This window comes from Beta vulgaris, chromosome 7 (genome assembly GCF_026745355.1).
Source record: "Beta vulgaris subsp. vulgaris cultivar EL10 chromosome 7, EL10.2, whole genome shotgun sequence".
Classification (NCBI taxonomy): domain Eukaryota; kingdom Viridiplantae; phylum Streptophyta; class Magnoliopsida; order Caryophyllales; family Amaranthaceae; genus Beta; species Beta vulgaris.
In genome coordinates this window covers 10,638,535-10,710,623 of record NC_079208.1, presented here as the reverse complement: position 1 = coordinate 10,710,623, position 72,089 = coordinate 10,638,535, and the positions used below count along the sequence as shown (strand labels likewise).

Below are 72,089 nucleotides of genomic sequence, written 5' to 3'. Positions count from 1 at the left end.
ATGGCCACTGGTGCGGGCTGGGCGAGCCGGACCGTGGGTCGTATTGGGCTAGGCTGAGATTTCACGACCCAGGACCGGGCCATGAAATTCATGGGTTGGGTGGTCTGGTCCGCGGGCTAAAAAATCTTGGCCCACATTGGTCTGTTACCGGTTCTCACGGTTCGGAAAGCGGTTCTGGCGGTTCGTGGGTCTGCTGCGCTAGATCTTGCTGGCGGGCCGACATGAGACTTTTTTTCTAAATTATTTAATCTTTAAAATAAATTAAAATATATACAATTATTAATATTAATGAATAATTTCATTATTTTTAAATTTGATTGAATTATAATATATGCAATTTGATAAAATTATATATAATTTGATTAAAATATACACAATTTGGTTCAATAATAACTTGGGTTGGGTTGGTCCGGTTCATGGGTCGGACAGGACCGGTTTCGTGGTCCAGGCTGGACGGTTTTAGTAGCGGACTTTAGTGGGCTAGGCTCAAGAAATCTGGCTCACGACCCACCCACCAATTTGACGGTTCGAGCTGGGCTACGCCGGGCTTTTTGCAAGCCCGGCCCACACGGCCCACGAGATGGGCTAGATTGGATGGGCTGGATTGTCCCGCACTATTGGGCATCTCTACGTGAGATTATCAAGGTTAATAGGACAGTGGTTAGCGAGAGCCATGCTTAGCTGTTGCGGCTAGGTAGGGTAATTCTTGTAACGTTTAGTTTTATTTTCCTATTGTTTGTACTTACTGAGTTACTGTCCAAAAAAAAAAAAAGTTTCCGCGAACCAAAGTCGAAGCCATCGCACATTCGCACGTCATTATAGACTCTTAGATGTAGTTTACCGAAGTCAAAGTCGACAATTCCCACCTACCATGCACTATTCAGTATGAAAACAAAAGTAGACATAATAAAGATAAGAGAGAGGAAGGCGGCCATTGCTTTGGTGGAGTATTTCTATTATTCTAGGAAGTAGTAGGACTATAGTTCTGAAACTATAAATACTTAGGATATATAGTTGAGTTTTCATCGGCAAATAATCTAAATCAAAACTGCATTTCGTTTCAACTCTTAAACTCCAATAATATTAATTAATTAAGTGATTACATAAATATAATCATGGGAATCAAGATTCATGGAATCCCTCACTCCGGAGCTACCCTCCGTGTATTGGCAGCTGCTGAAGAGAAGGAGCTCGATTTCGAGTTGGTACCCGTCGACTTGAAGTCCGGTGCTCACAAGCAACAACCTTTTCTTTCCCTTAACGTAAGTTGTGCTAATTAGCTACCAGCCTTAAAAAATGGATACTATGCGTGCGAAAACGTATAGAAAATTAAATTAATTGTTACTTATATATAATAATTAAAAAATTTTTTTAATTTTTTAATCATGTTATTCCACTAAATTATTGATTTTTAAAAATAATTTTAGTTGAGAGGGAAGTAAGGCTTATTTTGTAAATTTTCATTGTTTTCTTTTTGCTGTCTTTTCTAATTTTTTTTTATTAAATTGGTAGTTACATTTTTTTTATTTATTTTTTTATATCTTACCCCTGTTGTTATGTATAATAGAGATATTTCTGAAATTAGTGAGTTTTAACATAAAACTTATTTAATACTCTCCTGTTTTGTTTTATCGTTCTCGCTTAGAATCTTGATATTATTCATACTTAAAGAGAATCTTCTCAATTTTTTTCAATTTATAAGAAAAAATATAGTTATGTTAGATCTTGTTTGATTCGTCTCAATTAGTATATTATTAATATTCAATCGTTATAATTTTTACAATATATAATGAAAAGTATTTAAATTCAAAGATGTACATTGACAGATATGAATAGGAAAGTGAGAAAGATATAAAAAAAACAGAGGTAGACGATAATAATTTGTCTTAACGCTTTAACTTTCTTTGTAATAGTGGAGAAAGAAAACAAGCTCATAACAATAATGTTCATGGGGTCAATTTAAAAAAAAAAAATGTTCATGGGGTCAGGATCATGGAAAATTCTTGCAAAAAATATAGTTTTTCCTTTACCACTTTAGGCATATCATTGAGGCAAAGTGCTTGAACATTGAATCTCAAACGCATTAATTTATTTGGTAAATCCAAGTCCATGGTCTAGGATAGAGTGACAACGAAAAGTGCCCTAAAATAATAATGAATGGATTGGTAATATAAATTCCTGAAAAAAGTTAGAAGTATACGGGACATATAGACCGTTCATTATTACGAACAATAATGCTTATAGTGGTGATTTGAAAATGCTTGCCATCTAAGCAATATGTGATGTGGTGTGATTTTTGTTGATGTTTTTTTTCAGCCATTTGGTCAAATACCAGCTTTTGAAGACGGAGATGTTAAGCTTTTTGGTAAGTCACTATCTAATATGAATGATCAATAATCTACATCTATTAAAATTAGTTCTATACTTCTATGCAAATTATTTTCTCAATTGGGTAATAAAAGCATCATTTTTATTAATCAGAATCAAGGGCAATTACACAATACATAGCATACACCTATGAAAGCAACGGAACTTCTCTTATACACAAAGGAAAGCAAATGATAGATGTTGGCGTTTGGATGGAAGTCGAAGCACATCAATTCGATCCAGCAGCAAGTAAGTTGTTATGGGAGCTTATTTATAAGAGTTTTTTCGGCATCGAAATCGACAATGCTGTGGTCGAGGAGAACTCGGCGAAGTTAGCTAAGGTCCTTGATGTGTATGAAGCTCGTTTGGCAACTTCCAAGTACCTAGGTGGTGATTCTTTTACTTTGGCTGATCTTCATCACTTGCCTGCCTTGCATAATTTGAGCAATACAAAAGTGAAGCATTTGTTTGATGAACGCCCACATGTGAGTGCTTGGTGCAAGGATATCATGGCTAGGCCTGCTTGGGAAAAGGTCGTGGCTCTGTTGAAGCAAGCTTAAAGTAATACGGAGTATTAGCTTTGGTGTTGGCGTGTTGCAGTTTTTTTTTTTGTGTCTTTCAAGTTGAATATCATGCATGTTGATGGTTTACTTTTTATGAGGATTTGTTTGTGAAATGTACTTTTGCTTATGAATAATAATACCAGTAACCAAAGTCTGTTTTTGTTCCCTTATTAAATGAAGAGGTGAGTAATTTTTTTTTTTTTCAATGGCTACCTTGTTAATTAGGGTCTTTAATACACTTTTTTTTACATCATAAAATTTTCATATTAATTCGAGTAGTCCCATGATTAAAGTTTACTATATTTTTCCTCAAAACAAATATAAGAAAATTAAGCTATATGCTGAAAACGATACTTATCATTGTATAGGACAAGAAATTGTTATATAAAATTGCCTTAAAGTTGAAAATGTCGTGTTACATCTCTATTATAGATTTACATGCGGATGAAAATATAGTCATGTGTAGGGGTGCTTATCGAGCGAGCCGTGTCCGAATAGCACTGGGCTCGGCTCGAGCTCGTTTAACTTTTCGTGGGCTCGGCTCGGCTCGAGCTCGTGATTAGAATTTGCGGCTCGAGCTCGGCTCGTGAGCTCATTTAAGCTCAACTAGGGGTGTTAACGAGCCAAACCAAAACCGAACCTAACTAGGCTCGAGCTCGAGTTCGAAAATTCAACTCGGCTCGAGTTCGGATATAACTTCAAGGTTCAACCCTAAGCAAGTCTAAAGCCATAGTTCATTAGGCCTGAATGTTTAGTAGTTCAAAGGCCCAATCTTGTAAGTTCTATTGACTATCAATCTAAGAATAATATCAAACAATAATAGAATATCAAATAATAAAGCAGGAAAGAACACACCAGAAATTTTACGTGGAAATCCAAGAACTGGGAGAAAAACCACGAATCTGCACTAGGAATCGATGAATATTCAAGAAAGATTACAAAAGCACTCTAGAACTCTCTCTACAGCTTTTTCTCTATCAAATATGTGTTTAGAGATGATGAATAATCATAATCATAATTAGGGTTCTATTTATACCCTCATTAATAACAAAAAACCGGAAAAATTAGGACTTCGGCCTCGACACCCTGCGGGCGCGCTCGACACCCTGCGGGCGCGCTCGACACCCTGCGGGCGGACAGAACGCATCGCTGAAACTCGCCAGTTTCGTCAGTTCTTCGTAAAACCGTCATAACTTTCTCGATTCTCACCGGAATTGGACATATGACCTATCATTGGAAAGCTCTTGGAACAAGATATCACCTCCACTTTGAATCACCTCAAAATCATTTATAGATTGAAAGATATGTCCATTCAAAGTTAGCCTTATGTCCCAAATGACGTTTTCCTTCTACGCAACCTCATCTCCACACTCATACACCTCCATGAGTTCCATATACTACCATATACCCAACATAACTAACACTTGTTATTGCATAGTCAGGCAGTAGTAGCAGGCCAATGGTAGAGAGTTAGGGAGTGAAATGTTTCTTTTATAAAGCCTCTAACTCACACCCTCATCCTATTCCACCGATGTGGGACTCTAGAAAAACCAAATTTCTTTCTCACTTGCTTCCATCTTGCAACATTACTCCCCATTGTCCATGCGTGAATTCTGTATAGTAATTATTCTCACTTTCTCTTTCTCTCTCCTCTTTCTATTTCAAGTGTGATAATAAACAATCACACCTTAATGAAAATACCCCTTTTAATTATTTGTACTTTTTCTTTTTATCTTTCTTCTATTATATACCTTAGTTAATATCTTAAAAGAAATACTCAATATAATTTAAAAACTCGGCTCGAGCTCGAACATGACTTCAAGGTTCAACCCTAAGCAAGTCTAAGGTCATAGTTCATAAGGCCCGAACGTTTAGTAGTTCGAAAGCCCAATAACTAACACTTGTTATTGCATGGCCAAGAAACTAGTAGCAGGCCAATGGTAGAGAGTTAGGGAGTGAAAGGTTTCTTTTATAAAGCCTCTAACTCACACCCTCATCCTATTCCACCGATCTGGGACTCAAGAAAGCTAAATTTTTTTCTCACTTGCTTCCATCTTGGAACATTACTCCCCATTGTCCATGCGTGAATTCTCTTCAGTAATTATTCCCATTTTCTCTTTCTCTCTCCTCTTTCTATTTCAAGTGTGAGAATGATCAAACAATTACAGCTTAATGAAAATACCCTTTTTAATTGTTTTTACCTTTTCTTTTTATCTTTTTTCTATTATATATTAGTTAATATCTTAAAAGAAATACTTAATATAAATTTAATATATATAAATAATTTTTTAATATATAAATAATTTTTTAATATAAAATACTTTTTAGTATAAAATAATAAGCGAGCTGTTCACGAGCTTTACGAGCCGAGCTTTGCCTAGCTTGACTCCGCTCGGCTTGTTTGAGTCTCGAGCCGAGCTTTGACCGAGCCGAGTCCGACCTGCTCGTGAGCTTGTCAGGCTCATTATCACCCCTAGTCATGTGGGATCTTGTTAGATTCATCATAACATATATTTTATTAATATGTACTTTTTATAATTTTTACAAATACAAAACTAAAGATATATGTCCTCAAAGTTTTGCATTAACATGCTTGAAAAGTAGGGATGAGCACAACCGGGTACCCAGTAGAATTTCATAGACCCGGACCCAGTGGGTATTAAAAATCTGGAATTGGAATTAGAATTGGTCAAACCAGTTCCTAAATTTTTGGACCCAGACACGGACCCGGTGGGTACCAGGTCCAGAACTGGGTACCCAGTTGTAAGTTTAACAACATAATAAGATGAGTCAATTGAGCTATAAATTTTTTTAAAAAAAGTAAATGGGCCTAAAGGCCTACTAAGTACTAACTTTTTACTTAACATCTATTATCCTATTACCAATTCTATATGAGTATATGAAATAAACCAATTCTAAGTACAGGGTACCCGGACCTAGACCCGCTCGAACTGGGTACCCAGAGCTGGAACCGGTCAAACTGGGTACCCAACATGTACTGGGTCCGAAAAAATTCTACCCAGAATTGGAATCGGATGCAACTCGGTCCAATTTTTCGGACCCAGACCCGGACCTAGTTGGACCAGGACCGGGTCTGGGTCTAGGTACTCGGAATTTCTGCTTACCCCTATTGAAAAGTGTAAGTGTGTAGATTAAAATGAAACGGAGAAAGTATAAGCTAAGGGAGGAGGTGTGGTGTTCCCATGTGAAATGACTAGAATACCCTCTAATAAATTTAAACAACGTTTTTTTATAATAAATTTAAAATTAAGAATCAATGCAACTTGCCATATGGAATAAGTCAGAAATAAAATATGTTGTAACACCCCCAAAATCCATACTCGTCTTCCCCTGCTACGTCGCATCGACTTTGGGCGTGTTACCGCCGCGATGGAACGCAAGGCATAATAAGAGATAACGATAACTTAAAACATTGTCTCGAAAACTAAAATGCAGCGTAATTAAAATATAAATACAACTTAGGAATCATCAACGACCCCTTTCATTCAAACTACAAACCATTTATGTAAGTCCTAGAAAAACCAAAAATACTTATTTCAAAATGCTTTAAATGCAAATACCAAAGACTAGTCCCCGTATGCTCGATATCATGCAGCAGCACCAGCACACCTAGTCTACTCCCCATTGTAGCATCAATGGTTCATCACAGTTCAACAAACATATAGTAACACACAATCAGCTATGCTGAGTACGTAATGAGCCATTGAATACATATAAGCATAAATGATGCACACATGAACAATCTTAAGCATGATACTACGTTATGCTACATCCTTTAATCTTTATTTATTTGGCATCGAACGGGCACCTTCATCTTACTAGAATCATACGGGCTACTGAATCCTTAATAGAACTTGGTCTATTAGATGAAATGCAAATACGGTTTTGTTCCGTCTCACACCCATCACCTTAGTATGCATACCCCCAAGATCGAACGGAACCTTCCGCCTACTTGAGTTATCAAAAATATAAGGACACTACTGTCGTCACAGTAGGCCTGCGTAGGAGCGTAGGACAAGTCCACACTCCCCCCATTGTTCATCACTTGTAGGGAGTCCAGCTACAAGTTATTGCCATAATTCATTTTAATATTAACCATTCATTTCATAACCACATAGAGTCATTTACCTGTTCTCTTAGTTACAATGCTCAAATCGTATCTCTTGTAACACTCTTGTTACACTATGGATACATAGAATCATTATTTTCCTCTTAGTTACAATGCTCAATTCTATCTCTTGTAACACCTTGTTACACTATGGATAAGATTAATAATGCTCATGTTTATACTACGATAGATTTATGCATTCCAATGCAACATATCGATTTCAAATTACAAATGTCTAATCAAACAATCTCAATCAATCCAACGTTCCGTATCATGCTTCTAGGTTCCAATAGCATATATTGCAACCTAATCATGATACTAGTACGCGTACGTACCTTGTAACGAAGAAAGAGAAGAATAAGAGACAGAATAAGTGAAGCTTCCTTCAACGGAGGAGAGAGAAAATGTTAAAGAGTCTTGAACAGGTCTAGGGAAAATAATAACGTCGTCGTATGCGTCAACCATGAGAGATAAGAGTTTGGTGTGTAATTTACAGGAGAATCACGCGGAAAAAGAAACGCTAATTTTCACCTTGGCTTATATGTGGGTCGGCCACACGCGAAGTTTCTGGTGTGGTCGGTCGTATATAATAATTTGTGATTGTTTTTTAGTACACTAATTAACGAAGCTATTTTGATAATTTTATAATGGGCATAAAAAAAATTTATTTTATGAACGTCGGACATTAGCTCTTTTACAGGTCTGCCTAAGGCCCTGTGCAGGGTGAGCAGCTGCAAAGAGCCCCAAACTCTCATATTTATTTACATCTAGTACTTGAAGGTAATTTCTAAATTATGAAAATTTTGTTGTTTAGTTCTTTTTCATTTTGATAAATTTGAGATTCTTGGTTACTATTTTCTAGTTCAATTGGACACTTCTTGATAATGATTTATGTGGCTTCCTTAGTTTGTTGTATATTAAGATTACTTCTATTAGTTAGTTGTACATATCTCGTTGTAATCTCCTCTCTATCCTTTTAGTTTGTTGTAACTACTCCAAGTTTACAGTAATATTATGTAGCTTTTACTTCAAATACATTTAACTTTATAATGAAATTATCATCTTGTCTCTCCTTCATGATATTAGGTTGATAGGTTCACTGCCTCGCTGATATAGTTTTACTAGTTGATTGGTTTTATATCGGCTTTTTGGTTCATCTTCTTTGGCACTAATTGCATAATGAAATTTTAATTTTTGATATATATATAGGAAAAATGGAAACTAATAATCCCACCTTTGACACTTCTTCTGAAAAATGAAAACTAATATTATATATATATATATATATATATATATATATATATATATATATATATATATATAATCTTCTTTCTTATCGTTTGAAGCCTTATTTTTATTTAGCACAGGACTCCTAAATTATACGAGACGGCCTTGCTCTTTTATGCTTTTGAACTAACAATTTGGAGTTTGGACATTTGTTATTTTATAGTAAGAATCATAAATCAGCAATAACTAGAAAGAAAATTAGATGATTTATGTACTTCAAATAGTTGTTTTACCAGAACTAAAAAGACTATATATCATTGATTTGCTCCCTTCTTCTTTCATAAAGCAAAGTCTACTGTATAGCTAATTAGATCTATGCAGTTGTTGGCATACAAGATTCCTCCAACAGTTCAATCATTGGAACATCCGACACATTTTTCGTGAAACAAATCAAGTTGCTGATTGGATTGCTAACGTTGTTCATCCTATATATTATGTTTTCTACATTAATGATTAATTGTATCAACTTTGTTCTGCAAGATATCCTTGTAAATGATGAATTAGGAGTTCGATCTCCTCGTCCGAAGGGTCTCCTAATTATATTTTTCTTACCTAATTCAAAAAAAAAAAAAAAAAGAGGAGGGGGGTGTAAGAGGTGTTAGTTTCTGAACCAATATGGGGAACTAATCGAAAGTAATTCGCATCAAACATGATTATAACCGAGACTTGGTGACCCATAATTAGATCTAATAAAATTAACCTAACCCGAGACTTCAGTGGACCAAAAAGCGGAAACCTAAAATAGAATTAAGACTGAAAATCGTTCCACCTAAATCGAACGAATCAGGAAAATCCGAACTTGATACAACATGAAATGACCTTATTGACCTTTAGTTTTGAAGATGACAAAGTCATAGAAGGTGAGCTTATTGGTTCTAACTTTGTTGACAAGTTATGAATAATGCAGGTACTTTAGTTAAAGAGGATTTAAAGGATAATATGAGAAATATTGACCTTTAAGGAATATGTTTTAAGGAACTTCGAACATTAATGTGTTCTTAGGTCCAGTTTTTGCATACAGTTTCTGCTCAGTTCAGCTCACTTTAATTCTGTTCACTTCAACTTATTTTAGTTCAGCTCATTTTAGTTTAGCTTGTTTCAGTTCTAATGATAATAATAATAATAATAATAATAATAATAATAATAATAATGATAATAATAATAATTATAATAATAATAATAATAATAATAATAATAATAATAATAACAGTAATAATGATGATAATCATAGTAATGATGATAATCATAGTAATGATAATACTAATAATAATAATAATAATAATAATAATAATAATAATAATAATAATAATAATAATAATAATAATCCCTTCTTCTGTTTTTAATCTATGCACTTATCTTTTTAGTCCTTTTTTAAATCTACATACAATTGGTTTTCTATTATTGATAACTGATAACATACTAACATGTTGCATCTATATTCTCCTCTTGTTCCACCCATGGCATTCGCTTTTTATAATTTTAACCCATTTTTTAGTTTCTCTCTCTCCCTTTTATGTTTCTCTTTCATACTTTTAGATTTCTTCTTTGGTTCTTCTCAAAGTGAATAAATATGTAATTATTATTTTATTTTATTCTTACTATTGTAATAATAGTAATTATTTTTTAATTTTATTTGATGGTATTATGATTGATATTATTATACATTTATTATTAATTATAATTATTGTTTATTATTAATTATAATTAATATTAGTATTATATTTTTAACTCTATTATAGACTATGAGCCAACTCCTAATGAGTTTGATGTCAATGTAAAAGTCTAAAATACCCAGACTAACATAATATTAAATTACATTAATTCAAAATATAATGCAAATATTTTTAATCAATAAATTTTGCTACATATGCACATTATTATTTATTATTGTTTGCTGAATATTTGATATCAATCTTTATTTTATAAACCAACTCTTAGGAATTTTGGTGTCCATGTAAAAAGACAAAGTTACTTTCACTATATAGTAATTAAATTAATTTTTTTAAGACTGTTGGCAGTTTAGAAGCCCACTAGTAGATATTGTTCTCTATGGGTGTTATGCCACAAAATTTTACTTTTGTGCAAAATCGTAGTTCAATTAAAAATAAAAACAAAGCTAAATTGAGGTGTCCGCCCACCAATCCATCCTATGTAAGGAAGATTTTGTTGTTCTCAACTTTCAATATCGGATAGCCAAAATCTTAGGCACCTTCTTAACTAACGGATGAGAAAGTATTATCTATATTTCTTCTTAACCTACCCACATTCTTGTATAGACACTCTCTAAACTCTTTTTTTTTCTTTTGACAGGAAATATTAACCTTTTCCCATGATCTTTTCCCACCTTTTCAACCCATCTATAAGCTCATATATTCGTCTTGTTTGGCAATTGGCTGATAGCAATTGACTAATAGCTGATTATATTAGCATATTGTATTTGTTGTTTGTATAAAAGTGTTTGGTAAGTAGATGATAGCTAATTGTTACATAATTGTGTACATTGACTAATAAGGACATGTGAATAATATATTGTTGTACCTTTTCTTGTTTATTTATGTAATTTTCAACAACTTTAAGACATAAATATAATTAGCCTACTCATTTCCAAACCTCTAATGTCAAAAGGCTCCTCCCCCTAACTTTTTCGAATTTTTTCCATGAAAAATGTCAAATGGACTAATAATTCCTCCTATTAGCTGAACTTGAAATTAATTCCATGAATACCGTCCACGTAGAACTGCACGCAAGATATTTTATTTTCGGCAAAGCAAACCAATAGTTAGAGTAGCGGTTAAATTTAAGTTAAGTCGCCACTGTTGGTAGCGGTTTAAGACGTAAAATCGCTACTCAGGGTAGCGGTTTGTACCATGAATCAACACGGAGCGAAAAGGAGGAAACGCAAGCCACGTCAACTTGCTGCGTCCAGCGCACAGGTCGTGCGTGGATCACAGCTAGCCTGCGGCGATCAGCAAGCTTGCGCCTTGCGCAGTTGGGCTGGGCGCCACGCACGATTGTGTTTCCTGTTTTTCGCTTTGTGGTTCTGATTTGTACTAAACCGCTACTTTGAGTAGCGGTTTATATGCGTGCCTTATAGCTTCTCTTAATGACACAATATAACCGCTATTTCAAGTAGCGGTCAACTTCCATTATTGGTATTAACCGCAACTTGGAGTAACGATTTTATTAAAAAACAAAAATTATGGCGTGCTGTCCTATGTGGACGGTATCCATAGAGTTAATTTCAAGTTCAACGCATAGGAGGAATTAATACTCTATTTGATATTATTCACAATAAAAATTCTAACTTTTTTCAAAAAGAGCTTTTTAAGTACAACAAGCTAATTAAAACTTCTTTATCAAACACTCAAGTTATAAAATCGTCTAATCAGATTCTTTAATATTAGTTCAAACCTCTAGTTTTCCCAAACCTCTCTTTACCAAAAAAGCGATTACCTCAGTCTCTCCTACTTAAATGCACATAGATGTTTTATGATTTTTTTGTGAATTTTTGATTCTTCAAGCCTCCAATTGTGGCCAATAGTTACCAAGAAAACTCCGTTAGTTTAGTGAACCGCCTGGCGCCCGCGCCTACAAAAGTAGCAACTATGGTCTGCTGACTGCTATATATCTCTGGTCTCCGCCCCACCTTTTCTTTCTCAAACTTCCATTCTTGTCCTTGTCATCTCTCATCTGCGTTCCAAAAATAAAATCTGCGGCACACTCAGCCCATGGCTACAACAACAACCAGCACCCCCCAATTAATCCGGAGGAGAGACAGAATATGCTATTGTAAGTATCTAACTTCATTTTATGTTATATATACTCTATACTATAGTATTCAATTTCTTGTACTATAATGTTTTTTGTTCATATACAGTATTTCTCAAACATGGACATTTTGCCCTGATTTATTATTTTCCCAAGAAAAACCAATTTTTTTTCCCTTACATTTTTTTTTTTTTTTTTTTTAATTTTCAAAATAGGTAAGTTGAAGTTTCGAGTGAGATTTGGAGGTGATGTCAACACCATTAGTGCTATTTCCCCCTTGATCGGTTAGGTAAACGGTAGTCTTAAGAAATTGTTATGATTGATTTTTCCTATGACGTTTCTTTAATCACCTAACATCATAAATAAAGGATTAATTTTGTCCACAACTAACTAACTAAAACTAGTTGACTACCCTCAAAAATTTAAAACAGAAAAAAAAAAAAAAAAAAAACTAGTTGACTGCACGTCTTTATGTTTATACATATAGTAGACGATCATACCACGTCTGAAGAATAGAGAATGAAGATGCAGAAATTTATGTTGTGTGCTACTACTGCCTAAGATGTCTAATGCACAATCACTTTTTATACACTTTTTTTTTGCATATTCATCAACCTCATTCTTTAACTATATATAGTAATAGCCACAAATTTCTCGTACCACAAGCATATCCGCTTCTCTTGGGCTTCAAAATTCAATCTAAACACCATCTTCTTCCCATCTTTTCTTCCTTTTGCCCCTCATTAATGTCCTAATAAGGAATCTCTATATTCTTGATTGCGAAGTTGATAAATGTTGTTAGTCTTACGTCGAAATAAACCAAAGAGACCAACATAGATATATGATCAGAAGCTTTGTTTAAGTTGTATCTTCCATCATTGACTAGCTAAGGAGCAAGTTGATCTTGTATAATTGAGGGTGTCTATGTAGATTTTGTTTGCTCCCCCTTATAATTACAGTTTTACGTACATATGAATCATCGGTCATCTTCTTCTTTTTTACCTTCATTATGTTCTCTTCATACTTTCATTGGATTAGCTGTGATCTTATGTGTATATTTTACTTTACAAACCTCGATATCACTCCATGACAGATCTCTACCATCTCAACATATCAAAACTACCTTGCCTTCATCTGTTCTTCCACCTCCATTACTTGAATTCGATGAAATTAGACAAGGGGATCGACCACCTCCTTTTCGCTCTGAATTTCAGTCAATGGATCAACCACCTCCGTATTCATATCACCCCAAAGAAGAAACAACACTTTATGCTCCTCCAGAAAATGGTCGTGAAGCTGAAATCCTTGGAGGGTTAGCCCAGGACTTTGACATTACTTGGGGGGATGGTAGAGGAAAGTTCCACGAAAATGGTACGCTTCTTACCCTTTCGCTAGATAAGTACTCTGGCTCAGGATTCCAGTCCAAGAACGAGTATCTTTTTGCAAAGATTGATATTAATATGAAACTTATTTCTGATAACTCTGCTGGTACTGTCACCACCTTTTACCTATCCTCCAATGGAACAGCTCATGATGAGATAGATTTCGAGTTCTTAGGTAACTTGAGTGGCCAACCTTATACTATACACACCAATATTTATAGCCAAGGGAAAGGCAATCGCGAGCAACAGTTTTACTTATGGTTCGATCCTACAATAGATTTTCATAGTTACTCAATTCTTTGGAACCCTGCCAGAATTGTTTTCTTTGTGGATGACATACCAATAAGGGAGTTTAAGAACATGGAAGCTTTTGGTGTGCCTTTCCCAAATAAACAACCGATGAGGATATTCTCAAGCTTGTGGAATGCTGATGATTGGGCCACACAAGGTGGAAGGGTGCACACGGATTGGTCTAAGGCTCCATTTGTTGCTTCTTATAGGAACTTTAATGCAACTTCCTGTGTTTGGTCCTTTGAGTCATCTTCTTGTAAATCAGATCCTCAACTTACGGGTATTGATAATGCTTGGTTAATGAAGGAGTTGGATTCAAACAGTTTAAAAAAGATCAGATGGGTTCAAGAGAACTATATGACTTACAATTATTGCAATGATAACTGGAGATTTCATGAAGGGCTTCCTAAAGAATGCACTATTAGAAGTCCCAAGAGAGCAAGACGATATCGATAACATTCTCTTTTGCTTATGCTACTATTGATTTTGTATCCTCTTTTTAGTTTTCCCTCATATTTAGGTGGCAAATACATATTTCTTTTTAAGTTATAAACTTCTAGTTCCTAGGAAGAAGAAATTAATCCCATCAAAGAAAAGGAGGATGGAATTAATCATACACAATTTAGAGTAAAGTATCTTGTACACCAACTTTTTTCTGTTTTTGAGATTGCAGTGAAATTTATTTAAAATTTTTCCTTACTGAAATGCTAGTATGTTCAATTGCCTTGGCATTGTGTGGTGGTTCTATATCCATGTGGACCATGTCTGTTAGAATGAGAAGAGTCTTGGGTAGTGGGAAAATTGAAAAGTAATACTCAGGGGTGCTAGAAACAGCTGACTCACTGTTGTATTGCTTCTACATCCTCCTTCAAATGCTAGAAATAAGGAAGAACGATTTGTAACTGACTCACTGTTGTATTGCTTCTACATTCTCCTTCAAATGCTAGAAATAAGGAAGAACGATTTGTGTATCAGCTATTATGTGGAAATTCTGAAGGCTCGCTGAAGTCTTTCGGTGGCCAAACTGGTTAACACTTTGATTTATGAAAGCTGAGGCTTTGCCAGATTTCTAACCTTTAGCCAGTCACGAAGAAAATTAATCATCAATCGACAGTGGTATTGCATAGTTCTTAGTGTGTTCTAAGATAAGTTGCATGCTGGTACTTACCAAGAGTTGCCACCACAACCACCCAATATTTATCCCAATGTTGGAACAGGTTAAGATGTCAAAGCCTTACCAATTAGGATCAGTAGAGGGACTCTATTAAATATACCTGCTTTTTAAAAAAGGTTAATAGCAAAGAGCGAGTAATTCAAGGACAAAAGATAAAGATTCACTCACTTGCAAACAAGGGGAGGCCGGAGAGCGTATAAGAAGAGGAAGAATGAAGGGGGGAGGGTAGAGGAGACATACACATGATGTGTTTGTTTGGTCATCATAGAAAGACAATAAGAAGATGGGAAGGGAAAGGAGTGGGCGAATAGAGGAGGAGTTGGAGATATTTCAACATCGGAAGAATCTCTAAAGGAGGGAGGTAGATCAAGTCCTCCCCCCCCCCCCCGCCAACCATTGTGACTTTTGACTTTTGAAAGTACTGTTGTAGTGTTTTCAATAAATGTCGCACTAGAGTTACTGCAAACTGTACTAAAAATGATTTTCCCCACTCCTTGATTTGCAACATGGGTTCTAGAGTACTACCAGATTTCTACCATCTTAAAGAACCAAATTACTCTTAAGTCTTGTGCCTTTTCTATATATAATTTAGTAATTAGTCCTTAGGTAATGCTGTCTCCATGTGAAGCTTTCTGCACTCCAATTCTCCTATTATGTACATCACTCTTGCTTAGAGAACTGTTGGTAGCCTGTTGATCAACAATGAAACAACACTAACAGTTGACATTTATATTGATTCTGAAAGTGCTTTTTCATCATTTTTTTGAGAGAACATGTTGTCTCTCGCCTCTATTTTGTCTTTGGAATTTTTGACCTGTTTACAATATTCAAACAAATGTGTAAGAGGAAATGAAATTGAACAAGAAAGTGTAGGAGCATGCCAGAATTGCTGCTGGTTAAATAATTTGCGACTGATGCTTGTATGCATTATTTGTTGTGACAGTCTTTTGTTCTAAATGCAAATCCTACAGATGTTCAAACAAGCATTCTGATGTGGTTATAATTCCACTGTTGCTTGTATATGCATTATTTTTCGTTACACTCTTTCGTTCTAAATGCAAGTCCTACAGATGTTCAAACAAGCATTTTGATGTGGTCGGACTTGGTCTTCAAATGTTTGAGCATGATATATTGTTGCCATTTGTTTGAGATATTGTTCTAAGGGGCGGTGTTTCTAAATTCTAGACAGCTAATTTTTAAAGTTATGAACTGCTGTTTTAGTTACCAAAAATCTGTATGCTTTTCTCATCAAATCTATTGTGCAATAAAGTACTTGGTCTTGCTAATTTACTTCTATACACACTTAGATATATATATAGACACACAACATACTTGTCTTTTCTCAAGAAGTGGATTTGTTTCATTCCTTTTTTTTTTTTTTTTACTTTTTCGAGTTTATGAGGCTGTTCTACTGTATAGCTAGTGGTTTGCTTGTGGTGTCTTTTAAGCTATTGATCTACGTTTATGGTCAGGTACAGAATTGATGGGAAGAATTGCAGTTAGCAAGGGGTCTTAGTAGACTTTGACTCCTATAATGTATTTTGATCTCCTGAATCATGCAGGTTAGTTTGCAACTTGTTAATTGTTTACTTAACCGTTAGACATTGCTTTCTTTTCACTTACCTAACCTTTTCAAATAGCTTCTTCTTCAATTTTGCTTTCATTTTTTTTCCATTTTTTTTCCTCTTTATGTATCTTTTGATTGTTTCTGTCATCTGTTTTAGTATCATATAGCTTTCGACTATATATAGCTGTTACAACAATAGATTTGATGTTGCGTGACGAGGGACTAATCTTGTATAAGAATGGCAATTGATCATTGCTTGACCATACTTAGGGATCTTGACATTGCACAAAGAGTAATGTATAACCTTCCAATTAACTGTAGAAAGCTTGGCTCTCATTCTACTAATCATTGTCATCCTTTTGTGATTGACATTTCCACCATCTACAATGAATTCAACATATAGACGCTAGTATCCTTACTGGGTTCATTGAACCTCCTGTAGGTCATTTTCCTATGGTTCACTTTTGCATCAATTAGAACTCAATGATGTTTATCAGTATATGCAAGGTATTTAGTTATTTGTAGTTTTCTAGGCTGTTGATTAGCGTAAATCTGGTGATGTCACAAGAAGAGAGGAGGTCTGTGGTGGTGCCGGTGGTGACGCGAGGGAGGAGAGAGAGTGGGGAGGAGTGCCGGTTTGGTGGTGGTGGCGGAGTTTGTTGGTGTGATACTATAGTGGAGTTAGTGTATGGGTTAGGAAGGGGAATAAATGGTTGTGAGGGGGCATGTGACTAGGGGTCGGCGGTAGTTTTCAGGTGAACGGAAGTGTTTTTCGAGGTGGTGGGGTTGGTTTTGAGGTTGATGGTGGTGGTTTTCGGGAAGAATAGGATGATTTCCAGATTGGTGGTGGTGTTTTATAGGGTGGGTGGGTGTACTGTTGGTGTTTTATAGGGTGGGTGGGTGTACCGGTGGTGTTTCAATGGATGAAAGTGATGGTCAGTAGAACAGAAAGGAAGAGAGAAAGAAATAAAAAAGAAAAATACGAAAATACGAAAATCTTAAAATTTAACCTGTTTAACAGGTTGTAGGTCATCAGGGTTCAATTTAGGAAGGTCCTTCAATAGTTAGGATTATACTAGAATAATCCATAATTGGGATTAATATTGAAACACTAGCCATAGTTCGGATTATCTATGTGAATTTTTCCTATAAAAAATGACTATGGAAGTTTTTTTTTTAACAGGGACCATGGAAGTTGTGGGGCAACAATCAATATGATGAGCCATACACCTCACTTTTCAGTTTTCCTTTTCTTTTGTTTTCAAATGTTTTTACAAAATACAAAAATCATGTATTGTGATTTATGACAATGTTTTATATCATTTTCGAAAATGGCAAAAAGTTGGGAAAAATTTCGAAAAATTCTGAAAACTTATTGCGACTTAGAAAAAATAAACTAATTTTTTTTTTTTGAGTTTTTCTACGTTTATACCCTTGTATTTCTTCAATTTCTACATTGTATCCCAACCTTATCAAAATCTATGCTGTAACTCAATCTTACCTTTGTTTTTATACGCAATGCCTCTATCGCTAAATATACATCATTAATTTTGCTTTTTATAATCTAGTGGAATTAATCTAATTTGTAAATATATTCTCCAAAGGTTAAACAATGTATAGGTTAAATTAGTTTCACTAACTTAAAAAAAATAAATGAAATTAATAATATATAAATATTGGTAGGGGGTATTATGCATTAAAAAATTTAAGTGTAAAGGTATTGTATAAAATTTAAAAAAGGTTGGGGACAATGTAAAACTAGTACAAGGATATAAGTATAACATAGATATGGCCAATGGGTGGGCTGGGCTGCCTTGTCGTAGCCGAGGACCAAACCACAAAATTCGTAGGGGTGGACTTGAGCTTACTTTCGAAAATTGTTGAATTTATGATGTATAACGTACCACACATGTGAGTGTCCTACATTGATAAAAGAAAAAAGATAAGTTCACTTTATAATGCAAAGAGACTACTCCCCTTATTTCCATATGGTTTTAAGGTGGAACCTCACAAGTCTTATGAAGTGGACTCTCTCTCTTTATTGCCTATGGTCTCTTTTTATGCCAACGAAAGTATACTCTTGATATTATTTATGAGATAAGTCTGTTGGGTGCAAAGCCCGGTGCTTTTCCCATTGAGCACATGCATAGACTCTGCGTCCTTCGTGAAGTCCCTATCGTTGGTCGGTCTTCTACCGCGCAGAAAAAAAGATAGAATTGACTGTATTCAAGGTATTTCTGTGCTCACACCACTGTTTTCATTTTGGCTGATGCTCCCTCTTATCGTCGCCTTGTTGGTTGACTCATATATACTTCAATCGCCCTAATTTAGTCTATTTGGTGCATGTTTTGTCTCAATTCATGGAGGAACCTTGTATGAAGTACTAGGAGGCGGCTTTGCGTGTCGTGTGTTATTTGAAAGGTACTCCAGGCCGTTTATCTTGTTGAGAGGTGACACTAACTTATCTTTACAGTTGGTGTGACTCTGATTGGGCGTTGTCCTGTTACTCGCTGCTCCTTGTCAGGTTTGATTGTATTCTTGGGTCATTATCCTATCTTGCGGAAGACCGAAAAACAACATACAATTTCCTGTTCTTCTTCTAAACTTGAGTATCGTTCTATGGCTTTTATTACATGTGAGTTGAAATGGTTAAATGGCCTTTTATTGAGTTGGGTGTAAATCATCCAAAGGCTATTCCATTATTCTGCAATAGAACTCTTCATGTCGCCAAGAATTCGTTTTTCATGAGCAACATAAAACACATTGAAGTTGATTGCCATTTTGTGCGTGATGCTATCATTGACGGTCTTATTGACCCTTCCTTTGTGCCTGCAAAGGCCCAATTAGTAGATCTTTTACTAAGGCTATTGGCAAGTCTCAGTTTGATCTTCTCTTATCCAAGTTGGGCATTTTTTATTCTTCCTATACTCCAACTTGAAGGAGGTGTTAAGGAAATATCTGCTTGTGGATAGTTTCCTAAACCTAGAGTTCTACTTATGTTAGTTCTCTTCTTTTGTATCTTATATGTTGGTTGTCATTAATGAGAAAGGCAACATAAGATTCACACTAATTTCATTCTTTACATGATATCAGAGCCAATTGAAAAAAGGGACCTTATATGTGAGGGGAAGTGTTGAAGCTATGATGTATAGCACAAAATATGTGAGTGTTCCATATTGATAAAAGAAAAGAGACGGGTTCACTTTATAATTCAAAGGGGTTACTCACCTTATTGCCATATGGTTTTAAGATGGAACCTCCTTATTCTTATGAAGTGGACTCTCTCTCCTAGTAATGGGTGCGATCCAGGCCCATATTTTTTAAAAAAACTTTGATTTAGCTTGACAATTAAATCAAAGAGATTAAAAATAAGATGTTTATGTATCCTGGATAAATCAAAGCCACACATAGTTTTCATGCGTACATGGTTTCACGGGTCAAGCAATGTCGTCGCCTTCAGCGTCAAGGGCAACGAGTTGAGAGATACTTGTTCCACCATCCGACCAGATTTGGATGTCATTTGCATCCAAGGGTCATCCTCATCATCGTCCTCTATCTTCATGCCTTGTGTTCTCTACTCCAATTGATTTCAGTCCTTTTTGCAATTACATATTTTAATGTTTTCGAGGGATAGTTGAGATCTTTTGCATCAAGAACTCGTTTATTCACACTAAAAGCAGACTCGGAAGCATTTGTTGAAGCAGGGACAACAGGAATGTCCCTTGCAATGAATCAATGGGAGAATGGAGAATTGCTCAAGTGGGTTGTTGGGCATAATCGTAATCCCATTATTGAGACATCCGGGAAGTTAGTACCATCAACCAAAGAAAGACTTATTAGCTACCCTTAGAATACTTTCTAGCCTCCTAATGGAAGTATAAAAAGACAAGACAATCTCATTGGTGTGCGCCACTAAATATCCAAACAAGCCCAATGCGAAGAGAATCGTTGCCAATATTGGAAAATCACTGGGCTCATAGTGTTGTTTCAACTACTTAAGAATATCAAAATCACTATCAATGTCATATTGTAAAGTATAATATTTCAGTAAACTCATTGTAAGTAGATGGTAATGAGGATGACGAACTAGCCATTCTTGGTTTTGTTTAAGAATTTTGGAAATTAATGGTTCTTACCTACCTTTGGCCTTGTTTCGTTATGCAACATATGCTCCTTAGGAATTGTATAACATCACATAATTAACATAAAGAGCCTCTAAAGCATGTTTACAACGTAGAATATATGACTCATTATCATAAACAATACTTGAACAATTATAATATAACTCAAACACATCCTTCAAACCTTCAATTTTGACCCCGGGGTCAAGAATAATAGCTAAACCATAAATGATAGGGAACTCACTAAAATTCTTGTACTATTTACCTTCATGGAATTAAGAATAATACGGATTGACGATACATCAATACTACTATTAGTTGCATTAGCAATCTTAACGCATTCCAAAATAACAATATGCAAATTAGGCTGGTAAACATAAGAAAACACATTTATGGCGTCGGCAAAGGCTTTCAACACATCACAAATGAGAATGACACTGGTCCAATGTTCATTAGGAATTAAGGCATTGAGATTCTCTTGTGACTCATTATAAATAATGGTCAACACATTATGATTATTTATAGCTTAGTTTAGTAACTTATAGGTTGAACTCCAACGAGTTGGAGTGTCAATACACCATCATCTCTTCTTTAGGCCTATTTCCTTACATAAGGTCATGTAACGTCTTTGAACATTTCGTGCAACTCTAATCCACATTGTAACAGTTCTAATAGGGGATAACAAAGGTTCTAGTTCAGTCATACCCTCTTGGACACACAAGTTCAGAATATGAGCACAACAACAACGAACATGTAGTAGTGCACCATCTATAAGCAAAGGAAGCTCAATATCAACATTCAAGTACTCGATAAACTTTGTGTTAATAGTAGCGTTATCAAAAGACAAAGAAAACATTTTGCGATTCAAATTAAAAGTTTTCAAACAAGTCATAATACGAGCTTTCAAATTGAAAACACTATAAGACTTATCCATAACTTCAAAACAAATTATCCATTTTTGCAAATACCAATTATCATCAACCTAATGAGCGGTGACCCATATAAATGGCTTATCACAACAAGAAGTACACGTATCATAAGTCAAGCTAATCTGACACTCAATTGTACGAAACATTTCAATCAAATGCCCTCTATACTTGTAGTTAAGTTGTTGGGTATGATGTTTTAGAGTGTTTCTTGGAATACATCTAAACTGGCTTGCATACATGTTCTATTCCACTCCTTAAAGTTTGGTGACTCACCATGATTAAAAGGCAATTCATCAAAAGAGTGACATATTTGTTAAAACCATCAATCATAGCATTTCTGTTATAAAAGAAATGCTTACCTCCACCAGATTCCTTACCAAAATACTCGTACAATTGTCATTGGACACTTTCACTAGCACCACAACATGAACATTATCAGTGGCATACCATACTTTTCTTTGAAACAACATCCCAGAGTACCGATTCCACCAACTTGTTTCCTTTTGAACTTGGAAATTGGTGGTTTACCCAAATTCTTGCATAATTAGCAATAAGTATGTAATATTTTGGGTAAATTTTGACTCTTCTGTTGGCCGACAACTAGTATTCGTTCATAATATGACCACATCCATGAAGTTTCAACCTCTAGCTTTACTTTCAATTTGTTGGCTTCCTTTCTCCATCTATTTCAAAAATAAAAGTATAGTATTAATTTTACTGCGAACTATTTAATTTCAATGCTTAAAAATTTAGAGTACTACATTTAGATTAGTAATTAATATATAGACATAATATAAAGATGCCCTTAATTATAAATATTTAAGCTTAACAATTTAGAGTAGTATAATTATATAAGGCATCCAAAATATTATAATAGTGGAATATCATTAATCATGTTAATATCATTCTTTTTACTAAACACCAAACCCTTTTTTCCTTCTCTCTAAGACTTTAGCAATCGAACGCTTCTTCCCTTATTAGATCTCATCACTTTGCAAACACCAAAACAAAGTATGTTCTTCCCCCATTTCCATCTTTTGAGTCTGCTATCTAATCTCCAAGAAACAACCGATTCCTAAGTTCAAATGGAAACAAGGTGGTGGAACCAATAATACTTTGGGACGTCATTTGAAAGAAAAGCATAGTATGACACCTGATAATGTTCATGTTGGTGGTGCTAGTGAAAGTATCAAGGACAATTGTACGGGTATTTTGGTAAGGAACCCGGTGGAGGTAAGCGTTTCTTTTATAACAGAGATGCTACTAGATGGTTTTAGCAAATATGTCACTCTCTTGATGAATTGCCTTTTAATCATGGTGAGTCACCAAACTTTAAGGAGTGGAATAGAACATGTATGCAAGCCAGTTTAGATGTATTCCAAGAAACACTTTAAAACATCATACCCAACAACTTTACTATAAGTATAGAGGGCATTTGATTAAAATGTTTCGTACAATTGAGTGTCGGATTAGCTTGACGTATGATACGTGTACTTCTTTTGTGATGAGCCATTTATATGGGTCACCGCTCATTAGGTTGATGATAATTGGTATTTGCAAAAATGGATAATTTGTTTTGAAGTTATGGATGAGTCCCATAGTGGGTTCAATTTGCAAGCTCGTATTATGACTTGTTTGAAAACTTTTAATTTGAATCGCAAAAATGTTTTCTTTGTCTTTTGATAACGCTACTACTAACACAAAGTGTATCGAGTACTTGAAATTTGATATTGAGCTTCCCTTGCTTATAGATGGTGCACTATTACATGTTTGTTGTTGTGCTCATATTCTGAACTTGTGTGTCCAATAGGGTATGAATGAACTAGAACCTTTGTTATCCCCTATTAAAACTGTTACAATGTGGATTAGAGTTTCACGGAATGTTCAAAGACGTTACATGGCCTTATGTAAGGAAAGAGGCCTAAAGAAGAGACGATGGTGTATTGACACTCCAACTTGTTGGAGTTCAACCTATAAGTTACTAAACCAAGCTATAGATTATCATGATGTGCTGATCATTATTTATAATGAGTCACAAGAGAATATCAATGCCTTAATTCCTAATGAACATTGGACCAATGTCATTCTCATTTGTGATGTGTTAAAAGCTTTTGATGACGCCACAAATGTGTTTTCTTATGTTTACCAGCCTAATTTGCATGTTGTTATTTTGGAATGCATTAAGATTGCTAATTCAATCAATAGTAGTATTGATGTATCGTCAATCCGTACTATTCTTGATTCCCTGAAGATAAATAGTACAAGAATTTTAGTGAGTTCCCTATCATTTATGGTTTAGCTACTATTCTTGACTCCAGGGTTAAAGTTGAAGGTTTGAAAGATGTGTTTGAGTTATATTATGATTGTTCAGGTATTGTTTATGAGAATGAATCATATATTCTACGTTGTAAACATGCTTTAGAGGCTCTTTATGTTAATTATGTGATGCTATACAATCCCTAAAGAGCATATGTTGCATAACCGAACAAGGCCAAAGGTAGGTAAGAACCATTAATTTCCAAAATTCTTAAAAAAACCAAGAATGGCTAGTTCGTCATCCTCATTACCATCTAATTACAAAGAGTTTAATGAATGTTACGTTTAATATGACATTGATAGTGATTTTTAAATACTTAAGCTGGTGGAAACAACGCTTTAGGCCCGGTGATTTTCCTATATTAGCAAGGATTGCAAGAGACATTCTTGTTGTCCTTGCTTCAACAATTGCTTCCGAGTTTGCTTTTAGTGCACGTAGACAAGTTCTCGGTGAAAAAAGATCTCAACTATCCCCCGAAAGCATTGAAATATGTTTGTGCGAAAAGGTATGGGATCAAGGGGAGAGGAGAACACAAGGTATGAAGATTGAGGACGGTGATGAGGGTGACCCTTAATGACATCTGAATCTGGTTTGGATGGTGGAACAAGTATCTCTGAACTCGTTGCCCTTTACAGTGAAGGCGACGACATTGCTTGATCCGTGAAACGAGGTACGCATGATTAGATATGGCAATATCCAGTGGATCACCCGACCATCCGCTCCACCCGGTTTATTAAGTGGGTGAAAAACCTGATTTAAACGGATAATAGCTGGGTGACGGATAATAGCTGGGTGACGGATAATCGGGTGATGGGTGCGGGTCGGGTTCAGGTGATATTTTTTCATCCATCACCCGACCCATCATCCGTTTACCACTCGATCTGTCACCCGTTTAAAGTAAAAAAATTACTATTTTTTTAATTTTTGGCTTTTTCATATTTACAGCTTTATTAATCTATAGCCCAAAAGTTACAAGATGATAATATAAGTATATAAATATTAATAATGTGGATTAGGGTTAGTTTGGAGACAATTTACATAGTAAGTAGAATTATATAAATGGATTAGTGGTTCTTGTTAATAGTTTTTCTTTCTTCTCCTAATACTATTTGATTTCACCCGTTAATCACCCGATCCATCCGTTTAACCCGGTTACAAATGGATGGATGGATTCGGGTGGAGATGGATGGTGTGATGGACCCCGAACCCGATCCATTTACATCTCTACGTATGATAAATGAGTGTGGCTTTGATTCCTTTGGGATATATATGCAACTTAATTTTAATCTCAAGTTTTTGAAAGTAAGTTCAAGTTCAAAACCCCCCCCCCCCCCAACCCCCAAACAAACAAATCAACAACTATACATGTAATAGTAAGAACTACGTTGGTTTTGATTCATTTATCAAATTAATGATATGTAGGCATCTTAATTTTATACAAATTGAGAGCAAATCATGAAATTTAAAATAAAAACCAATGGTATGACTTATGAACTTTGAATATTTGTAATTGTTTTCTATTTAAATTACTATGAAAATGTAAATATTTATGAACTTTGAATATTTACAATTGATTTTAATTTAAATTACTATGAAAGTGTACATTGTAAGAGTAAGATGTAATAATAAATAAATAAACAAGTTATGGTAAAATAAATGCTATTAATTATGAATAATATGGATCGTTGTTTATTTATATTACTTTACATGTATTAAATATTTAATATAATGGTAATAGTTGTTAAGGACTAAATTATATAATGAATGCTATATATTAATATATCATTAACAATAATATATTACTCATCAACTCATGATTTTATTTTTAATTAATATCAAAGTATACCTTTGATAGATAGAGATTATTATTTATATATGTTTAAAAATAGGTGTATGGTCTTTTTTTTTTTACATCGAGAATTGCAATAATTAAAAATTGAAGTACAGCCTAATGCTAATACAATCAAACAGAAATAAACTAAAACTAACAAGAGCTTTATTAGCTCGTACATATTTTATAAAGAAAAAGCTAACTATTACGTGTCAGTCCAAAAGTAGTTTGTCTTGAGCGATAGTGAGTGAGGTTAGGTTATATGTCTTGATGAAAAAGACCTGATATGGGAAGGAACATGTTGAGATACCAAACCTTGACGATGAGAGAGATTGCCGCACGACAGTTAGTAGTCCCCAATGTCCACTAGATGCTAAATCCCAAGGTCCTTGAAGAGAAACATCCTATTCTACTGATTCAACAAACAATAAAGTCACGTCATTTGGTGACTTCTGACCCTGCTGCGATGGTACTCGGAGTTTTGTTTCACTAGTCTGAAACTCGAAAGAGGTGGAGGTTGAAACGTGCTCCAAATCAAATTGGAGGGTCTCCCATAAGATGCATTTTTTAGGTGTAATGACACCTGAAGCCATCACGAGAACTTGGGGCGAGTTAGATTGATGAACTTCTGTGGATCTGAAAATCCAACCTCACAGTCCCAAACCTTGAAGAACGACGCACAACAAATACAAATTGAGAACCTCCTATCATCTTAACCAACACTTGAAGTCCTAAAGCGCCATAAACCCCATGGCCAACTCAAGATTAGTGGCTCTATTAACCAGGTTACCTAGATCTTCCTTTGTCATAGGAAACCAAGAACCATGTACTACCCATCAATCACCACTAACGAACACCCAAGCACAACCATACACAAAAGGCATGTGTTATTGGATCTAGAAAAAATTAAATACTATTAGATTCATACTAGTAGATGACACAAATAGGGGAGAAGGGGACACTTGACCATAAACAAGGGAGGGGGATGGGAAAACACTACCACAAACCGGGGAGGGGGAAGGGGAGACCAATACTAACCGGGGGGAGGGGGAAGGGAAGCCTTGAACACTGAACAAGGGGAAGGGGAGACTCGACCACACAGCAAGGGAAGGGAACGAGATATGCAAGACTAGGGATAGGCCACGGGAAGGGGAAACTCGACGAGGACGCACACAACAGGGGGAGGGGCAGGGACGTATCGATCAGGGGAGGGGAAGGGGGAGACGTGGGACTGGGGACATGGGAACAAGGGAAGGGGGAGGGAGGATGGGACGAACTAACGGCGATGACTAAGGGAAAAAACCGCACAAGGGGGACGAGCAACGATGAAGAAACGTAGAGGAGGCAGGCTCGTTGGCGACCCTGCGGCCACGAACGTGAGAGCAAGGGATCACCCAACGAGCCTACGGGTGGTGGGGACTTGATTTCCGCTAGTGTTTTCTTTGTGGGAAGGGTGTAGAGAGAGAAAAAGTTTCTGAATAGCTTCCGAATGTATATATGGTCCTTTATTGATTAATAAAAGTTTATATTTTATCAAAGAAAAAAAAGAAAACGTGCAAAGTTGCCAATTCAATGCGAAAATTCCATGTTGCGAGGTTTTAAACGAAAACACCTTTATATAATACTTCTACCGTCCTACAGTCCTACTAACTAAAATCTGGGCATATATGCAATATCTAACTATCACATGGTGGTAAACCAATATTTAAGTTTGACAATATGAGCTCCTTAAGATTATCATATTCTATTAGAAATAAAACTATTGAAATAAGAAAGCCAATTAATCTAAAGTTCATAGCATAGTGTTCATATCCAGGAATCACGATATGAATGTGTTCTTTTATTAGGCACAGGAGTATGCCAAACCCAAACTCAAAGAAATAGTTTATGGGTTTGGTAAACTTTAAATTACTAATTGTACATTACTCCTATTTTTTAAAAAAAAAATTCAAAAATTCAGTGCAATCCACCAGTCCGCGCCAACCTGGTCCAACCCACTAGACCACCGAACCCGTCCTATGAACCGTGAAAGCCCAAGCCCAACCTGCCCAGCCTGTTCATTGGCCATCTTTACTTCCTGGGTACTTTTTAATGGACTAGTTATCTTTGAATTTGATTGTGACAATAACTAGTTCGTGATTCATTTGATGCATGTTCTCTATTATTGACTTTTGTAAATTTGCATTAGGTTTTATGTTTGAGTTTATACTTGTTCAAATCTTATGTTGACTTTCTTTAATAAGAACTAATTGTTAGTTCTGGGTGAGCCCTAGGTGCTATTAATAAGGTACAAAAATATATTGTTTTGATATTTTGTCCCAAGTTAAAAACATATTTTGGTGGTTAGATGATAATTTATACGGTTTTTTCACCATATACCCCTGACAAATTTTTTGTTTGCACCGTATACCCTTTCAACTTTCCAAATCTACCATATACCCCTCACTTTTTGAAAAATGCATCAACTTGCCCTTTTGACTAACGGTATTACACTTCCGTTAGTCATTAGGCCCTAATCCTCTCCTGATTTTAATTAACTAACCTAACTCTAATGTAATACCCTAACCCTAATCTAATATCGTAACCCTAACCACCCCTGCCCCACCCCTGCCCTTCCCTCCCCCTCACCACCACCACCCCCGGAGCCTCCCCTTTCCCCGTCAACCCCCCTTCCCTCCCCTTCCCCCGTGACCCCATCCCCTTTCCTCGTCGACCCCCTTCCCTCCCCTTCCCTTCCCTCGCGACCCCATCCCCTTTCCCCGTCGACCCCCTCCCCTGCCGCTGACACCCCCTTCCCCGACGCATTGTAACCTCCCTCCACTCCTTCCGCAACCCAGCAATAACCCTCTAAACGACTGGAGCGAATTGGTGAGCGAGGGAGAATGGCGGAGCAGCAGAGGGAGAAAGGCGGCGCGGATGTGGACGTGTTTCGGTGGAGGGGGTGCAGCGGCAGTGGCGCGGCTGCGTGAGGGTGCAACGCGAGTTGTAGGGGTGCTGGGGTTGGGGTTTGTTGCGGGGGTGCTGGGGTCGTGGTGATGGGGAGGGGGCTGTCTGCTGGGCAGGGGGAGGAGGGGGAGGAGGGAGGGGGCTTCGAGGGTGGTGGGGGAGGGGGCTGTTGGGTTGGTGGAGGCAGTGGGGGGAAAGGGTAAGGGGTGGGGGAGGGGTGGTTAGGATTAGGGACTTAGATTTTGAGATGAGCGTTAAGGTTTGACTTAGATTTAGACTAGCTAATTAGGGTTGGGGGGGATTAGGGGGTTAATGACTAACGGACATTGACGCCGTTAGTCATTAAGGGCAAGTTGATGTATTTTTCAAAAAGTGAGGGGTACTCCCTCCGTTTCCTAAAGATCTTCCCACTTACTGTTCCTACAGATACCAAGGAAAATCAAGTTGTGTGGGGCATGGTATGAGTAAAGTAGGAGAGAGAAAGGGGTTAAGATAAATAAACAAATAAAAAGGGGTTGAAGTAGGAGAGAGAAAGGGAGTAAAATTGAATTAATAATGTAATGGTGGACCATATGATAGTGACATGAGAGGGTAAATAGGGAAATTTGTTTTGCCAAATAAGGAATAAAGCAAAAGTGGGAAGATCTTTTGGAAACACCCTTAAACGAAAAGAGTGAAGATCTTTAGGAAACGGAGGGAGTATATGGTGAATTTGGAAAGTTGAAAGGGTATACGTCGCAAAAAAAATTTTGTCTGGGATATATGGTGAAAAAACCTTAATTTATAAAGTGAAGAGTTTCATACAAATTGAATGTAGAGTTTGATAGGAAAAAGACGACTTATAGAGGGCACAAACCTTACAATTGTTGCGCACGTTTTTTTAATAATTATAGTAGATAGATTAAAGTGTATTTGAAAATGAATTGGTGTTCGAATGCTAAGTTCTGAACCTTATATATTGATGATTCAGGCCTTACAATGAGCACCTATTATTCATATCTGTATCATTTAGGTAGAAGTTTCAAACAAGGTATTTTCATTTTCTTAAAAATTAAAATTAATTCATTGATTTAAAGTTACACGATATTTAAAATATAAATCAAAACTAACTAATACATATCAAGTGAGATCAAATAAAATTTCAATTATATCAAAACTATGACACTTATGCAAATCCTCTTTTCTTTTTCATTTTTCTTTTGGTATAAGTATATACTGGCTTCTCCTTAAGTTTAGCTGCCTAATCTATCAGAACACTATGTGATCATCTCAAGCTCGCGGTACCAGGGGATCAAAAGGTCAATGGTAGGCAAATTCTCTTCTCACATCGATGTTTGATACAATCATCTACGATGGCATCTATTGATCTGTTGTAGGTTTGACATAAAACTTAATTCGATTCAATTGTTTGTAAAATAAAGAACTAGTAAAACTTAACAAGTTCTCATTAGCAAATCCATCTATAAAAAAAAGGAAAAAAAAAATACCTGAATTATCATGAGGAAATAGATAAAAAAAATCTAACTATATTGGTAGATATACCCCAATCTATGGGTAGAACAACTTTTCATTAAAGAGAAATTGGAAATATTTCGTAAAACAAAATATTAAAATCCAGTAGTAGAAAAACGGGGAAAACCATCACCCAAAAATATGGTGGTAGCTCCTCGATAAAAAAAGAAAACTAGGTTTTTTAGAGAGAAAAGTGAGGAAAGAGAAGAAAAAGGGACGACTATTTGGTAAAAGTAAACAACGCCTTTTAAAATAAACAAATTCCAGTTGAATGAGACACATAAGTCATTACCAATTTGAGCCAATAGCTGAAATAAGATATACCATCCTATCCAGGATCGAATCAAACATATGTAGGCTGCTATGAGGTTATCAAGCTATACCCCCATCATGGATCTTGATTGTGTTGTAGTTAAATTCACTAAAACTAACAACCCATAAGCTCTAAAAATGTATACTTTCTTTATTATTTAAAGGATATAATACTTGTACTTTTCGCGATTTATAACATTCTACTTTGTGCATTCATATATCAATTATGTAATAGTAAAGATAATGGAATTTTAATATTTAAAAAGTTGGCATTTAAGATTTAATGGTCAAAATTTGTAAAAAGGTAGGTGTTGACTATTGAGTTATTTTTGAAATGAAGAAAATACAATGTAAACAACTTCCATTTGCATCTTTGTACTTGTTTTTAGTTGCTAATTCCTCATACATACATTAATAAATTCACTATTCAAAAAAACCTTCTTATTACTCGCCTTTGGGACTATGGAACGCAAATGAACTCACTTAGGTCGTTTAAGACATAACAAACCCGAAACTAATACATATCAGTATGTTAAAAGCACAAACTAGCACGAATCAACACATAATACCACTCGATCCATGAGCTCGTTTCACGCCTGGTCCATGATTTTGACTTGGACGGGTCAAATCCGAGTTCCAACCCCATTCGATTGCTAACTTATGTAAATCCGTCCCCAACCCCAATCCCAGCCCATTGCCATCTTTTCAGTAAACCCTCATGGTCCATCCGAGAACGAGTGGTGAATATTAAGCAACATAGGCTTCTTTTGAGGGTCACATCTAGTACAACACACAACTACTTGATATAAGAACTAAACAATAGACATCATATATCATATGGCATAAAGAAAAAAATCACAACTTTATCTCCAATTTTCACAATTTGGCCATTTGGGCCATAAGATTTGGCCCCTTACTCCCAAAAAAAAATATCCTCAAATATCAGTTTCCAACTTGTGTATTTTGATGACAATAAATATCCCCTCTATACCATACCATTTTGCAGCTGCTTCTTCAAAAACCTTATCGCTCTTTTTCTTCCTCTTCTCTTCTCTATCTTTCTCCCTTATCTCTTTCTCTCTCAAACAAACATCAATGGCTTCCGCCTCTTTTCTCGCTTCTTTCACACCCAAAACATTGGGTCTTTCTAAATCTTCAACTCCTTCACTACCCTTTTTCTCTTTCCTCTCTTCTTCTTCTGCATCCAAAACTTCACCAAATTCCGTCGCATTTCCCTCTCTAAAACGGTATGAATCCATTTCTTCTCGTTTTGTCCAAAACGTTGCCGTTTCTTCAGAGTATGAGCAAGAGGAAGATGTTATGAGTGATGAGAGAGAACAACAGCCTAATTTCTCCCCTGACCTTAAACTTTTTGTGGGTAATCTTCCTTTTAATGTTGACAGTTCTGACCTTGCTGGTTTGTTTGGTTCTGCTGGAACTGTTGAAATGGTTGAGGTAATTTTTTTTTACTATCTTATCTTTCTGGGTTAAGTTAATTTCAGTTCAGTTTCTCGCAGTTTATTTAATTTCAGTTTAGTTTCTCGCAGTTCAGTTAATTTCAGTCTAATTTATTTAATTTTAGTTCAGTTCAGTTTCTCGTAGTACAAATGAATGGGCCTTAGCCTGACTCTAAACTATTTATTTATTTTAGGACACGTCGTTTTGGTTTATAGTTTGAAGAATTGATTGGTTTGTCTTGTGCAGGTTATATATGATAAACTAACTGGAAGAAGCAGAGGGTTTGGGTTTGTGACTATGTCTACAGTTGAGGAAGTAGAAGCAGCTGCACAACAATTCAATGGCTATGTAAATTCTCTAATTGTTTTGCATCTTAAATTTAGATTGTTTGTTCGAGTAAATTTTGCTATCTATTTTGTTTAAAGCTAATGGTTTGGAATTTCTGTGTTGGTTTTGTTGATGTGGTGTAGATTTATTGTAGAGGGAAAATGATGTGAATTCTACTATGTGACATAAAAAATTTGCGTCTTCTTATGTGTTGAATTATTTGTTCTATGAGCAATAATATGTTATTCTTATATGTTCCATGAAACTGTCTAGATGGGTAGTTTGTTAAAGAAAATTACAAGTTCGGATTAGTTCTGGATAAGGGTTCCTGAATGTTGTTCTGGATAAGGTGTAATAAGTTTAGATAAGGGTTCTTGAAGGTTGTAGAAAATTACAAGTTCGGATTAGTTCTGGATAAGGGTTCTTGAAGATTGTTCTGGATAAGGTGTAAAATAAGTTGAGATAAGGTTGTTCCTGTAGATGTAAGTCTAAAAATAAGGTATAATAAGTAAGGTGAATACATATAAGGTCTAATACTTTTAAGATAAGGTGTATTAAGTTAAGATAATGTTCTTTTTTTTATGAGCATTTGTTCTTGTAGGTGAAAGTCTAACAATGTATAAGGTCTAATCAGTAATAAGGTGAATTCATATTAGGTCTATTAAAACTTTGTACTATTTTAGGGGAAGTTAAATAGTTTAAGATAAAGCATAAGTTTAGATAAGGTCTAATAAGGCTTCATTTTTATTGCGTGAACCTCTCTTTCTGTGAACTATAAATTTATATTAACTCTAAGATAGGTCTCTTGTCTGTACTTATCTGAATTTATATTAACCTGTTGCCTGTTATGTGAACTGATGTCGCTCATTACAACTACTGGAGCAATCTAAACTTATTGGCTCTCTGTAAACGTAATGTTGTTGATATACATTGTAATTGCCATGTTTCTCTTTCTTGCTGTTGTGGATTCAATCTCTTTGTTAAAGCTATTATTGAGACAATATACTCTTCATGTGAATTTAACCAAGATACTGTTTTCAAATTTCATATTATGGAACACATGGTTAAATTGCCATGCTTTCATTTGCGGGAAGCTTATCTTTTTTGGCTTTCTGAGGGTTCTGTATAGGTTAAGGTAGAACTTCACATTAATCCTTCTTGCTGTTTGGATTTTCTGTTCTATCAATCTGTTTTTCAAGTAGCATTATGAAATTTTGGTGGTCATTCTGGCTATAAATGTCATTGCTTTACATGACGAACACTTGTGATGATGCAGGAACTTGATGGCAGGTCTTTAAGAGTGAATGCAGGACCTCCACCACCTAAAAGGGATGATTTTTCACCTAGAGGTGGGGCAGGTGGTAGCAGAGGGGGTGGACCAGGTTTTGGGAGCTCTAACCGTGTTCATGTTGGCAATCTTTCATGGAAAGTTGATGATGCTGCCCTTAAGACTCTCTTTAGTGAATTAGGAGATGTAGTGGAAGCCAAGGTGATCTATGACAGGGATAGCGGTCGTTCTAGAGGTTTTGGGTTTGTTACTTACAATTCTGCTGATGAAGTCAACAGTGCCATTGAATCCTTAGACGGCGTGGTAAGAGCATCAATTTGTTTTTCCTTGCAAAAGATATCCTCTTATTGTGAACTTCTAGTTCTGCATAGAGTGAAGTTAAATGATATTCTTGCAACAGTTTTAAACATAACCTTGGTCCTATCAGTATCATATTATGCAGCATTCTTCTCGCATCTTATCCAAATTTTTCATGGTTGTAAGGGTAGGGGTTACTCTCTCCCTCTCCTATCGCCTCCCTCTAGAGTCTAGACATCATCTTTTACTTTTGTCTTTGATCAGGGTTGATTTATAGAAGTATATAATTGTTGCTTGATTGTTTTTGAAGATTAGTATTGTGTAATTAATTTTGATTAACATGGGATTGGCTTACTTATTAGTATCAGAATGTGTTAATTTGGAAGTACAACATGAAACTTCTTGTGTTCTTGATATGATTTATAACCTATCTCTTCACCCTCTATTCTTTGTTTCTTCCACTTTCTAATGATGAATTGTATAATGACATCACCTTTTACATGTTCTGCAGGATCTGAATGGGAGGTCGATCCGTGTAACTGTTGCAGAATCAAGGCAGAGGAGCCGATTTTAATGTGATATTTGATGCAGAACTGATTTCTAGGCAGGTTGCTAGAGGAATGCTGCTGCAGATGCACCCAATTAGTGCTGAACAATGAGGTTGTCTTGTGCATCAGTTTGCTCAATTTTCTCCTCTAGATGCACTGAAATCGCTTAGATAATGTACACTTTGCATGGAGAAATTATGAATATGTTCTGGAAGCTCTTTCCCTTTAGGTATTTGCATTCTACTATGTTTCGTTGTTTTCGCAGTCTAGGTCGGAATGATTAGTTTAACTCTATTATAGTAGGATGGTTTCAATGTAATATCTCTTTCCCTGCGAGACTGCTTGAATCTGATTAGATGCAGCATTCTTGTGTAAGAACTGGTTGATCAGTAGTGATACAGTAATACAGACGTTATTTGTTCAGTTAAAATTTTGGTTGTCTTAGTAGTTGATTTTTTTGGTGATGTGATGTGTGTTTCTCCCATCATCTTTGTATCCGAGAATTAATCAATAGATTTACTATCAAATTGATTTGTTCCATTTACAGAATGTCATGTGTTCTCGGCCCATTATAATTTTGTGCTAGTCTCGGTGGGAGATATTTTAATACGTGGGGTCTGTTTGATAGGGTATAAAATATTTTTGTGGAAAATTATTTTTCTTTATTTTTAATTTTACATTGTTTGGTTTGCAAAAGAGTGTAAAAGCATTTTTTCTCTTAAATTATTATTATTATTTTTATTATTATTATTGTTGTTGTTGATTTATATATTATTTTGTTTATTATAGCTTTACTCATTATTATTACTATTATTATTAGGAGGAACATGGTTTAGGTCAAAGCATAAATAAATTCATGTTTTTTAGCCCATAAACCAATCAAGTCGCGTCAAGACGGTTTATGATGTAATTTTTGTGGCTCAACCCAATCATTATTTTTATTACTAAATATTATTATATTATTAAATTTAATTATTAAAATAGTAATATTAATTTATTTCTTTGATATTATTGTTATGATTGTTATTATATATCATCATCAAGTATTAATATAAAATAATTATTATTAATTATCATTATTATCATTAATTATTATTATCAATTTATGGTTATTAATATTATTTATTTATAACTATCATTTAAAAATATCCAAACAATTATTATTATTATTCATTATTATTACTTATCATTATAATAATTATTTAATATTCATATTATTATTGTTTAAATATTATTTATATATTTATTACATTCAATTTAATTTTTTTTAATCAATCTAATTTAATTTAATTCAATTCAATTCAATTCAATTCAATTCAATTCAATTCAGTTCATTTCAGTTCAGTTCAGTTCAGTTGTTTTATGCCGAAGAGAACAGGCCCTACCTCCTTACTTTTCCTTTCATTTTCTTTTTATGTCATCATTTTTCTTACATAAAATCAAACAGAAAACTAATTTTAGAATTGTATTTTCTATTGTAAATTGTTTTTCATGAAAATCATTTTACATTGAAAATATTGTTATTTTTCAACGGCTAGTTTAGTAAAGTTACTTTCCAACAGCTAGTTTAATATTGCTACTTTCCAGGGTCTAGTTTAGTAAAAATATTTTTAATACTAAAAATTCTGATATATAAGTATGATTACATTAAATTAATACTATTAACATTATTTAAACAGTAGGAGGTACAAGTTTAAAACATACTATGATAGTTGAATATTAGAACAGCATAACATGAAGCTTTTTTCGAATTCTCAGACACCTCATTAGTTTTCATCTTATTCACCTTTTGCCGTTGCTTTTGTTGCCTTTTGTCCTGGTGCTTATCCATGATTTCTACACTTCTACTAGACTCACTTGCATCTGGTTTGGTTTTGATGATGACGAGGTGTAGGCACTTGCAACTAGGGATGACAATCCATTCCGGATCTGACCCTAGTTCGCTTTGATGTGAAGGAAAAAATTCTAGTTGACTCCGACCAAAAAACTAATTCGAATCCGACTTCATTTAAAAATCCGAGTACTAGGAGGGTCGGAGTTAGAACCTATAAAAAATTCGATATCTGACTCCGATTTTAAGACAATTAATCCTTGTACAGTTTAGATTAATGTATTATGTATGTATAATCTGACTCTGACTTTAAGGCAATTGTATTATTTAATATATATCCATTGAAGAAATTATTATAAAAAAAATAGTAATGTTTAGATTATTTGTACTATATGTGATTTTTCATATGATTATTTTAAAAAGTACTAATTAAATTATTTGTATTATAGAAGATTTTTCTAATAAAAAAGGGCAAAAAATAAGTCGGACCAGAGTCGGAAGTTAAGATTTTGAGTCAAAGCGAAATCGGAGTCGGATGTTAGATTTTAAGTCGGACAAGGCTCGGATTTTCGGAGTCTGAGTGGGACTCAAATTGAAAATCCTACTTATTGTATGGTCGGAGTCGGATTATGTATGATCCAATCGAAGTCCGACATGTTGACATCCCTAAATATGATATTACCGTTGGAAGTACAAATATTAAGGAAACAACATATTATATCTTAGGTCAACGAGAAAATTACATATTGTGTCTACGAAGGCAGAAGCATTATATCAATACTAGTTTTATATACACGCTATGTGTGCAAAACTATTAGAAAAGTTAGTTAAGATGCATAATTACATATCTATGAAAAGTTGTGTCATAATAAAAGTTAGTTCAAAAAATACAATTCTTCCCCATTTAGAGTGACTAAATTATATCAATAAGTGTTTTATAAAAACCTTAGTCTAAGGATGACAGTTGCAGCAGACATGGAAAAGATCCTTGGGTTGAGACGAACGAGGGCAAGCATATATGACATCTAAAAATATAAATTTGTGGGTAGCCAAGAATAAAGGTCATGATTACATTATTTAAAACAGAGATTAATAAGTGTTGATAATTATTTGAAAGATTTTTAGCTAAGCCTATTATGAAGTTTTATAAACCTATATAGTAGAAAGTCGAAATGTTAATAAATTACTCCACGATGTTAAGAACCTGTTCTATTCAACTTATTTTTGTTTATTAAACTTATCTGGTCAACTGGATTTATTTGCGTTTGATCTTAAATGAACTTATCCAAACCTGGTGAAATGAATTTAAGATCAGATGCAAATAATAATAATAATAATAATAATAATAATAATAATATAATAATAATAATAATGATAATAATAATAATAATTATAATAATAATAATAATAATAATAATAATAATAATAATAATAATAATAGTAATAATAATAGTAATAATAATAATAATAACAACAACAACAACAACAACAACAACAATAATAATAATAATAATAAATAATAATAATAATAATAATAATAATAATAATAATAATAATAATAATAATAATAATAATAACGATTTTTTCACCATATACCTCCGACAAATCACGAAATTCACCATATACCCTCAATGTTTCAGAAATTCACCATATAGCTTTGAGTTTCCGAAAACGTTCACCAAATACCCTTTTCTCTAACGGATGTTAACTCGCCATTTACATTATTTACAATTTCGCCACAATTAACCTAATTAACCCCTCCCTCCCCCATAACCCCCTAATCATAATACCTAATTAACCTAACTATCTAATCCTTATGCCCAACTCTAATCACCACCACCTCACACCCACACCACATGCCTCCCCCACCACCATTTTTCGTGCAGCCCCCACACCATTTCCGGCGCAGTCTCCACCACCCTTCCCCTTGTAGGCCCCCCTGTCAGCCCCCACCCCTCGCAGGCCCCTGCCACCCTCTACTCTTCCCCCTCCCTCCATCGCCCTCCCCCTTTCTTCTCCCTAGTCCGAAATCCGCCACTCCCCCTTCGCCAATAACCGCCATTATTGAGGGCTTAAGCTTCAATTTTTTTTGTTGCAAGTTTTTGTGCAATTTTTTATACCGTTTATGGCTTGAAGCTTTTGAATTTTCCAAATCTGGCATGTTTTAATGCGGGGGTTTGTTCGATTTTCGCAAAGATGATAAAGGATGGTCAGATGAAGGTTCAAGTTGTGGTGGTGTGGGTTGCGAGGGAGGGGGAGGGGGAGAGGGAGAGGGGGGGGGTCTACGGAGGAGGGGGTGGGTGGCTGCGGACGAGGGGGAAGGGGGAGGATGGTCTATGGAGGAGGAGGTGGGTGGCTGCAGGTGAGGGGGGAGGGGGAGGGGGAGGGGGAGGGTGGGTTGCGAGGAAGGGGTGAGGGGATGGGGGGGCAGAGGGGAAAGGGATGGGGGATTGAGCTGGTGGGCTGGTGGGGAGTTGGGTTGGGGGGCTGGCAGGGGGAGGGAGGGGTGGTGGGTTTGTTTAGGTTTAGGGGTTAGGAGTCAGGGTTAGAGTTTTAGGGTTTAGGGGTTTATAGGTTAGGGTTTCAGGGTTTAGGAGTTCATCAAAATTGTAAAATAACGCTAACGATAAGGTAACATCTGTTAGAAAAAAGGTATTTGGTGAACGATTTCGAAAACTCAGAGATATACGGTGAATATATGGAACATTGCGGATATATGGTGATTTTCGTGATTTGTGAGGGGTATTTGGTGAAATAACTGTAATTATAATAATTTCTTGGACGTTAATAATAATAAGAATAATCAAACAGAAAAGTTCAGATTAGTTAAATCAGAAAAGTTCAGATCAAACTAGATCAAAAAAGTTTAGATCAAATCAGATTAGATCAGATCAGAAATATTCAAATCAGACTAGATCACATCAGATCAGACAGATTAGAAAAGTTCAGATCAGAAAAGTTCAAATCAAATATGAAAAATTCACATAGATCATATCAGACCAGATCAGAAAAATTCAGATCAGACCAGACGAAAAAAACATGGCCTATATCTTTGTGTAACTCAAGTTGATGTTATCTTTCTTACTCATAGAATAATTTTTATAGTTCTATATAAACAATAATTAAACTTCTTAATTCCTAATAAAATTAAGATATGTTATTCTATTATGATGACTTCTTCTACGCATGTTTCAATCAACTACTCCCTCCGTCCCAAAATATAGTTTTCATTTCCCTTTTTTCATGGTAATTTATGCATGTATAATATAAGAGGGATAATAAAGATTTTTTTTGTTTATTTAAATAAATGTTTTATAGAAAAAGATGATTTTAGGAGAGAGAATAGAGAATTAATTGGTGAAAGAGCATTAATTATAACATTTTGGTTGAATAAAGGAAAAAACAAAATTCAAGAAGCAAATAAATGACGGGACACAATTTTTCTAGACAAATTACGGAAAAATGTGGAACTAAATATGGAAATGAAACTATATTTTGGGACACCCAAAATGGAAATGGGAACTATATTTTGGGACGGAGGGAGTATATCTCAAAAACTGAAAAACAGAGTAAGGGCCTGTTCTCTTCGGCATAAAACAACTGATCTGAACAGAAATGAACTGAACTGATCTGAACTGAACTGAACTGAACTGAATTAAACTGAACTGATCTGAACTGAATTGAACTAAACTGAACTGAAAATAAGATGGGGAGAACAGGTCCTAAGTAGAAATGAAACAGTTATGAGAGAGAAATTGAAAAGGTAAGGATATCTAACAGTGTGTTTGGTATAGAGGAATTGGATGGAAAAGAAAGGAGCCGGAAAGAAAAAAAAGACTTACCTATGTTTGGTAAAAGAAATAACAAGGGATTTAATAGGAAAGGAAAGGAAGTGACTAAGTGAGGGGAAAGAAAACCTTATAAATCTCCCCTTATCTTTCCTCCCAAAATTGGAGGTATTTGAGAGGAAAGAAAAATTAATTAAAAATTGATTTATCTTTTCCCAAATTTTACTTCCTTGCATTACGTTATTTTTTCCCTCTCACATATTTCTCCCTCCAAAAAATTACACAGTACTATATAATAACCCTTTTTTCTTCTCTCACCTCAGTTCATCCATAACCCCCATAATAATATACAAAGGTATGTCCAGGTTCGGTCCTGAACGGCTGAACAAGTCTAAAATGAGACTCAAAACAGGGCCTCTATTTTAGAGGGGCCTCAAGTTTAAAAAAAAAAAAAATAATAATACAAGCAAACCAATCCATTTTCCAATCCAGCAGGCAGCAATAGGACACTGTAACATTGCATACACGCAAGAGAACTTCTCTCTTCGATCTACTCCATTAACGATGGGTATTTGTTCCTCACATCTTCTTTACCATAAATTATTAGTTCTTCCTCTCTATGTTGTCTATTCTTACTTCTTACACACCGCCGCCTATTAAGCAGTGGCGGATCCAGAAATTCAGAAATGGGGGTACGGAACAATGAGCAACTAGATTCATAAAATATATCATTTTTCCTTCCCTAATCTTTGGCTATATTTTATTTTTTTGGAGCCAAATTTCGCCTACTTTAACCAAAATACCATTAATATATAAGAAAAAAATATCATATGATATAAATGCTCCGATACAAGATGTGGATAAAGGTAATGAATTTGAATTTCGAGGAAATTTTGAAAGATAAATTATTGTAGAAGAATTTTTTTAAAATTTGTTGTTGATATAAGTCACATAATCATGTTAATGGAATAAGGTGAAAAATGGTTATTAGAAGAAAAAATGATGACTTAATAAGTACATAGAAGTGAGATAAAAAAATACAAAATAACCCGATAATTTTAATATAAGTTAGCAACTTTCTATAATTCATATTGGTGTATGTATAATAAGAATTGCATATTTAACTTCTAAATAAGTTATTCCTTTTACTTAGGAGGGCCTGAAAGAGTAAGAAAAAATGTTGCTAAAGAACATTTGAGAAAAAAGAAAGAGTAAGAAAAAAAAAAAAAAGATTGAAAGGTAGATTACAAGAATCGAACATGCAACCTCACACTTTTTTATCAATTTCCTCTCCCTTACCACTGAAACAAACACTAGTTTTGATAAAAATCTGCATGTGTAAACTATATATATCTGCTTTTTCTAAATTAATGGGGGTACAGTTGTACCCACTGTACCCCCAGTGTATCCGCCCATGCTATTAAGTATGAAACTACTGCTAGTGAAAATCAAAAATAGCATCACCGAGATCTTGTTCTTAACTGGAAAAATCGATTCCTGTAACGGCTATAAATTTAAACTTTCATGTCCTCTCAATTCAAATATGAAATCCGAAATTCAGGTAATGAGCTCTTATAATTAGTTGAGTTTTGCTGATTGTTAGATTATTTCCATACTAGTCCTGCGATAGACTATGCGATTCATGTTCGTTCGACATGGGCTTTTTACCACTTTCAAAGTATATCTTTCTTCCATCAAAGACGGGCAAAATGGCAACCCGTATTTCGTATAGTACCATTGTTTACCTTAACAACAAAGAGATATATTCAGCTCCTTTTATACAAGATTATTATGAGAATAGAGAACACAATCTGCCTAAGTATGAAGATACAGTCTTACTTACTAAAAGGATATTGAATCTTTCCTTACGAAGAAAAATTGATGCCGCAAAGAAGATTTTTGATGGGATGTTATATAAAGATATAGTTGCTTGGAATGCCATGATACGAGGTTTCATGGAAAATCACATGATTAACCATGCACGACAACTGTTCGACGAAATGCCTGAAAGAAACAATGTTTCTTGGAATACTATGATAATTGGATATAGTAGAGAAAACATGATCCACATTGCGTTGAAGCTTTTCATTTGTATGCCGTGCAAAGATGCTTTCAGTTGGACAGCAATTATTACTGGACTTTGTATGGGTTCCCGTATTAGTGATGCTTGGCGTTTGTTTAAGGAGATGCCAGAGCGGAATGCGGTTTCATGGGCTGCAGTCATGTCTGGTTTTCAGCACAATGGGCTTGCAGCTGAAAGTTTGAGTTTGTTTAAGGAAATGTTGACAGCTGGTGTTGTACCAAACTCGCACTCGTTCACTACTGCTTTGGCTGCTTCAGCTGATTTAGCAATGCTGTCAATGAGCAAACAACTTTACTTGCAACTTCTCAAAAGGGGGTATGAGGGGAACTCCCATATTGGAAATGCAGTTCTGTCGACGTTCATGAAATGTGGGAGTAGTGATGATGCGATGTGTGTTTTCGAGGATTTGCCTCATCGTAATCTTGTTAGTTGGAACTGTATGATTGCTGGTTATGCTCAACATGGTAATGGTTTGAGGGCAATCAGGACATTCCATCAGATGCAGTATAATCATGTTTCTCCTGACCGTATAACCTTCTTGGGGGTTCTTCAGAGTTGCTGCTTCTGTGGTTTTGTTAAAGAAGGAAAGGAATATTTTCAAATTATGGAGAAAGATTATGGAATAATTCCCGGGCCTGAGCATTATGCCTGCTTGACTGATCTTTTCGCGCGTGCTGGGCTATTAGAAGACGCGTATCAGGTTGTCATGGAAATGCCCTTTGAACCTGCAATTGTCTTTTGGCGATCAATTATGAATGGATGTAGGATATGGAGACGTTATGAGCTGGGTGCTTATGCAGCTCATCAGCTTTCGAGACTTGAGTCTACTGAATCAAGGCCTTCTTCCGAGGTTGTGAATGGTCATGGCTCTTGTAGATTGGATGCTGTCTCATTCTCTAGGAGAGAAACAAAGGGGCCAGGAACAAGAAAAGAGATGGGTTGTAGTTGGGTCGAGATTAAGGGGAGGACATATCTGTTTACCTCTCGAGATGAAACTCATTTGGATACATGTGACATTTATCAGATGATAAACTTGTTGTTCCATGACATTTTGAATCATAACAGAGTTTGTATTTATGGGCCGATTTATAACGAATACTGAATTCTATTTGCATAATCCGAGCCTTATCAAATCCCTAACAAGATGCTCTTTAAGCTTCACTGTACAGATTTGAGGGATTCCTAAAACCTAGACATATGATTGCTAATAGCTAGTCAAAATATTAACAACTACTAGTCTATTATGAGTCAGCTACCACAACAATTACTTTTGCTAAATATATCCTAAAATTCTATTCTATCGAAGTTACATCCATAGTTTCATTTTAACTAGCATTTTGGTTTGGTCAGATTGCTAACACAACTTCACTTAAAAGGGTGGTGTCATACACCCTTAATTAAGAGAGAACTGTACAATTAGTCTACTTCTTTGCAAACAGTTGTAATACTATTCCTAACTATTAACAACATTGGTAATACTTGACTTAGGCTAATATGTAAAACATATTGGTGCAATATTAATCAAGCTAACATACAAAATGGAGGAATTTATATCAATATCTATATCTATGTATATTATTATAATTGCTTCGGTAAGTGTTATAGTCCACCATGTGTCAACCCCCCTCTCAAGCACTAACATGGCTGGCATGTCCTCTACATAACACTTCTCTCATGCAAATGGTCTTACCTTATACTTCCTCAATTAGTAGATCATGGACCAAGGTGTAGGATGATCATCCTACACCAGCTCCAAAACGCAAGGCAATAAGAATGAAACACACCATTCAACATGCAAAAAAGTAATTGATTTGACAGCTAATGTACATTCCCATTACATCCAGTGTACATGTCAAAAATACAAAAACTAACTGATTTGACAGTTACTGTTCACCATTTAATAACTGATTTGATGTCCCCCCATATACTGTTCACCACTTCTCTCTTTTCCACACTCAACCTCCTTGTACATTCTTGGCTTCGTGGTTGTTCATCAACAAAATCAAAATGTACAATGACAACCCCCCAGCTGAACGTAACCCAATTCCTGAAGCTGATGTCAAGTGAGTAATTTGCAATCTTTGTACACTGGGTGTGTTGATGTTTGTTCACTAATGAAATTCAATATGTACAATTACAGTCTCATACCGAAATTCACCACTTCTCTCTTTTCCACACTCAACCTCCTTGTACATCCTTGGCTTCGTGGTTGTTCATTAATAAAATCAAAATGTACAATGACAACCCCCCAGCTGAAAGTAACCCAATTCATGAAGTTGATGTCAAGTGAGTAATTTGCAATCTTTGTACACTGGGTGTGCTTATGTTTGTTCATTAATGAAATCCAATATGTACAATTACAGTCCCATACCGAAATATGTCAAGTGAGTAATTTCCATTCTTTGTACACTGGTGTGTTTGATGTTTGTTCACTAATGCAATTCAATATGTACAATTACAATCTCATACCGAAATTCAATAAAATAACAATGTACATTGAAGGTCATTGCTTTGATCACTGAAAATCCCGAAATGTACACTCGTAGATTATTGTACACCAAACAATATGCATTTGTACATTAAAAAAATTGTTTCACGTGATGAGAGAGAAAGAGCTGGCCCACTTTAAAAAATACTGCCAAAAGTCAGCCACATGGGCAAGGTGTAGGACGCTCATCCTACACCTCGGTGTAGGATCTAATTTGCGATACTTCCTCCGTTTAGAAATAGTTGCATCATTTCATGTTTTCACTTTTGCCAATGCATTATTTCAAACATTAATATCTCTAATTATCAATAAGTAAAATTATAAAAAGTTGATATTAAAATAATATACATTGAGACGAATTTAACAAGATCTCATATGACTATGTTTTTCCTAAAATATAAATCACCAAAGATAATCAAAATGCAAGATGTACTAGTAAACACTATACAAATGGTGCAACTATTTCTAAACACATGAAATATTTAAGAACAAAATTCATAACTTTGTGTAGAAAATATGGTGCTTTCCTACTAGTGAGCTACATATCAACATTACATGTATTCTAAAACAGATTGAGTATCTTTATTGAGAGACTGATACCGTTTTGTATGCATGACAATCCCAACACGTGAGCACTAAACTCCTAAGTTCTAACTTTGATTAGTTGATGGCTTTGTGAGTTAAGCATAGGGCCCATCTCCCGTGTCCATCAACAATGCCAAGGGGCAGGGCTGAAGGGAATATTTCTTTTTGTTGTTCGGCGATTCGGTGAAGCAATGTTTGCATCTTCTACCACTACAACAAGTCCTGGATAATTTATAGCCTAACTTATATTGTCATAAAAATCATTCGTGACAAATGCTTACATTTTCCATGGTAGAAAATTTCACAATTACCTTTAGTCAGTAATCCCATCTTTTCTTAATGGTTTTATCTTTGCTTTTTACACAGTCCCACTGGTGAAATGAGCATTATGGGAGAATTAAACTTTTTTCTTAGATTGCAAATCAAGCAAACTGAAAAGGGAATAATGATCCATCAACAAAAATATGTAAAGGAACTATTGAGGAAATATGGATTGGAACAAGCAAAGACCAACCACACTCTTATAGGAACGGAAACAAGGTTGGACGAGGATCCAAGTGGTAAAGTTGTAGATCAGAAAAAATACAGAGTTATTATTGGATCTTTACATTATCTAACTGTTAGTAGACCTGACATTTATTTTAGTGTTGGAATATGTGCTAGATTCCAGTCAAATCCGAAGGAATCTCATTTGAAGCAGTCAAAAGAATTTTAGGTATTTGAAAGGAAGTGATGATTTTTGTTTGTTCTATCCTCGAAGTGACATCTTCAACCTAGTTAGCTATTCTAATGCTGACTATGCTAGGGACTTGGTAAATCGCAAAAGCACTTCTGGAATTGCTCAGCTCCTAGGAGGAAGCTTGGTTTCTTGGAGTTCAAAGAAACAAAACACTGTTGCTCTCTCAACAGCTGAAGCTGAGTATGTAGCAGCAGCTGCTTGTTGTTCCCAAGTACTGTGGATCAAACAACAGGCACGTGACTTTGACATTAAGTATAAATGTGTTCCTATTTCATGTGATAACATAAGTGCTATATGTATTCCAAAGATCCAATGCATCATTCTAGGGTCAAGCATATTCATATTAGACATCATTTCTTGAAGGACTGCGTTGAGAAAGACTTAGTTAAGGTTGAATTTTGTCCTACTGAAAATCAAATTACAGATATCTTGACCAAACCTATTTCTAGAGAAAGATTTGAAAAGATTTGCTTGAAATTAGGGATGATCAGAATAATATGAAAATGTCTTTATAATTAACTTCCTAAGTAATATTCATTACTCAATGTGTCCTGCAACTTTCATGAATATTTTCGTACACCTTAGTCAAGGTTAAGGACTCGCACTTCTCTTATAATATTCCCCTTAGTGTTCTCACTAGTACATTGAGTAAATAAAAATGGTACTTGCACAACTTAGCTTGAAGTGTATCATATACATGAGTTCAAATATTTTTTTTCTTTTATGTTTTTTCATAACTTTTTTTTTATTATTTCTTTATTTTTCCGACTTCTTCTTTTCATTCACACTTCATTCATTGCATTAGTTCAAAATATGTTAAATGCATGCCCATTAAAATTGAATATTAAATGTCTAAGAAAAAGGTAAAGCATCACAGTAAATAAATCTTCATGGTATTAAATGTCCAAAATTGATTATGTTGTTGCCTCCTTTCCAATTCTTGAACTTCCCTGATCTCAATCCCTCTTAATTAAGACTATAATATTTCAGTTTATTTTGGACTTGTATAAATTTTTAAACAATTGCATCTCTCTTTATTTTTGCTTCTTCTTGTGGTATCACAAGAAATTCTGACCAATCTATGATCTTCTTTTACCACATTCATTGTCGTATCTTTTTCTCATTTAAACTCTGTTCCTGATATATTTATGGTTTTTATGCTTTTTCCTGCTTTTCTTACTCTTGGAATGTTTCGATGACTAATATTATGAGATAAAATGTTAGAGCTACTTGCCTTGATTTTAAGATTGTTGACTCTACTAGTGCTGCAGGTTCATTATTTAGTTTTAATGATGACAAAAGGGGGAAGATTTATTTTGGCCGACTTAGAAAACTTCTGAACTTTCCTTAGTCCCTTGTTGCCTGTCCCTAGTCACAGTTTAGTGTCAAAGTCTTAGAGTACATACAGTCTTAGTTTTAAAGTCTGAGAGTCTTCTAAATCAATTGTATATTTCTTTCTTTTCTTTTTCATTATTTTCTTTATTAAATTTGTCAATTATTTTCTATCATAAAAAAGGGAGAATATTGTTGTGTTTATTACTTTAATGATGACAAATAATATATTATTGAGTCTAGAATTAACTGTTTTATTTAGGATTTATATATAGACTTAGATTTTCTTTGATTTTAATCTTTATATATAAATTAGTTTATAGTCTTTTGTGAATAATTAATTTAATCATAACTTATAGAGAAATGGTTATGAGTTTAACCTAGTCAAGTTATTTAAATTAATTCTTGCATGCACTCAAATTTTATATTATATAAATTGGTTTGAATCAACCTAATAACATGGAAGATTATTTTGAATAAAAATAAATTCCATTATATTAGTTGGAGTATTTGTTTGTTGTTCTACAGGTTGATTGATTAAAATTGTTGAAATAACGCAATAATAAACCGGGCAATGAAGAAGGAAACTGAATTCAAGCTGTTGTTCTTGGATTCTAGGAAGACTGGAAACTGACTGGCCAGTCAGTTTCTAGAATCTAGGAGATGTAATTAACCACGTACACCCAAGCAAACAACGCTCAACAAAATCCACGCTAAAATTATGGTGTGATGGCTGATTGTACGTGGACTTAGTGAGAGAACTTCATGGAGATAATGTCTACGTTAACTGAACAAGGTGACTAAGAACTGGTTCCTTGAGGAATAGAGTGAAGATTAATTTATAATATGTTGTAATAACTATTATAAATAAAAGGCTGAGGTTTCATTCAAAAGAATTATGGAAGAGAACCTTGTTAAAAGTATCTTCTTTTGTTCTCCTTTACTATTCTCTTTATTAGGTTTCAAGTTTTTATTATCCGCAAAAAGTTCGAAAATCTCCACAACTACAATTCACCCCCCCCCCCCCGTATAGTTGATCTAGTGTTTGTAATAGATTAACAATTGATACTTACACATATAGCATACATGCAACAAAAAAATCTGATAAGTGTCTATTTATACATATTTTTAACCTCTAATATAATACTTTTAGTGTCGTCTGTTGAGTTATATGGGTGAAATTTTATACTTTTAGGATATTTTGGTTTAATCACTTGATAGTTATTTTTAGTGTTTAAAAGATGAATTTGTGTCTATATTAATTATTTAGTGATAACCTATTTAACTAAGAGTTTGAAAAGATGCACTAAATTTGAGTATTATTAATTCTGCAAGGTTGATATAGTATTTTGGTCATATCTAACTCATACGAAGTCAAAATGAGACGATTCACGTGGCTACAGAAAGCTGAGACCGAAATCGGAGAAGGAGGCAAGAGCTAATTCAGATGTTTACGAGGTCGAAATTACATTATAGGGAAGCAGCAAAATTTGCTAACTCACGCCCAATTGGAAGAAGTGGGCTAAAGCCTAAGGCTGCCACTTAAACTCGCGTGGAGTATTAGATGAAAGGAGGAGAGAAGGAAAATAATAAAGAAAAGAAAAATAAACATAGAAAAGCGGCTTGGGGTGTTGACATTACGGGGACACCAAAAGGAAAAGAAAATCCTCGTTGGTGGAATTTTATGTGATGTTAATTTTAATTTAATTAGTTACAGCTTTTTGACTTAATTAAAGTTAATGGATTGGTGTTTTTAAAGCGATCAAGTTTGTTAATTTAATACATGCTTTCATTGTTAAATTGAAATATTTGATTAGGACTGAACTTGCGTGCGTTCACGAGGTTTAGTTAGTATGAATGATAAAGCTAATTTTCTTGCGTTCAAGGGATTATTTGTTAACCAATCTTTCTATCGATCGACTAGTTTAAGATTCAATGATTAAACCTTATCTCAAGAGGAAATTTCGTGTCTCATATTAACTTCTTATTATATTTCAAAACCAAATTTATTTCCTATAATTTATATTTATAATTTTGATTTAATAGTTTTAGTATAGCTTTAATACTTGAAAACTCCCCATATTATATAGTAATAGTTATTTATATAATTAAATAGTTAGTTTAAGATAATAATACAGTTTCTATGGATTCAACCCTTACTTTCCCTATCTATTTGTTAGAGTTCGTGAGTGATTTATAAATTTAATTTTGTTGCGAAAATGACACGTATCAGAATCCATGCCTAAAAATCATGCACAAATCCATTTTTACCATTATTTAGATTGAGCAATCCCAATTGAAATATTGGTTCGAAAAAAATCTTCCGAAGCTTGGATATTTTTTGAGTTAGGCATGTGGGTTGCTAGAGTTGATCACAAGTAACACATATGTTTCTCTTCCTCTAGGCTTTGCATAAAAATTAGATAATTAAATTACACTACCATCTAATTAGTCAGATTAAAGGACGAAATTAAAGTGAAGAAACCTAGAAAATCCTTTTGATAAAATATTAACAATTTTGGGCCCCATATATATCATATACATTTACTAGGTTAGATTGCCCTAAATGAGAAAAATTTCGGAATTAAATAGAACAATTTAAAATTTGGAAGCTGCTCGAAACATATGTTTGCGCTAGTGGTGCAAGCCCTTTATCTGCTGTGAGCAGGTGGATCTGAAGGCTACAAAAATGATGCAGCCGCGTTAAATGAAGCCCTACCCTTGTGCAGTTGCGAGGTCAAAACCAAACCAAAAATCGAACTTACACCCCTACTTGCGTGACACACAAGGCCATTGCGCAACAAGCTAAGTCTTGGCATAACCCACATCACTGTTTTTCACTATTAGAAGGGACCTTTCCTTTGCATCTTTCATCAAGTACGATGCACAACATGAATACAATAGTTCCACTTTCAATATTTCACACAGTAGTTCTTCATTATACTTTTATTCCGCACAATAGTTCTCTATTATACTTTTATTCTACACAGTAACAATAGTTCTCCATTATATATATATTTTTTTTCCTATTTCAAGTGCAACTCTAAAATTAAAGATCGAAATTTTTTATTACCAGACTTTTCTATCAACAATGTTTATACACCAAATTTATCCTTTCAAATTTCCAATTCATCATTGCCTAGATCTGAGTTCTACTATGATTAATACATAAGCAAAAAAAAAAAAAAAAAAATCTATAAGACTCCAATTCTAAATCGATTTCATTTGAAAGACCCTCTTTATGTGGAAATTTTACGGTAACTTTCTTCAAAAGAGGCCACTGTAAGGAAGAAATGATAACCACAAATTCCTCCCAGATCGGCAATAGTTTATTTATGTTAATATACTTATGGAGAAATCTTCGTCATTTTTTGTGTATATATTTTTGGCAGTTTATACTCAGTTATTGATAATAAATTTTATGCATTTGTATTTGTAATTTAAGAACTTATACAGTTTAATACACAAAATTATACTATATAAATTAAATTGTATAATATGAAAAGGTTGTACTTTATAATATATGAAATTAAACCTTATAATATATGAAATTAAACCTTATAATATATGAAATTATTCTTTATATTGATACTTTATAAAAACTCAGTATTTTCCCCCTCCCCAACTCCTTTTTCCTCACAACCACTACGACCTATCCACCACCAAAACCTTCCCCGCCAGCCCCACCCTATCGTTGCACCCCCACCCCTGAGCCCCTACCCCTGCGCCCCCACCCCAACCCCCGCAGGCTGCCTATGCCCCACTCTCACACTTTGCCTCCCTCGCCCTCCCCCTCTCCTTTTTTCTTCGTCCCTGCCCCCTCGCCATCGCTCACCATCCCAGCCCGAAGCCCCTTCTCCTTCGCAAAGTGAAATACAATGCAACTCTAACCCCAACCTCTCCCTCCCGCCCCACGTACTTCCCCATCCGATAGCCTCCCCCCCGCACGCTTCGCCTGACGGCCCCTCTACCTCTTCTTTTCCTTCTTTCCGTTTCTCCCTTCTTCCTCCCTTCACTGAAATCTAAAAAAAAATACTGTTCACGGAACCCCCCCCCCCCCAAAAAAAAATACAAATTTGTATAAAAATTTATATTTTTATGTAAAAAAATTACAAAATACATATAAAAATAAGGATGGTTATTTGGTAAATTCGGACGGTAAATAATAAACTCCCCCAAAAAATCATACTTTACAAAGTATAATGTCGTGTATTGTACGGTATACGTTCGTAAATCATAAATACCAAATACATTAGATAATTTTAATCTAATAAATATAATTTTGGAAGTTCTTCATAACTTTTTTTATATAACATAAACTACCTAAAATACAAATACAAGTACAAAATATTATAAAGATACCGTATTTAACGTCATCTATTATATATAGGAAAAATTGATTCTAATAATCCAACCTTTGGGCCGTTCGCTCAAAATAATCCAACCTTTTAGGACAATTCGCAAACAATGCACGGTGACCTGTTGAAACAGGTAGGTGACCATTAGAATAGGTTAATTGCACACGTGTCTTGCCCTGATTTGTTATGATCTAATTAATCAATGTTAATCTTAATTAAAATAACCAAACAACACCCCACCCCCACCACCACCACTGCCACTCCCACAGCAATCTTCATTTCACCCCACCACCACCACTGCCAACAACCCCCCACCACCACCACACAACCGCTGTACCAACCACCATTGCCCACCGCAGTACCAACCACCACTACCAACCGCATTTCACCCACACCACCACCACTACCAACAACCCCTATTTCACCCACACCACCACCACTGCCAACAACCCCCATATCACCCCACCCCAAAACACCACCACCACCATCAGCAAGAAGAAGGAGAGAGAGATTCGAAGGGTGGGGGAGGCGCTGCTGCGGGATTCGAAGGGGGATGCGGGGAGCGGGAGGGGAGTGGGAGGGGAGTGGGAGGGGATTCGAAGGGGGATGCGGGAAGAGGAGAGGAGAGGGAGTGGAGGGGAGGGGTATTCGAAGTGGGATGCGGGGGAGCAGGAGCGGGAGGGAGATTCGAAGGGGGATGCGGCGGAGGGAGAGGGGGAGGCGCTGCTACGAGGGAGGGGGCTGGTGGGGGTGCTCAAAGTGGGGGTAGGGGAGGGCAGGGAGGGGGCGGGGTGCTCACAGTGGGGTCGAAAGGGCGGTGGAGGGGAGGGGGTGCTAACAGTGGGGGTTGGGGAGGGGAGGGGAGGGGAGGGGGGTGAGGGAGGGCAGGGGAGGGGGGTTCCTGGTGAAGTCATGAGTAAAGGACTAAAGGGTGGTAAGGGGGAGGAAGAGAGATAGGGAGGGAGGGGTTAGAGAAGAAAAAAAAAGAAATATGGAAAAAAAAAATTACAACTTCAACAGGTTACCGGTTTCATGGATCATTATGAGCAGATACAACTAAAAGGTTGGATTATTAAATAATAATCAAAAGGTTGGATTATTTTGAGCGAACGGCCCAAAGGTTGGATTATTATAATCAATTTTTCCTTATATATATATACCTACTGCTGATGTGGAGCTATGTATGGCTCCCATTAAATCATTACAATAACCTTTTTCAGAAAGCCACCGTAAAACATCCCTCTTTATGTTTTGCTTTCTATAGCTGTTCTAATCCGATTTGTGGGCATGATGTTGGAATACTTTGAATCTGGCGCTCCAAACGACCCAATACGAGGGTTTCGCTGCATGGTCAGCGAGTAGGGGTCCAAGGCTAAAGCACCCTGGTTTGGGGTCGCAACGAAGCTTTTGTTTAAGTTTTGGGCCCCGCTTTGAACCGAGCTATAATATTTAGGTTATTATATGGAGTACTATACAAACCCTTCTAATTCTTATCTAACTCCATTATGTTGTAACATCTACTCTCTCCTCTCAAGTATTAACTAATAAAATCAGCATCTCCATTATGTTGTAACCCTTCTAATTCTTTTGTTTAAGTCTCCACTAGCCCATTTTTGAACTGGGCTAGTGATTGTAGCTAATGCATTATTAGTGAACCATGTAGATATGTGTTTAGTATTCTTGTTCCTTACTTTCTTCTTTTGGAGGAGTCCCTTTGTGTATGGGTACCCAATTACCTTAGCTGAGAGATGTACCACATGTCCACCAACATGACATTAGGATGTGACCATTACCCGATGACCAGATCAGAGTCTATAAGTGAACTAACAACACTCTTGGTGGTCATTGAATACGACAAATGAAGGAATCTTCCTTTAAGTTAGATTCATCACATCCGTACACGTGGACAATAAGAATCGATTAGACATCATGTCAGAACAATAATAACTATAAATAGTCATTTGGTACATGTTGCATATATTTTCTAAAATTACTTATATATCTCTATCATATATATACAAGGGGGATCTATGGTGCCCTCCTATAAACTTAGTTTTCTGCCCTTCACGTATAAAAAAAATCCATATTTTAAAATATTCAATTCCTTCTTGATCTACATAAAGGAAAGTTAAGATTGCCTGACATATAGTAAGATGTAATGTATCCTTTACATTTTTCCCAAAAAAATATGCTTAAAAAGAGAATTCTAAATTAAAGCAATTCCAAACAATTACAAAGGAAGAATTTACAAAGTTTGTTTCTACTTAAACTTCCAATTGCAATTACAATTTCAAATAGCATACATTAAAAATCTATAAACATGCTAAGAAAATTTAAAGGATAGTCTCGTCTTTTTATTTTATGGCTTAATTGTCGTATGTGTCGATTAGGATAATTTATCATTTTATTTATTTAAGGGTTTGTAGTAGTCATTTGTGTCAGTTGGGATAATCTATCCCATCATTTAATTTTTATGTAGAAATATATCATGATTATTAGATATATTATTTAAAAATATGTTCATAAGTCAAATATATAAAAGAAATAAGCTTATACCATCCAATTTCTCATTGTTATGTTACGCAATAAATTACTCAGATATTAAAGAGATTAGCATATATCATCTAACAATATTAACATATACTACATTCTGATACTTGTTCGTTTATCACATTAATTGATGTTAATTTGTCGTCGCACACATCACGTGCATATGAGGCTAGTGAATTATTAACGTAATCGGATACTCAGAACCATAATTGGGACTTGATGGTTCTTATATGAGTTGGAAAATTTAGGAATGATTTTAAGACCCTGTTCTTTTGGACTTATTTTCAGTTCAGTTCAACTCAGTTCAGTTCAGTTCAATAGTTTCCACTCACAGTTTTCATTCATTTCAGTTCAATTCAGTTTAGTTTAGCACATTTTAGCCCAATTCAGTACAAAAAAACAGGGCCTAAATGAGAGTGGTTCCCATTTAATTAAGAAATTCTCAATCAAAACCAGTTCCTTAAATTTTGACTCAATACCTAGTGTTGCTCATCCCGACCAAAATTATAATGATGGCAACATGATAAGCAATAATCATGCCATGCCAATAATGATAAAAGAAATTAAAATACAATTGACCAGGACCAGGAAAACATAAAGATTATAGTAACCACCAAACATATAATGTAATAGAGTGATCATACAAAAACAAAGCCTAAATTCAAGGGATATGAGCACATGACAATTTAGCTCAAAGGGAAGGAGGGTACCTCTCTTTTTTGACCACACCATGTAGCTAGTATGAAACACAACACCCGGTGATTGGTTAAAGGCTAAACTTCCTTATTTTTCTTTCGGTGGCAACCTTCATTACTCAGCTCAGTGAAGACAAAAATGACTTGTTAAAAAAGTGAATTGTATAAACAAAAGTGAAGATGAAAAAGAAACTGTTTTTCATCATGTTTTCTAGTTCCGTTGACAAGAAAAAGATAAAAAATTTGTTCTAAAAAGTTAGTTATATGCAATCTGCTAACGGCTTCCTTTTTGTTTCTTTGTCTCAAATAATTTTGAATAATGCACGACATGGTCATACTACGCCTTGCTTCAAGTTAAAGACGAAAGGTGCTGGGCGGTGCAAGTGAAATTATGTGAATAAATTACCTTGTAACCAAGTCATGATTAAATTTAGTAGCACTCTATAACATTCAACTATTTTTTTTTCAAACTTTATAAAGTCAATTAGGTTTTAGTGTTATTGGATTTTTCTGGAGTTCTACATAGTTTTTCTTTTTAAATTGGACCATTATGCTCCATTACCAACAAGTTCTCGTAATAAAATGTAGACAAGTTTGATTTGGAATTTTATGAATGACTACAACATGTCGAATTTACCTTTTTTATATAGTTTTTATTCACTTCTCTTCACCCTAGTGCTTATTTAATATCTATATAGTATATTCGGATATATGTAACCCTAGATACACCCAATCAGAGAGCAAATCGACTAACAAATAAGAAAATTTAAATTTGAAATGTTAAATGAGAATAAAAAATATTTAATTAGGCAAAAACAACTTTTAAATGACCAAAACTAGTAACCCTGTCATGAGAATAGGAGAACAAGAGAGCAATACATTAATGTGGAATAACTCTCCCCTTGCAATAATTGAGTCATTTTTCCAAGCTTCAACGCAGAAAAAAAAAGATATTTAGCTATCAAACATGTCGCTATGATTTAGTAGTTTAAAGCTAAGAGGGCAACTGAAAATCATTTTTGATCTACTGTAGGCCAAAAATGCTTGTAAAAATTTTGGTTGCCGCAAAGAATTATCAATGATGGTTAAATCGAGTTAGTTGCTACACTTCGTAGACTATCAATTTTACTTTACAATACTCTCTCCGTCTCATAATATAATGTTTATTTCTCTTTATTGAGGTCAAATTTTAAAAACTTTACACAAATATTCTCATTAATATATACAAAAAAAAAAATTACTCATATAGGATCTTGTTAGTTTTGCCTCAATATGTACTTTCATAATATCATTTCTTTTTATATTTTTACTAATACAAAATTGAAGATATTGAAGGTCAAAGATATATCTTGAAAATTGTACGATAAGAAAGCAAGCACTACATCATGGGACAGAGGGAGTAGTACAAGTACAATAGTACTTTACACAGTGGACGCAAAACAAAATTGAAAAAACTGAAAATTAAACCCCAAAGCTAAGTGTCGCCAAATATTTTCGTCCCAAATTAGAAGATACACTTATCTGTAGGATGAGAACCATATGCACGATGAATATGAATGACTAGATTATGAACTCAATAATATAATGATCATTTACCAACAGAGATGTACATATGTTCATTGGCTTGTTATCCACGTACATGTGCTCATTCTGCTTGTTATTTATGTAAATTTGATTTGTTATATCCCTATACATTTGACTTCTTATCCATGTATGTCCTCACCATGCTGGAGAGTGAGGGATAGCCTAGTGGTTAGAGCTTCTCTCCTGGTTCCATGAGGTCATGGGATCAATTCTCACCCTTGACAAGTTCGAATCCCCTTTATTACCCCCAACTTGTCAAGGTTTCTCCTTACCTTATTAAAAAAAGTGTGTTTACCATACTATATGTATTAGCGTGTGCACCATCTAGCCTTTGATTATGGTGGACAAATACAAACATTTGGCGAGCGCTAAATTTTCGTTCTTCATGCTTCAAGTCAGGAAAGAAGCGGAAGTTTTGAGAAAATTTTTCAGAAATCACAATCTCAAAATTCTACAATTCAGTTTGAAAATCGTATTAGAGGAACTAAAAATTCCACTTCACCATTATCATCATCTACTATCGTCGTCGGTCACCACCTTTCTTAAGGAAGGTTTCTATAGGGGCAGAAATGAAATAGTAAAATCTTGATCTTTAACCACTTTTTTTTTTAGATGGTCTTTAACGACTTAACATGACAAACATACTCAACATTCTAGTGATATTTCTAATTTCAAATGAATCTCTTCGTCATGACACTATGATTTTAATGAGCATAAGCAAGCGCTCCATAAATTACATAGAAACGACGCTAAAGAAAATCAATGAAATTGACTAAAAACTGCCAACAATCAATCCAAACCTTCATAAAATCATTAATGATGGCGAACATCTAGTCATAATCTTCCCCAAATCTCAGAAGAATTGAATATCCATCCCTAAATCAAACATTAAACCAAAATTCCAGATGAAAAATCATGGAAGTTAGGCTAATAAACTAGATTTAAGGACTAATCTAACATTAAAAATGATAAAAAGGTGATCATCAAAGTATTCAAGCGAGATCTAAACTAACAATCGAGAAAATATGTAGTGAGAGAAAACAACATAGAATTAGCCATTAAAAGTGCCAAATCATTACCTCAAAATGATAAAATCTAGTGAAGGTTTGGTATAAAGTACATTTAAAAAAAAATTGACTAGAATAATCTTAACATTTGCAATCCGCTAGAAATAATCCCACCAATTAGTTATTTTAAAAAAATCCTAGATATTACCACATCCTTTCTAATACACCCCTTAACCTGTTGTTACCTTTTATAACCGGTGAACTCCTTCACCCTATTGCCACCGGTAAACTCCTTCACTCATATTGGCATCTACTAATTTTTATTATTTTGATTTTTTTTATCACCGCCCTTACTCGCTTCCTCCCAAACTCCACTGTCATCCTCCACCCTGACCACCTCAACACCCCCCCTAAAAAAACCCCAAGTAAGCACTGCCACCCCCTCCCATACCTCCCCCAGCCACCCCACCCGAGTGCCAACCCTCCATGAACTCCATCACCTCCCCGAAAAAAACCACGTGCTGCCACCCCATCCCATACCTTCCCCACCCCACTACCACCGCTCCTAACCTCCATCACTCCCCAAAAAAATATCACGTAATGTTACCCCATCCCTAACCCCCAACCCCACTGCCAACCCCCTCGACCTTTACCACCCCTTGAAAAAATCTCTGACGCACTTCCAACCCATCGCCTTGCTGCCACCCCCATAAAAACCCCTCATGAACTGCCACTCACTTTCGAACCTCCCCCTCCATTTCCCCGTCCCTAACTTACTCGGACCATCCTTATTGACAACTCCTTTCATTCTAAATATGTTCACCCCCTCGTCGCTTTTCCTGATGAGTGATATTTATATAACTCTTTTTTCCTCATGTTCAGAGTACTTGTTCCTCTTTTTTTTTTTCTGAGGGGAAAAGTAGACCAATATATTCAAAGAAATCAAGTTCTGCCAAAGCTAGAATACCTTCCGGAAAACCATCAACAAAAACTTATTCTCTAACATCAGACGGAAGAGTTCTAGCTACCATGTGGGCAACAGTATTCCCACAACGTTTACATAAAAAGCATGAAAAGAAATAAAACTTTCGCCTAGAGCGCAAATGTCTTTTATTAAAAGATCCAAGGGAGAACAATCCATCTTCCTCAACGAGATTGCCTGCGATAAAGTGAGAGCATCCTTCTCCAGCTCCACCGAAGTGAAGCCATATCTTTTGGCTAGTTGAATTCCCCACAAAGCCGCAGCAGCTTCAGCCATAGGTGTTGTCCAACGAGCCCTTACACGCCTCACTCCTAGCGAGCAAATCTTCCTACTACCATCTCTAACAACTACTCCCAAACCCGACCCCTCAACCCCCATAACTACTCCATCGCTATTCACCCTGAAATCATCCTCACTAGGATGTATCCACCTAGACTGAGACACGACATTAGGAGCCATAGGATGAGGCTGATGCACAGCAGCCGCGTATCCTTCGTAGTCTTCAACCAGCACGAGGAAACCCACCACACCCACATCCCTATTACACCATTGTTCCTCGTGCGTAATCGAGTTACGATACCACCACCCAGCCCATGCTACTGCCATAAAACTAAGCAAATTTAGGCCTTGGATATATATGAGATTTTATCCACACAAGTAAATCAAAGAAAGAGGTTGTCAGAGCATCCGAATGATAGTGAGAGAACGGAGTGTTACTCCAATTATCCAATACAAGTGAGCAATGAAAGATAACATGTATAATACTTTCTTGGGAGCCATCACAAAAATTACAATTTGCTTTTTCCACAATGTGATGCTCAAAAAGCCTACCTTTCGTAGCCAGGGCATCAACACACACACGCCAAATGAAGTGGATTAGCTTAGGAGGGCCACCAATCTTCCACACCGCTTTCCACATATCACTCCCTCTCACCACCAAAACGATCCGCACAACCATGCAAATGCCCCAACCTACCGAGCCAATAGCCCGACCTTATGGAATAAATGTCATCCACCGCAAGCCACTAGTACATTATATCCTTTGGTCTCCTTATGCTCAAAGGAATTTCACGAGCCAAGCCCGCATCTTCCTTCGTTATATGAGTCGCCAAAGCAGCCTCGCACCAGCATCCATCCACATCCAATAAATCTGCAACCCGCAATATGACAGGAGATTCCATGTTAGGCATTATAACTATTGAGGAAGAGCTGCCTGGGAGCCACGCCTCATCTCAAACTCCAATCAACCTACCATCCCCAACTCGCCATTTTAAGCCTCCAACAGGAAGTATTTTACTTCCCAAATGCTTCTCCACACAAAACTCGGATCATAGCCTCTCCTAGCCTTCAGAAAAGTCTATCTTTATAATATCCAGCTCCCATAACCTGGTTAGTTAGAGAACAAGTATCACACAACAATATTCATCCTTGTTTTACATGGAGCGCTTGATTAAAAATTTTAAGATCGCGGAAGCCCATACCCCCATAAAAGTTTGGCAAACATAGTTTCTCCCAACTTACTCAGTGCATCTTGCGCTCCATACCCCTAACACCCCACCAAAATCTTGCACACATATTATTAATCTCATCAAGAATACCAACAGGAATAGCAGCTAAAATCATCATGTATGTTGGTATAGGTTGGATAACGGCTTTCTGCAACACGTCCTTGCCCACTCTAGATAACAATTTCTCTTTCCATCCCAGTAACTTCTTCCATACCATCTCCTTCAATGTGGCAAACACCATCTTTTTTTACCTCCCTATCACTGTTGGAAAACCCAAATACTTCTCGTGTTTTTTCGCTTCTCTCACTCCAAACATCTCACAAATAGCTTCTCTCCTATCCGTCTCAACATTTTTACTAAAACACTTCAGATTTATTGAAATTAATTTTCTGACTAAATGCTCTTTCATACGTACTGAGAATATCAGTCGCAACATAGCATTCTTGAAGTGTCACCCTAATAAACAGAATATTGTCATCTGTAAAAAATAAGTGTGAAAATACGAGCAGTATTACATACCCGAGCTCCATGAATGAGCCCATCATTTGCTGCTTTGACCAACATACTCGAAAAAGCTTCTGAACAAAGAAGAAAAAGGTACGGGGAAAACGGGTCTCCCTGCCGAAGTCCCCTCGACGGTGTAATGCACCCCTCCACAAGCCCATTAAGCTTAAACGAGTAGGAAACACTCGATAAATAGGCCATAATATGTTGCACCCATCCATCATAGAACCCCATTTTATACATTACCTTCTCCACAAAACACCATTCCATTCTGTCATAGGCCTTACTCATATCTAACTTGAAAGTCATATACCCTATCTTACCTTCTCCTCTATGTTTCATTTTATGGAATATTTCAAAATCCAGCATTACATTGTCAGTTATAAGTCTTCCGGGCACATATATACTTTGAGAGCAGAAATCAAGTCAGAGAGAAATAATTTAAGCCTATTTGCCATCAACTTAGAGATGATCTTGTAAAGCACTGTACAAAGACTTATTGGTCTAGAGTCACCCATTTGTTGAGGGGTTTTACAATTAGGGATCAGCACAATACATGTTTTGGTCAGAAAGTCAATATCTGCATCCCTCATCCACCATTTAACAACAAAATTGATAACATACCCCCAATGATAACCCAAAACCGTTGATAAAATAAAGCATGCATACATACCATCTATACCAGGGGCTTTGTTTGGGTGCATCTGAAACAAAACTGACTTCACTTCCTTTACATCTGGTGTCATGGTCATGGAGTTATTTGCATCCTCCGAAACTCTTGCCGAAATTCTCCTAAGAGCATCATTCATATCAACTAGACTCAACGTAGTGAGCATATCAGAAAAATAGCCAGAATATTTTTCCTAATGTCCTCCTCCTTATTCCTCCTTTCACCATTGAACAACTTTAAGCTGAACAATAGAATTTCTCTTTTTTCGCTGTTGAGCCTTATGATGAAAATATGATGTCTTCTTATCACCATCCTTCAACTCGTTGGCCTGAGCCTTGGCATGCCAATATGTCTCTTGCAACCGGTGCATTGTATCAAGTTCTTCCACTAACTCACGAAACTTAGCCAACATTAAACCATCCGGAGCCTTCCCTTGCCACGCCTAAAGCTCCTCCTCCTCCCTCTTAATTTTCTTCTTCAAATCGCCAAAAGTAGCAGCACCCGGACCACTCAAAGCACAGGAACAATTCTCAAATTTCTTCGCTACACCGTCCCCTCCCAACTCGTCGGATCCAAGCATTTCTCACTACCTTATGGTAATTCGGGTTAGATAGCCATAATGCTTCGAAATGAAACAACTTTCTTCGCCCTCGGACATTCAAACTCTCCTGTGTACACACAACAAAATAAGGGCATGATCTAAGCGATAATAAGGAAAATTTCGAAGCCAGGCATGAGGGAAGATATCTCCCCACTCGTCACAAGCTGAAAATCGATCAAGGCGCTCCCTAATCATCTTATTTTTGATCATTTCCGAGATGCCAAGTAAATGTACTACCTTACCTAAGTCATGAAGTTCACAAAGCTCCACAACATCTCTAAAAGCCTCCATCATACACTCCCTCCTACATGCACCCCCATCTTTCTCTAATGCATAGAGTATCTCATTGAAATCCCCAAAAAATATCATAGGAAGCGTACGAGATAGTCTAATGTTCCCCATGAGCTCCCAATAAAACGTTTATTAGTGGCCTCTGGCCACCCATAAACACCCATGGCCGCCCAAATATGATTATCATCCTCGTTGCACACCTCAACTAGCACATGGTAAATTGAAAAAGAAACTAATCGAACATTCAAATCTTTTCACCAAAAACCCATTCTACCAGGTAAATCGTTACTACACTAAAACCACACTTCTCCTTCACCAATTGTAACCTCATTGAATCAATCATGGTTTCAATCACAAAAACCATGTTAGGCTGCTCTCTCCAACACTAAGATTGAAGAGTTTGAAATGTCCAAGGATTGCCCAATCCCTAACAGTTCTAACAGAAAAATTTTCATTGTTGTTTGCGGGGTTGGATGATCCCAAGCTCCGCTACTTTTATCGAAAAAACACATGGCTTCTATATAGGGTGTGGTAATGCTCATTTTTGTTTGATGTTGTACAATCAACCATAGAGGTTTTTATACAACACACCAAGCATCGAGTGGAGCAATTTTGTCAAAAAAAAGAGTTTTTGGAAGGATTTATGCACCAAGGGTCAAATACAAATGGTCAAAAAAAAATTTTTGTGTTTGATGTTGGATATGAATTTTTGGCTCCATAGCTTTCCATCGAGTGGTCACCATCTCGATTTCGATGAAAAATGAAAGATATATGGATCTTTAAATTTAGGCTTGTATGCCAGAATGGAGGGCCCACTCCGTATTGTTTGGAGCACCCGCTCCAAAAGTCCATAAAACCTTTTGCCTATTCAAAATTGTATGGAGAGCCGACTCCAAACTATATGGAGCGCCCTTTCCACTTTATGCAAAAATGCCTGTTTTTCAACCTGTTTAATGATGTAGTGTTTAAATATTTTGAGAGGACGGACCCCTAACTTTTGGAGGGGAAGAGGGATGGCTAACCTCCATAAGTTTATATTTAGGTTTTACTTAGGGTTTTTATAAAGAAACTCTCGCCTTCTAGAGAGAAGTGTGATAAACTTGTTGAAAAGGTTCGAATTTGAAGAATCTAAGAAGCTAGGAAACTCGAAGATTTGGAGGGTACTTGCACCTTTAATGAAAATTTCTTACTCTATCACATATTTTGTTGATTTATTTACTCATTTTTCATGTCATTTTCATTCTATTTATTGTTCATCCTAGATTAGCATTTGATTTCACATTTTTAGTTGTTATTATTTATTTCATTTGATTATTTATTATGATTTTTGAGTAGTTATTTTGCTTGGTAAAAGGATGAAGACATGAATGATATCATGAGCCTTTGGGTCATATTTGGGGTTATTTTGGATAATGAAATCCAATGAGCATTAGGGGTTTTATCATTGGTTTTTGTAATTTGCCTCCATAAAAACTAAATTAATAGTCACTTTAATGAAGGATTGAAAGATGAAATTGAAGAGTCGACTTCCTATATGTTCACTTGACTAAACTTGCATGAAAATAGGGGTTTTAGTTAATGGATTTATTTAGTCATCTTGTTATTGGTGTTCTTGAGTTGGGACTTGTTGTATGAAAATAGGACATCATCAGCAATTTGAGTAACCTTCTTTAACTTAAAAGAGTAAATAGGGACTTATTAGATAGCCCCTTTACTTCGTCGTCTTTGGACTACCCATTTATTTGCCTAATTGTTTTCAAAATTGAAATAATTGGTGAATTTTCTTACCCTAAATCCTTTAGTTTAATAGTTTTTAGTTGATGATTGACAAATCTCCTAACTATATCTTCACCTAGCTTATTATAATTAAAATTTTTGGTGATTATCTTTAGTCCTTGTGGAAGAATAACCCTTTCGTGCCATTATACTTAGTTTAGTGGTTAGTTAAATAGTTTGATTTAGGGGTTTTGGATTTTGTTTAGCAATGCCAAAAACCTAATATCAATTCCCGTTATAAATCACATGTCATAACTGGGTGTGTGTTGACATGACAGAGGTTACTCTTTTTCGGAGAAGAGGGTTGGTGGCCTGAGCGTGTTCTTTTAATCTTTGTGCTTATTTTGGGGTTGTGGCTAGGGAAGGGAGACCTGATTTGCAGGGTGAGGGAGGAAGAGGCAGGGGAGAAGGTTATTATAAGAGATTAGGAGGTCTGGTGACAACGGCAGTGGCGTAAGGGTGGATAAGGAAGGGGAAGGAGCTGGTGGCTAGGGTATGGGCTGGTGGGTGGGTGTATGGTCAAAGGGGTGAGGGTGAAGGAGAAAGAAAGAAGAGGAAAATTTTAAAAATTATGTATTTTACAGGTTTCAACTCTCATACAGTTGGTATTGTTCTCAATTAACTAATAGTTGAGATTATTTTTAACGAAATGCCAATATTTGGGATTATTCTAGTCAAATTTTTCCTAAGACAAAACTTAAAATGTCTTATCTCTCTAACTTATTATGAAGTCAGGAAATAGAAAATCTGAAGTTTCCTTCTTTCAATAGGAATAATCCAAATTTTTCATTTTATACTTCATAAATAAGTTCCCTTAGCCTGATGAAATATCACATATTCTCGATAGGACTGCTCCACTAAAAGGGAAAAGGGTGTTCCAGCTTCGTGCATAAATTGTCACTTGCGAAAAATTAGATCAAGGGTGGCCGCTCCAAGCTGGTTGGACAACTCAACTTTGAAAGTCTCCTCCTTTTAAATCCAAATGTAGCTTATCAGCAGTCTTTAGAAAGCTGCCAGATTGATGTTTGACATCCAACTTGAATCAACTTCATTGGTTGAGAACGTAGTTTAAAAGATATAGCCAATGCAAGTTCATCTTCCCAATTTGAAAGTGAAATTTGCTTCCTCTTCTTTTCTTTTCAAATTCTTTGGTAATATAAGCGGGCCTTAAAAGGCTATATTGCCTACGCAATCAACGAGTGGAAGCAAGAAAGAAGTTAAAAGTTAAAGGGTATATAAAAATATGTAAAATAAGTCAAAAAATAATTTTTTATAGAAATGCACAAAAGAGAGATAATAAAAAAATAATATGTATATAAATAAGCAAATTATATAAACTATTCAAGAGTAGAAAAAGAGGTTGAAAGAGCATAATAAATGTGTAAAGAAAACACATATCATTTGTTAAGCTGGTTCATTTGACTTACTTTTTTTTACTAACAAATATCCCAATCCCTCCGAAGTATCATGGTCGGCTTTTATTGCCGCTGATTCGAAATCTTATCAGTGCTTGTTCGGACATCTTATTTATCTTTGCTGGCATGTCTTGATTAGGCTCATTCTATTGATGTTCTCGACAAAGCAAGAAAGTGGTGAGAGATCGATAAAAAGAAAAAAAAATGGTCTTATATGGTAAGAGAGATACATAATAAAGCAAACCCCCTAATAAAGTGTAGACAAAATTTTATTTGAGTGAAATTTAGCCAACAAAATTCCATGTACACTGACACAATATCTATCCTTAAAGTTAGTTTTTATTTATAAATGACATCCCTAGCAAGCTAAAGTTTTTAGAGTCAAGGTATATGTGTCAATAGTCAATAGTCTTAGTTTTTAGTTGGCTACATTTTAGATAAATAGCTTTAAGGTGAAATGAGAATATGCAGATGTTCAAAATACAATGAAACTTAGAATTTAGTAAGTGTTAATCTTATTGCCAAACGCACGGAGTAAAAACTGTCCTAAAAAACAGATTTTTTTAAGTTGGTTACATATAGCTATTTCGTATTTAGCGTTATTGGAGTGCTTCGAATAGCGCAGCCGGGGAGATGAAACATTGGGTAATGTGGACTGTGGACTGTGGAGTACATGCTTATGTAGTAAGACAAAAACAATGTTTCCCTGCATCCTAAAATTTTTACAAAATAAAGAACATCCCATAATGAGTTGCTTCCATACATGTCATTACTGTCAGCTATTCGTCATCAATCCCACTATAAGTTCATCCCAGCTGACCACCCATTATCTTCATAACTAACCATGTTTCATCAATATTCCCTCCATCGTGTTTTATTTACCATTTTTTTTATAAATAAATGTCTTTCATTACTTGTTATATTTTCTTACTTTTTCCCCCTTTTTCAGGATCCCGTGGTAGAAATAATTTCTTTTGGGCTATCCTCGCACATGCTCACCCACCTCTAAGCCCAACAAGCCCAACCCCTCCATACAATTTTTAAAATTTTACTCTCTGTTAGGAATTATTTTTATATGTTTAAGATAGACTTGAGGGATAGCATGTTATCCCTAATAGGACTCTAGATGCAGGATGTATATATATACTTGATTGATGAATGAGATGAGGAGACATAACATTAACCTAAATTTAACATGGTATCAAGAGCCAGAGGTTGAGAAAAATCCTCTCCACCCACGACCTAGAATCGATCAAACAGATCGACGAGAAGAAGAAAAAAATCAAATCACCGAAACCCTAAACCACTCGAACCAAAACAAAACCAAAAACAACGTGATCTTCGAATTTTTTTTTCACAACCATGACAGAATCTACATAAACCAATATTCCGCGCGACCCTGCTGGGGCAGGATTGGCAGGCATCTCGCCTGACCAGTGGCAGAATCTCTTAGACTTGCTGAACATGCCTAAACCGAAAAATCGTATGACTGGTGAGTGTTTGTGGATAATTGATACGGGTGCTACATATCATGTGACAGACCAGTTTTCGCAGTTATATGCTGCACGGAAAATTCCTGGTTGTCCAGTCGGTTTTCCAGATGGTAGTTCTGCAGAAGCTACCCACGAGGGAGATGTTATACTTCCTGGAAATCTGAAACTATATAATGTTTTATTTGTTCCTAACCTGGATTGTAATTTGATTTCCATTCGCAGTTAGTAGATTCGGCGAATTGTATAGTTCAGTTCACTAAAACATTGTGTGTATTACAGGACCGCAGGATGAGGATGCTGATTGGAGCGGGTGAACGGGAAGACGGACTTTTCTTTTTCCGGGGCGTTCCAAAGGAAAAGATCAATGTTGTGGAGGGCATGACATCTATTGATATCTGGCATAAGCGTTTGGGTCACCCTTCAGAGAAAGTTTTGAGGCATTTACCGTGTGTGAGTCCTTCTGATGTTAGTAGTTGCAATAAAGATGGGTGTGATGTGTGTTTTCGTGCTCATCAACCTAAGAACAGTTTCCTAGAGTAAATAGAGCTAGTCGGATATTTGAATTAGTTCATTGTGATTTATGGGGTCCTTATAGAACAAAGTCTACTTGTGGTGCGTCTTATTTTTTGACTTTAGTAGATGATTATTCTCGTTCTGTATGGACTTGTTTGCTATATAATATATTGGAGGCTGAAACAATGTTCTTGCATTTTGTGGCTTTGATTGATCACCAATTTGACCAAAAAATTAAATATGTGCGCAGTGATAATGGCACAGAATTTAATTGCCTCAAACCATATTTTTTGCAACAAGGAATTATCTTTGAAACATCATGTGTTAAAACCCCCCAACAGAATAGTAGAGTGGAGAGAAAACATGGCCATATTTTAAATGTTGCCCGGGCATTGAGATTTCAGGCTAATCTTCCTTTAAAATTTTGGGGGGTTTGTGTGCAGGCAGCTTGTCATTTGATAAACGAACCCCTTCTGTCGTCCTTAATTATAAAACCCCCTATGAGTGCTTGTTTGATAAGCCCCCTACCATGACTGATATCAAGATCTTTGGGTGTTTGTGTTATGCCTATAATATTTCACATGGGGGTGATAAATTTGCTAGTAGGAGCAGAAGGTGTGTGTTTCTGGGATTTTCTTTTACTCAAAAGGGCTGGAAATCATATGATTTAGACACTTTGTTTCCCGCGACGTGAAATTTATTGAACATAAATTCCCCTTTAGTGAGCCTGCACCTGTACCTGTGTCACCTGCAGTTCCTGATAATGTGGTTTATTATGAGGAAGAGATGAGTATGCCTCTTGTGGACACACCAGGACCGGCGGTTGGTCCTCTTGGAGATCAGGAGGTGGGTGACGCCGGGATTGGCGAAACCTCCAACGGACGGTGGGCGGCCGGAGGTCGCCTACGTGGGAAATGACCCGGCCCTTGTCCAGGGAGGGTGTAGAACAGGAGATGTGGAGGATTCGGGAAGAAGAAAACAAACCAAAATACCGAATAAAAAGTTACAGGATTTTGTTACTCATACGGTAGTGAAAAAGAAAAGTTCATTAACTCAGGCACCTGCTTCGACAACGTCCTCAGGTACCCCATATCCTATTACACATTATGTTAGCTGTGAAAAATTTTCTGCTAACCATCGCAGGTTTCTAGCTGCTATAACTACAGGGAGTCCTCCAAAATCATTTAAAGAGGCCATGAAACATGAAGGGTGGCGTGAGGCCATGGGAGTTGAGATACAAGCTCTGGAAAATCAGGGCACATGGGAATGACAGCCACTTCCTCCAGGAAAAAAGGATTGGGGAGTAAGTGGGTGTATACAGAAAAATATGATGAGAAATGAAACCTTCAGAGACTGAAGGCACGATTGGTTATCTTTGGCCATCATCAGGTGGAAGGGATTGATTATAACGAAACGTTTGCCCCAGTAGCAAAAATGACTACTGTTCGTACTTTCCTGGCCGTTGCAGCAGTCAATAAATGGGACATTCATTAGATGGATGTCCATAATGCCTTCTTACATGGAGATTTGGAGGAAGAAGTGTACATGAAAATTCCACCTGGTTTTTAGGGAAATAAGTCTAATCTAGTGTGCAGGATGAAGAAATCATTGTATGGCTTGAAGCAGGCACCTAGATGTTTGTTTTGCAAAATTGGCCACTGCTTTGAAAACATATGGGTTTAAGCAGTCCTATTCTGATTATTCCTTGTTTACGTTTATTAGGAATAATATTCAGTTGAATGTTCTCATCTATGTGGATGACATGATTATTGCAGGAAATAATCAAAAAGCTTTACTGAACTTCAAAGCTTACCTTGGGAAATGTTTCAAAATGAAGGATTTGGGAGCTTTGAAATATTTCCTTGGTCTTGAGATTGCTAGGAGGCCACAGGGAATTTTTATGAGTCAAAGGAAGTATGCATTGGATATCATTGCGGAGGCAGGGTTACTTGGGGGGAAACCTGCAGAGTTTCCTATGGAGCAGCACCATCAGCTGGCTGTGGCAGAGGGTCCTGTGTTAAATGATCCGGAGAAATATCGTAGATTGATGGGCATATTGATATATCTTACTGTTACGAGACGTGATCTGGCATATTCTGTTCACATTTTATCATAGTTTATGCAGGTGCCTAAGGTGCTTCATTGGGAGGCCGTACGCGTAGTTTGATATTTGAAGAAAAATCCTGGACATGGCATATTATTTCGTTCTGACAGTGATCTCCGCCTGGAGGGATGGTGTGATTCGGATTGGGCTAGTTGTCCTCTTACTAGGAGATCTGTGAGTGGGTGGTTTGTATTGTTGGGATATTCTCCTATTTCCTGGAAGACTAAGAAGCAGCCTACAGTTTCTCGATCATCTGCAGAGGCAAAATATCGTTCGATGGCTGCTATTGTGTGTGAATTAAAGTGGTTGAAGCAGTTATTAGGTGATCTCGGAATTCAACATCCTGCAGGAATGCGATTATATTGTGATAGCCAATCTGCCTTATATATTGCCCAGAATCCGGTGTTTCATGAACGTACAAAACACATTGAGGCAGATTGTCATTTCGTTCGTGATGCTGTGACTGAAGGTCTTGTGAGTCCGTCCTATGTTCCTACTAAGTTTCAGCTGGCCGATATTTTTACCAAAGCACTTGGTAGGACTCAATTTGAATTTTTATTGTCCAAGTTGGGCATTCGTGATTTGCATGCTCCCACTTGAGGGAGGGTGTTAGGAATTATCTTTGTATGTTTAAGATAGACTTGAGGGATAACATGTTATCCATACGAGGACTCTAGATGCATGATGTATATATATACTTGATTGATGAATGAGATGAGGAGACATAACATTAACCTAAATTTAACACTTTCCTATATAGAAGATAGGAAGACATATCATTGGATGCAAGGGTCCTTACTTATTATATTTTCTTACTTGATAACCATAACCTACATAAAAAAAATACTAATATTTTATTTTTGTTTTCTTCTTACATGTAACTTTTAGATATTTGTCATTTTCTATGAAATTATGGTATTCACTAGGCCTGGCAGTGGACCGAGATGACCCATGGGAGGCATGGCCCAGCTCGGCCCGTGCACACTGTGAACATGGTCTGACCCGTTCGTTTGTGAGCGCGTCATGAGTGTGGCCCGACTGCAAATATAATTGGTAGCTTGTGTTTGGCACGAGCCCACGATCGACCCATCTAAATCCCGCCTTAAATAGGAGTGGCCCGCAGGAGGGCAAGCCCAGCCCGCAAATCATGCGGACCTAATCATATCGGGGTTCATTCTTTCATAAAAGTTGGCCCTGCACAACAAATCCCCTACTTAACCGGATGGGGGTAAGGCATGACCCACTACATTGCCTCAGCCTATTGGCCAAAATTTTGTGGGCCAGCACGACGCTCCCGTGCACTGGTCTAGTCTTCACCTATTATCTTAAATTACTGTGTAAAAGAAAATGTAACAAGTAATTTAAACGAGATAATATGATACTAGATACTAGATACTAAGAAAATAAAATTTCGTTAATTAAAGAATAATATATAGTTAAAGCCGTTCATTACAGTTTACAATGAGTAGGTAGATCACATCAAAACACAACTTAGTTATTACGTACTAGTAATACCATCAGTATATTTTGCGTGATAGGCTCTGAATGAGCTTGTCTTGGCAACCAATAGATGGAGTCCCAAAACAAACTCCATCAAGGATATTTTGGTGTTTAGGCATACTACTTGGTACTTGGTACCTATGCCTCTTCAAATTGGTATTGTTGGTACCTGTGCATCTACAAATTGGTAGTGAAATGATACTATATGAGTATCATTTGGTACTTATTGGAATCAAGGCTTGAAAAGCCTTGTCTTCTTTTCAATAAATGTCCCACATTACTTGTGGGAGGGAATGCTTCCTTACTTTATATATTCCCTTCCTCCTTACTCTTATTGAGTTGGTACTTGAGATGCTTTTGTGGTTAGATGTCATGCTTGGGTTTGGGCTTGCTATCACACACGCGCGCGCCGCCCGCCCAGACCGGACCAAGCCTTGGGCTTTGGGCTTTGAGGAATAAACTTAGCTTAACTAACTTTTTGGATCCAAGCTGGGCGCGTGTGTGAATATTGAAGACTGTAACGTTTTGACCGTATGGTATTAATGGCAATCCCGTGATATCCTCCCCGATTTTATCGCCTTCTGATCAGTTCAAGATACATAAAACATTCTCTTATTTATCTATTCTTCTCTTTCTTTTACTGGGTTTGTGCTATTCTCCAAAGTCTATACTATTAGTGGTGGCAGTTTAGGCTGCTGTGTAAACCTTGGGGAGCTTTTCGGGCCGTAATTGCTTTCAAGTCATTGGTCTCCTACCATGCATGGCACAGCTTTGAAATCAGTTTCTCTTTGCCATTGCGATTGTCAGTTTCTAACAATTTGAAAGCAATTATTATATTCGCAATGGCTGACGGTTCAAACAAATCCATGGTTAACCTTTCCAAGCTTGAGTCTCTTGACGAAAATAATTGCAAACATTTGACTCAGAAACTGCTCATCTTTTTTGAACAGTTGGACATCGACTATGTTCTGGTCAAGGATTGTCCTGCTGCTAATACTGCTATTATTGCTACAGGTGACTCATCCTCTTCTCCTTCAGCTACTGTTATTAAGCAGAATGCGGACGAAATTTTAAAATATGAAAAAGATAATAAAACTATTCGTTTCCATCTCCTTAATCTGATGACAAATAATTTGTTTGATTTATTCATGGTGTATAAATCATCTAAGCTGATTTGGGAGGTCCTTAAGAAAAAATATGGGGCTGATGATGCTGGAAAACAAAAATATGTTGTCTGAAAGTGGCTGTCTTTCCAAATGGTTGATGACAAAACTGTCA

The 72,089-nt window shown here is 35.9% G+C and overlaps 4 protein-coding genes across 17 annotated transcripts; all 4 read left to right on the top strand.

Moving 5' to 3' along the window:
* Positions 1-959: 959 nt before the first annotated feature.
* LOC104898671 (glutathione S-transferase) lies at positions 960-3,130 on the top strand. The gene is made up of 3 exons (XM_010685776.4): positions 960-1,262; positions 2,317-2,365; positions 2,482-3,130. Exons 1-3 carry the CDS (start codon positions 1,116-1,118, stop codon positions 2,925-2,927), a joined length of 642 nt encoding a protein of 213 aa, XP_010684078.1. The 5' UTR covers positions 960-1,115; the 3' UTR covers positions 2,928-3,130.
* Positions 3,131-11,775: 8,645 nt separating this feature from the next.
* On the top strand, positions 11,776-19,598 carry LOC104898670 (xyloglucan endotransglucosylase protein 7). Of its 14 annotated transcripts, none has more exons than XR_002040428.3 (5): positions 11,777-12,135; positions 12,330-12,403; positions 16,434-16,523; positions 18,895-18,949; positions 19,053-19,598. XR_002040428.3 is itself a non-coding variant. In XM_010685774.4 (3 exons), exon 3 carries the CDS (start codon positions 13,332-13,334, stop codon positions 14,241-14,243), a length of 912 nt encoding a protein of 303 aa, XP_010684076.1. In that variant the 5' UTR covers positions 11,779-12,135; positions 12,330-12,403; positions 13,208-13,331; the 3' UTR covers positions 14,244-16,422. The 14 variants fall into 14 exon arrangements, 2 of the variants coding, with proteins under 2 accessions (XP_010684076.1, XP_010684075.1); XR_790829.4 differs by having other exon boundaries at positions 11,781-12,135; positions 17,712-18,949; XR_008970126.1 differs by having other exon boundaries at positions 11,776-12,135; positions 16,440-16,523; positions 17,712-19,598.
* An 11,880-nt stretch (positions 19,599-31,478) lies between these two features.
* On the top strand, positions 31,479-34,954 carry LOC104898667 (RNA-binding protein CP29B, chloroplastic). The gene is made up of 4 exons (XM_010685772.4): positions 31,479-31,951; positions 32,201-32,302; positions 33,558-33,872; positions 34,378-34,954. Exons 1-4 carry the CDS (start codon positions 31,592-31,594, stop codon positions 34,438-34,440), a joined length of 840 nt encoding a protein of 279 aa, XP_010684074.1. The 5' UTR covers positions 31,479-31,591; the 3' UTR covers positions 34,441-34,954.
* A 6,788-nt stretch (positions 34,955-41,742) lies between these two features.
* On the top strand, positions 41,743-43,218 carry LOC104898666 (pentatricopeptide repeat-containing protein At4g02750). The gene has a single exon (XM_019250568.1). It carries the CDS (start codon positions 41,743-41,745, stop codon positions 43,216-43,218), a length of 1,476 nt encoding a protein of 491 aa, XP_019106113.1.
* The last annotated feature ends 28,871 nt before the right edge of the window (positions 43,219-72,089 follow it).

Bases quoted from the DNA above. Each gene is read 5' to 3' on its own strand.
- LOC104898671 (XM_010685776.4), top strand. From the start codon at position 1,116: ATGGGAATCAAGATTCATGGAATCCCTCACTCCGGAGCTACCCTCCGT. The intron at 1,263-2,316 runs GTAAGTTGTGCT...GTTTTTTTTCAG, and splicing joins AACCTTTTCTTTCCCTTAAC to CCATTTGGTCAAATACCAGC. The intron at 2,366-2,481 runs GTAAGTCACTAT...TTTATTAATCAG, and splicing joins CGGAGATGTTAAGCTTTTTG to AATCAAGGGCAATTACACAA.
- LOC104898667 (XM_010685772.4), top strand. From the start codon at position 31,592: ATGGCTTCCGCCTCTTTTCTCGCTTCTTTCACACCCAAAACATTGGGT. The intron at 32,303-33,557 runs GTAAATTCTCTA...GTGATGATGCAG, and splicing joins CACAACAATTCAATGGCTAT to GAACTTGATGGCAGGTCTTT. The intron at 33,873-34,377 runs GTAAGAGCATCA...CATGTTCTGCAG, and splicing joins TTGAATCCTTAGACGGCGTG to GATCTGAATGGGAGGTCGAT.
- LOC104898666 (XM_019250568.1), top strand. From the start codon at position 41,743: ATGGCAACCCGTATTTCGTATAGTACCATTGTTTACCTTAACAACAAA.